Source organism: Pygocentrus nattereri, chromosome 17 (assembly GCF_015220715.1).
Source record: "Pygocentrus nattereri isolate fPygNat1 chromosome 17, fPygNat1.pri, whole genome shotgun sequence".
NCBI classification, from domain to species: Eukaryota; Metazoa; Chordata; class Actinopteri; order Characiformes; family Serrasalmidae; genus Pygocentrus; species Pygocentrus nattereri.
This window is the reverse complement of record NC_051227.1, coordinates 13,901,068-13,963,657: the sequence shown is the minus strand read 5'-3', so window position 1 is coordinate 13,963,657 and position 62,590 is coordinate 13,901,068. Positions and strand designations below refer to the sequence as shown.

General features: G+C 41.3%; 1 protein-coding gene across 1 annotated transcript; it reads right to left on the bottom strand.

The window, feature by feature from the left end:
• Positions 1–28,420: 28,420 nt before the first annotated feature.
• Positions 28,421–61,471, bottom strand: ca8 (carbonic anhydrase VIII). Its single transcript, XM_017706334.2, has 9 exons — positions 60,806–61,471; positions 48,391–48,582; positions 47,694–47,818; positions 43,387–43,482; positions 42,269–42,331; positions 41,587–41,635; positions 39,130–39,242; positions 36,471–36,641; positions 28,421–28,997 (listed from the first exon to the last, which is right to left on the bottom strand). Exons 1-8 carry the CDS (start codon positions 60,876–60,878, stop codon positions 36,507–36,509), a joined length of 846 nt encoding a protein of 281 aa, XP_017561823.1. The 5' UTR covers positions 60,879–61,471; the 3' UTR covers positions 28,421–28,997; positions 36,471–36,506.
• Between the last annotated feature and the right edge of the window lie 1,119 nt (positions 61,472–62,590).

Genomic DNA, 62,590 nt, shown 5'->3' with positions numbered 1-62,590 from the left:
CTGCATTCTCTCTCATTAACATCACTGACAACTTGCCAAGGAAAAGATTGTGGTGAATAATGATGATAGTGAACAATGAGTCAAACATATGGCTGTTTATCAGGAGGAATAACGTTGGTGCAGGCGGCTAAAGCTTTGGTTAAACAGCAGGTGGCACAGTCACAATGTTTGCAACGTCTTTGAGCTTCCAGTTCATCACACTTTGCCATGCTTTGACATCTCATCACGCTTTGACATGTTTCACAGTAGCTGAGATCTGAACCGAGTTCTAAAGTCTCCTCCCTTGTCTAGTGTCTTGTTTTTGGGTTTTATTGGTGCCATATTTGCCATTTAGCTGCTCGGCATGTTGTTATTGATTCGAAGTGTGGTGCTTGTTGCATAATGCTGACGTAAAAGTCTGCACAATGATGTTTTGAGATCATAACTTGAGATGAGGTAAGATGCTGTAAGACAAAATATTTTAGCATTCCACGACCAGTTTGTTCGGCCATAGACGCGCTGGAGGCATGGCCATACGGAGCAGAGAGCACAGAGGATCATGGATACTGCCATGACAGTGGTGAGAGAGACTCTTTTTCTACACCACACTGGTGTCAGAAGTGGGATAGTTTTCCTCAGTGGTCTGGAGGAGAAATAGCGCTTCAAGAACCTTCCAGGCGAGTGGCAAGAGAGACAGAGCCTGGCGACTGACCTTGCCAGCAGAGACAATACTGAGAGGCTTCACAGGGAAGATAGTCTGGCAAGGTTCAGTGGAATGGCCAGCGTGGCAGGGTTGGCGACTGGAGCCAACACAGGAAGGCCCAACATCGAGGTCGGCACAGTGGTGTTATTGTGCAGGTGATTTGTATAGCTGTTTTTTTTAAGGGGAAGTGTGTAGCTAAAGGTGATGTCCCCCATGAGTTTCTCACAACACTCTCTATTGATGGCACAAGCAGACACACCCAATCCTAAGGTCACCATGAGCTATGCCAAGCATGGGCTAGAGAAGTATAAAGCCCCCCAGCACTGGGCTGTGGAGCAGTGGAACTGTGTTCTTTGGAGTGATGGAGCTCCATCCAATACCTTTGGGATGAGTTGGAATGAGCCAGAACTGACCATCCAACATCAGTACCTGACCTCACTAATGCTCTATCAAATCTTCACAGCAATGTTCCCAGAAGAGTAGAGGTTGTTACTGCAGCACAGATGCACTATTAACACCTTAAAGAAACACTTTTTTACCTGAACAAATAACAGTACATACTGAAAAAGTTCTTTGGTAAAGGCAATGGATCTGCTTAGAACTATGAGTTTTATATAGAGCCATTTCATAATTAAATGGCTCTTTGCATGTTGAAATTATTCTTCAGATTGATGGAGAATGAGTTGTATATAGAACCTTTTTATAGGTTTATAAAAATGTTCTGCTATTTTTCGATGTCAAGCTTGTGACGATAGCAGAACACTCTTTTTGGTGAAGAGAATAGAATTCTCTATCAATGCGAAGAACCATTTCACTATGCAAAGACACGCTTAAGCATGACATCTATATAGAACTATTGCCTTTACTCAAGAACCTTTGAAGAACCATCTTTTTAAGAGTGTAGAAATAAGGAACATACAGCCTTAAAAAAGACGGTTCTTCCAGGGTTCTTTAGTAAAGTGAATGGTTCCATTCAGAGCCATGCATTCCATATTGTAACATGGAGCGATGAAGAGGCGGACGCATATGCGGAGAAAAGCAAGATTTATTCGGGGCAAATCCAGGGTCGTGGTCAATACAGTCCAGGTTCAGGTAGCCAATATGAAGAGCAGGAGGGACAGACATGACAAAGAACACAGAAATCCAAATACTGAACAAAACACTTCAAACAGAACAAGCAAAACATCCAACACATCAAACAAATCAAACAAAGACCAGCACTAGACTAAGGAAAACACAGGGCTTAAATACAAGAGGGCTAACGAGGGTTCACAAGACACAGGTGGAAAACAGGTGGAAATAATCAAGGGCGGAGACAAGAAACAAGGGGCAGAACCGGTAGGAAACTAAACAAAGAAGCACATGGACAGGACTAAAGGTAAACAAAAGCACATGAGGAGACTGGGAGGGGCAATTGTGATACATATAGAACCTTCTGCATGCTTAAATAGTTGTTCAGATTGCTGGAGAATGTGCTGTAAATGCTCTGATGTAACAACAGAAGAACCTTTTTCTGGTGCTATATAGAACCATTTTTAAAATGGTTCTGTACAGAGCCCTAAACAACACATTCTCCATCAAGCTGAAGAACAATTTTCCATGCAAATAACAATTTAAGCATGTGAATAGTTCTATATAGAACCTATGGTTCTAAATAGAGCCACTGGTTTTACCAACGAGCCTTTGAAAAAACATCTTTTTTAAGAGTGTAGAAATTAGGAACAGTCATGCTTAAAAAAGATGGTTCTTCAAGGGTTCTTTAGTAAAGTGAATGGTTCTGTTTAGATCCATGAGTTCTGTATAGAACCTTCTGCATGCTTAAATGGTTCTTCAGATTGATGAAGAATGTGTTGTAAATGGTTCAATGACAGGCTTGTAATAACAGAAGAACCTTTTTCTGGTGCTATGTAGAACCATTTTCAAAAAGGCTCTGTACAGAACATACAGCACATTCTCCATCAAGCTGAACAAGCATTTTGCCATGCAAAGAACCCGTTGAGTATGCATAGTTCTAGAAGGGTTCATAGTTCGATATAAAACCACTGCCTTTACTAAACAGTCCTTGAAGAACCATCTTTTTAAGGGTGTAGATGATGGCATTTTCCTCATTTTGCCCAAATGTTGTGTGGTTTTGTGCAGAACCTGGTGTGAAATGTTAAAAGAATCATTCATTCACTTCCAGCCAGGCTGTTCAGAAATCCATCAGGCCATGTTTCAGAGAGATAACAGAAGCCTTTTCTGGGTTCTCTGTGTTCTACGTCTCTGACACAGTGTTCCTCTGAAGCATCTGTTCAAAACTAGGTCACTTAATGTAATGTTATTGCAATCAGCTTTCATTAGGCCTTATCATGTTTCTATAAACCATTCAAGGACTCAGAAAGGAACATCACAGCCGGCTGAAACGGCCTGTAAACACTCCCTGCACACACACGCAGGCGTGTTTTCATGACTCCAATGTGCCAAATCCTATTTCTTCCTCAAATATTTATCTTCTCTGGCGGGATGGAAGAGTTGTATTCAATAAAAACGACACAGCCGCAGATACGCGCCAACAGCATCATGTTACCAAAGCCCAAACTCCATAGACATTTATAGAGACAGATAATGTAGAACAAGCAGCGAGACTGAAATGTTTGATAAACGAGCACTTTTTAATGATCCTTATTTATTCCTGAGCGCTGTGGCTCGGATGTGGCTAAAGCTGACAGATTGCTAATCAATACATCGATGACAAGCCACCAGTGGCTTAAAGGGGAATTCCACTGATTTAGTGATTCAGAGATGTAAACAGAGAAATTCCGAGTGGCTTTGGTGTAAAATGGTTCAGATGTCTTTACAGTGGTGGTGATAGGAACCAGGTGTCGCCATGACCACAACACAGATATACACTCACCGGCCACTTTATTAGGTACACCTTGCTAGTAAAAGGTTGGACCGTCTTTTGCCTTCAGAACTGCCTTAATTCTTAGTGTCATACTTTCAACAAGGTGTTGGAAACGTTCCTCAGAGATTTTGGTTGGTTATTTGAGTTACTGTTGCCTTTCTTTCATCTAGATCCAGTCTGCCCATTCTCCTCTGACCTCTCACATCAACAAGGCATTTTTGTCCACACAACTGACCGCCCACTGGATATTTCCTCTTTTTCGGACCGTTCTCTGTAAACCCTAGAGATGGTTGTGCGTGAAAATCCCAGTAGATCAGCAGTTTCTGAAATACTCAGACCAGCCCGTCTGGCACCAACAACCACGCCACGTTCAAAGTCACTTAAATCACCTTTCTTCCCCGTTCTGATGCTCGGTCTGCACTTCAGCAAGTTGTCTTGACCACCTCTACATGCCTAAATGCATTGAGTTGCAGCCATGTGATTGGCTGATTAGCTGTTTGTGTTAACCTAATAAAGGGGCTGGTGAGTGTAGACATTTATTTACTATCCAGAACCACCAGTGAACCTACACGAGTCTTCTGAGTTTTATATGGAATATTAGTGACTGGCCCCTCAGTTTAAACAGAACTGGGTTCTAACCTCATCAGTACACTCTGTGCTCCAGGCGAGCAGTATTACAGTGATACAGTACTCAGTTGTGAGGCAGTCATTGGTGTGTGGGTACTGACTACACACCTCCGCCAATCAGATATGTATATTTTTCATTCACTTCAGGATTCGTTTTCAGACCTGAAGCTTTATGTTTTCCTTTGCTCTAACCTGCTGATTAACTGCTGGATTCAGTCCGTGTGTTTGGGTGAAAACGTTCCGAGCTGTGGCGGTTTCTCTGGCCGTCCTGCACTTAATGCACTTAATGCACGTTCTAGACATAAAGACAATATAGCATATATACGTATCTGAGGGCTTTAACAGTACCTCTTTCTCTGGATAAAGTAAATATTGAGCATGTTAGCGTGTTCTGGCTGTAATGCACACCCTGTTGTCCTGCGGAGTCAGCAAAAGTTTTGGGGATCATGTACGAGTTGTGTATATTTTGGTTGGTGAGAGCTGCATGTTAGCGCACTTTCACACCTCCTGTAAGAGCAGCTTTACTTCAGCTCCTCTTTCAGCTTCATAATGCAGGAGAATAGGGCAGGAATGTAATCACAGCTGCCACTTATAAACCTCCAACCCCCCACAAAAAAACCCACCCTGTGTTTTAAAAAACATGTGCCACACTGGCCCAAAAGCGCCAACTCAAACAGTAGCCTTGAGTGCTAACATGGCACTGTAAATGCTTTTATTCATATCAGATAATCTCAGTAATCGAACCCGTAAAGCCTGAATAACATATATTTTGTAATACAGTACTTTCAGACATGATGTGTTCATGACAGCAGGCTTTCTGTGTTAGCTATTTTATTGCATCATATCGTATTCGAAACATTTGTGTACAAGACTTTGAACACCCCTGGTCAGATGGTACGTTTTGTCCATCCATCCATCCATTTTCTAAGCCGCTTCTCCGTCAGGGTCGCGGGGGGGAGCTGGAGCCTATCCCAGCAGTCTTCGGGCGGAAGGCAGGATACACCCTGGACAGGTCGCCAGTCCATCGCAGGGCAGACACACAGACACAGACAGACAGTCACTCACACACTCACACCTAGGGACAATTTAGCACACCCAATTGGCCTGACTGCATGTCTTTGGACTGTGGGAGGAAACCGGGGAACCCGGAGGAAACCCACGCAGACACAGGGAGAACATGCAAACTCCACACAGAGAGGACCCCGGTCACCCGGCCGGGGAATCGAACCCAGGCCCTCCTTGCTGTGAGGCGACAGCGCTACCCACCACGCCACCGTGCCGCCCAATGGTACGTTTTGTTTATTGAAAATAAGTTAACACACAGAGAACACACTTAAACTGGCCTTTTTTTATTTAACGCAATGGAAAAATGTAAAATATATATATATATATATATATATATATTTTATTTCAATTTATTAATTTTTCCCCCAATGTGTTAAATTCAGCAAATAAACTGTATTTGTCTATTAAAATGTGTAGCATTTCATTCTCTGTAATCAACAAAGCATGTACGTTCAACCAAAGGTGCGTAAACGTTTGCATACGACTGTATGTATCTAATTATGTAAGGCTTTATTGTATTTAAATGTGTTTACATATATGCCACTATTCACTAGGATCATGTAATGACAATATTAATGATAATAATTACATAATGAGTTATTTACTTAGATGCTTCTATTTATTTTCAGTTCACATCCTGTTAGCACTGTTGACACGTTCAGTTCTTCATTTCTGACTTTTTTCTTCATGTTTCGGTGAAAGTGTAATGGATATTATTACTTGCCGGAAAATGAAACTGTCTCAAGAAGACGTCCAAGGTTCATTAACTTTATTAGTGCCTTTTAAGTATATCACACTAATATGTTTTCTAGTCAGTGTTGGTGAGACATGCATGCTCCACCTGAGGTAGCATAGCAATGGCTTAGCAATACCTTAGAAACCTCCTGTGATGTCATAGCAATGGCCTAGCAACACATTACCAACCACCTGGGATACCATTACAATAGCTTTGCAACACCTTAACAACCATCAAGAATAACATAGAAATGGCCTAGCCACACCTTAGCAACCATCTGAGATCACATACCAATGGCATAGCAATAACTTAGCAACTACCTGGGATAGAAGAGCAAGCCAAGCAATGCCTTAGCAACCACTGTGCAACCAACTGGGATACAAAGGAATGCCTGAGCAATAGCTTGAGATACCATAGTAACTGCCTAGTAACACCTTAGTAACTACCTGGGATACTATAGTAACTGCTTAGTAAAACTTTAGCAACTACCTTGGATACCATAGTAATGAAAAAGCTTAAGAAACAAATGATAGAATGATAGAAAATTCAACACTAGCTGCCACAAATGATGTCGCAAAGGCCATCTTTCACACTGCCCCTCACAGACATCCCATACAGACCCACATACGTACTAGCATACATATATACACATGTAAGCAACCACCTGAGGTAGCGTAGCAATGGCTTAGCAATACCTTAGAAACCTCCTGTGATGTCATAGCAATGGCCTAGCAACACATTACCAACCACCTGGGATACCATTACAATAGCTTTGCAACACCTTAACAACCATCAGGAATGACATAGAAATGGCCTAGCCACACCTTAGCAACCATCTGAGATCACATACCAATGGCATAGCAATAACTTAGCAACTACCTGGGATAGAAGAGCAAGCCAAGCAATGCCTTAGCAACCACTGTGCAACCAACTGGGATACAAAGGAATGCCTGAGCAATAGCTTGAGATACCATAGTAACTGCCTAGTAACACCTTAGTAACTACCTGGGATACTATAGTAACTGCTTAGTAAAACTTTAGCAACTACCTTGGATACCATAGTAATGAAAAAGCTTAAGAAACAAATGATAGAATGATAGAAAATTCAACACTAGCTGCCACAAATGATGTCGCAAAGGCCATCTTTCACACTGCCCCTCACAGACATCCCATACAGACCCACATACGTACTAGCATACATATATACACATGTAAGCAACCACCTGAGGTAGCGTAGCAATGGCTTAGCAATACCTTAGAAACCTCCTGTGATGTCATAGCAATGGCCTAGCAACACATTACCAACCACCTGGGATACCATTACAATAGCTTTGCAACACCTTAACAACCATCAGGAATGACATAGAAATGGCCTAGCCACACCTTAGCAACCATCTGAGATCACATACCAATGGCATAGCAATAACTTAGCAACTACCTGGGATAGAAGAGCAAGCCAAGCAATGCCTTAGCAACCACTGTGCAACCAACTGGGATACAAAGGAATGCCTGAGCAATAGCTTGAGATACCATAGTAACTGCCTAGTAACACCTTAGTAACTACCTGGGATACTATAGTAACTGCTTAGTAAAACTTTAGCAACTACCTTGGATACCATAGTAATGAAAAAGCTTAAGAAACAAATGATAGAATGATAGAAAATTCAACACTAGCTGCCACAAATGATGTCGCAAAGGCCATCTTTCACACTGCCCCTCACAGACATCCCATACAGACCCACATACGTACTAGCATACATATATACACATGTAAGCAACCACCTGAGGTAGCGTAGCAATGGCTTAGCAACACCTTAGAAACCTCCCGGGATACCATTACAACAGCTTTACAACACCTTGAAAACCATCATGAATAACATGGCAAAGACCTAGCAACGCCTTAGCAACCATCTGGGATACTATAGCAATTGTTGAACAGCAACTTAGTAACCACTAGAAAAAACATAACAGTGGCCTAGCAACACCTTATCAAACAACTGGGATGCAAAGCAATGGCTGAGCAACATCTTAGCAACTGCTTGGGATAGCATAGTCACTGCCTAGCAACACCTTAGCAACCACCTGGGATAGCATAACAATTGCCTAACAACACCTTAGCAGCCACTGTGGATACCAAAACAATGGTCTAGCAACACCTTAGCAACCACTTGGGATAGAAAAGCATTGTCCTAGCAATGGCTTAGCAACCACTATGTATACCATGGCAACAGCCTTGCAACACCTTAGCAACCAACTGGGATGCAAAGCAATGGCTGGGCAACACCTTGGCAACTGCTTCAGATACCATACTAACTGCCAAGCAACTGGAATAACATAGCAATGGCTTAGTAACACTTTAGCAAGCCTCCTGGGATACCATAGTAACTGCCTAGCAATACATTAGCAACTGCCTGGAATACCATAACAATGGCCTAGCAACAGCTTTGCAACCACCTAGGATAGCATAACATCAGCCTAGCAACACCTTAGCAACCACTGTGGACACCAAAACAATGATCTAGCAAAACCCTAGCAACCACCTGGGATACCATAGTAATGGTTTTATCAAGCCAGTTTAAAGTTCCTTCTTTCCAGTTATTATTTTAAATTGTAAATGTGAATGTGCTGACATTGCAGTGTTGACATTAATACACAGTAAAGCGGTGCTGTAAACACACACAGCCTCCACAGCTCTGTACTGTGGAGACTGTGCTGTGGAACGAAGTCTCTTTTTCTCTCTTTCCTTTTTCATCAACACTTGTGCCACATTCAGCAGCTGAATAGAACATTATCCCCCTCCTCTCAGTAACCGGCCATTTTCTGCGTCCCTGCCCTCACACAATCACGTATCAGCTCCAATCTGTCCACATAATGCTCCGCTGCCTGCCAGGAATGGTGACCACAGCCTAGTGACCACAGCCTGCATCTGCATGGTCAGGGCACAGATATACACGGTCATTTAGATGTATATCACAGGGTAAATGAAGAGATGCTGGATGGTTTCTTCAGGTTCCTCGGCTTGCTGTGTGAGCAGAACCTCCAGGAATCTCCTGGGTCTCTGAGGAGTCCAAAGGGTAACTCCATCAATTTTTCTAAATTTATATGTAATTAAATGGTGAAGTTGTAGAGTCGCTCAGAGTGGTTTGGTGTGAAATGCTCTCAGAATTGTTCACAGTGGTAGTGATAGGACCCAGACGTCCACCTCTAAAAACTCCCTTACAGAAAGTTATTACACAAAATGGTTATGAATTCACTGCCTGGTGTCTAAGACACTGTTTTACTGTTATGAAGTCAACACAGATCAGAAGTTTACAGATAAAAAGACAAGGTTTAAGTGTCCTTGACTGCTCGGGACAGTTACAAAGGGCGTAGTCAGAACAGGCCAGGGTCAGTATGAGACAGCCAGATAACCAAAACAAGACAGACATTAAAGAAAAACCACAAAGGAGTCCAGAATCAAAAACCAGAGGAGCAAATAAGGCACAGCAACCCAAATGACAAACAGGTGTGATGATTAGAATAGCAGTGAGGAGGAGCACTGGAATGAATGTTCACTGGTAGATGATGATGGTTGGAGAGCCATGTGATCTTCCACTGACTCATGGGAGTTGGAGTCCTCTAGGCAGTCTATGGACTCGAGTGACTCTGCAGGAGAAAGGGAGCAGACAGAGGAAGCGTCCCTGGCAGGACGCATGACATTTACGATAGTACGTGATAAAGTTTTGGCCTAAAATGTCATGTTTATTAATTGATTTTATTCCATTCATGGTGGAGGGATACACTCAGGGTGCTGTGAGGCAAAATAGTCCCCAAAGAAAACATATTATTTCATATTTTTCACTATTTTACCATCATCAACATTCCATATAAACTCAGAAGACTCGTGTAGGTTCACTGGTGGTTTTGACAGTAAATAAATTGTTTATGTTTGTGTCATAGTCATGGCGACGCCTGGTTCACATCACTGGAATTCCCCTTTAATATACCTAACCCAGAGCTGCTTGGTGCTTAATGAAACCCAGTTAGGTAGTACTTTGAGAACCCTATTGGACATTTGTGGGACCTTAAGTTTTACAGTGCCAGTAGACAGATTAGAGCCTAACTGATAAATCACCCCTCTGATAATATTGACGGGCATTGATACCCAGTGGTATTATCAGTATCACTGAAAATATCAACGCTGACGCACTGATAACTGACTTTCTTGGTTTTGGTGTCCCTGAGACTTTATCTCCTGATGGTAGGAAGAAACCTTAGATAGCTGATCCCTTGGAGAACCCAATATATCTGCATCACAGTAACACAGACTGTACTTGGGAATCCCAACACCACAATGGTTAAAAACATAATACATATATGTAAAAACACATTTTTGTTAAGTGAACTGATAAACAGTAAGTGGTAATAAACACTTACATTCAGAAATAATTCATTTCAATTCATAATGACCCCTTACATGGCCAGAGCCTGCCAAAAGTTGTATTATACACTTCTATAACCTCAGAATAGCTCAGCAAGTTTGCATTGAAGTCTCGGTAGTTACTGAATAATAAGTCTTAGTATGTAATAAGACTAGGATTTTAAGGGGGTAAAGAAGTTCAGGTCAGTTCAAGTGATGCAGCTTTATTGTCATAATAAATAATGTTACATTTGTATTCCCAAAGCTCATATAACACATTTTGAGAATGAAGAACAATAAAGTCAGATCAAGTCCACCAACCAAAAATATCCAGCCAGCAGCGTCCTGTGACCACTGATGAAGGACTAGAGGATGACCAACACAAACTGTGCAGCAGCAGATGAGCTGTCGTCTCTGACTTTACATCTACAAGGTGGACTGACAAGGTGGGAGTGTCTAATAGATTGGACAGTGAGTGGACGCAGTGTTTAAACACTCCAGCAGCACTGCTGTGTCTGATCCACTCACACCAGCACAACAGACACTAACACACCGCCACCACGTCAGTGTTACTGCAATGCTGAGAATGACCCACCATCCAAATAGTACCTGCTCTGTGAGGGTCCATGGGTGTCCTGACCACTGAAGAACAGGGTAAAAGGGGGTAACAAAGTATCAGAGAAACAGATGGACTACAGTCTGTAACTGTAGAACTACAAAGTGCAGCTATACAGTAAGTGGAGCTGATAAAATGGACAATGAGCGTAGAAACAAGGAGGTGGTCAGAATGTTATGCCTGATCGGTGTAGGCCACTGCTTTTGGCAGAAAACCCTGCATTTCCATTTTTATTGTTTTTCAGTTTTTGACATAATTTGAACATACCCGCTGATCTATACATTGTGTGTAAATTTCATGATAAATGGAACAAAAGAAGCGGCCCAAAATGTCTTGTGACAAATTCTGGTTCCATATATATATACATGCTTGCTTATTCACACATGTATTTCTATACATGCATATAGAAAACTCTCTCTCTCTCTCTTTTTCTCTCTCTCTCTTCCATACTGCACCATTTATATCTTCCCATTGGCATAAAGATATGGCTGTTATAGCAACCCTCAGCTGATTGGCTAGAAAGGGGAGCTATTTTTAGACTGGCTTAATGGAACAATAGTGTCATTTTCCTTCTCTCTCTCTCTCTGTGTGTTCTCTGTCTCTCTTTCTCTCCTCACATTCCCCTTTTTAGTAATGAACAAAGTTCACATGCTGCACTTCATTGTTCTGTTATTGTTGTGTTGTGATTTTTATGGATTTATTGGGATGATGTGACCATTAAATGCTCTCTCCACTCAGCAGGATAGTGCTTATAGTTCTGTGAAAAGTTCAATGTATGTCTATTTAAATTATGTCTTTATGTATCTATATATAATATATCAGACCTCATAATATGTAAGCCATACATTTACACATATATATATATATATTTATATTTATATGTGTGTGTGTGTGTGTGTGTGTGTGTGTGTATATATATATATATATATATATATATATATATATATATATATATATATATATATATATATAAAACCGCCAAACTCAGACTCATCCATCGGATTTCCAGATAGAAGTGTGATTGGTCACTCCAGAGAACACGTCTACACTGCTCTAGAGTCCTGAATTCAATGATTTGGATGAGTGACTGAATACTTTTAGCAATATAGTGTATGTATGTATGAATTCACATTTTTATAATGTATCCTGTTTTTCAAAAACTCCTTATAATTACTCAGGGAGAATAGATGAGGCTAAACTGCTATAGGCTGAACAGATGTACATAATGAAAAACGTAGTGAAGGTATACCGTTTGGCCTTAAAACCACTGTAGTACCGATGAGGGAACATTTGCATTGTACATTGAAGAATGAAAAACGTACCTGAACAAAACCTTTTATTTCTGACAATGTACATCAAACTTTATTTCAAACCCCTTAAAATCCCGGGCTTATTACATGCTAAGCCATAATATTCAGTAACTACAGGGACTTCAATGCAAAATGGCTGAGCTATTCTTAGTTTATAGAAATGTGTAGTAAAACTTTGGGCCTGCTGGTGGCCCCTGGTCATTTAGGAGGTTAAAAAAATGAGGAAAAGTAGTTTCTCCATAATATGTGCCCTTTAAAATATCAAACCCACTCTACAAAGTCAGGGCTATATTGTTGGTTCTGTAGGTGGGCCTTGTTTTTATCTGGGTTTACTAAAAAGACGACATTTTTTCTTGAAAATGTAAAAAAAAACATTCAAACCGATGTATAAACAAAACAGTTAGTGACCCGCTGAGTGTAATGAATGTTTGAAGTGGACAGTAGGCTTCATACAGGTTGGACTGGATCTCCAGCTTTATGAGAGCCGTTGCTACACCCATGAATCTGCAGCCATCTGCTCTGAGCTTTAAACTCAGCTGTATTAAAGCTGCGCTGGTGAAAGGTCACTGCGGAAATGACATCAATAAAAATGTGAATTAATGCAAAGCAGAAAGGATGGAAACCATAGCGGCGCTTCAGCGCTACACCTGGGCCCGGCTCATCTCCTGCTATGGAAACAAATCAATTAGAGCCACAGCAATTAGGCTCCATCCCAACAAAGCGACGCTACGGCCGATTTCCTACGTCACGCTGTAATGCAGCAGCTTTTTACTGTAACCAAGGCAGCAGGAGGGGCATGGATGAAAAAGATAAATGCTCACACCTCCTTTGTGACTACAAACAGGGTTGCCAGATGTTTCTGACCAATCCTCCCTTACTCTCTAGAGTGAGTACTGGAAATTACATACCACCCATTAGCAATTTGCATAGACCCTGACTGTGTGAAGTGTAATGTTTAGTAAACATGTTAATAAACAAAAATGAAACCACCATAAACAACAATACAGACCATACAGGATGCGAAAAATGTGACAACTTCATTTTCCCTAAATGCCTGTATATGTAATAATAATACATTCTATAATACATCCTATATGTGGTATAAATGTATATATCTGTATGTAATAATACTAAGCAGAATATGTAATATATGTGTCAGTATTTGTGTGTGATAATAACATGTTCCATTGGTATTAAATATTTATATTTAATCTAATACTGTATATATTACATATATTAAAGTACACATATGCAATACTTGTGTGGTTAATATATGGTATATTGTAATATATTATAGATTACATGTATATGAGTAAGTGCCTATACATAGTAATCGTATCTATATATTATGTTATTTGTGCGCGCACACACACACACACACACACACACACACACACACACACACACGTATGTATATCGTCTGGCTTCACTCGCATATGAACTTGAGTGACATCCCATTCTTAATCCATAGGGTTTAATATGATGTCGGCCCACTCTTTGCAGCTATAACAGCTTCAACTCTTCTGGGAAGGCTTTCCACAAGGGTTAGGAGTGTATTTAGGGGAATTTTTGACCGTTCTTCCAGAAGAGCATTTGTGAGGTCAGACACTGATGTTGGACGAGAAGGCCTGGCTCACAGTCTCCGCTCTAATTCATCCCAAAGGTGTTCTATCGGGTTGAGGTCAGGACTCTGTGCAGGCCAGTCAAGTTCTTCCACACCAAACTCACTCATCCATGTCTTTATGGACTTTTATGCTTTGAGCACTGGTGCGCAGTCATGTTGGAACAGGAAGGGTCCGTCCCCAAATTGTTCCCACAAAGTTGGGAGCATGAAATTGTCCAAAATCTCTTGGTGCTGAAGCATTAAGAGTTCCTTTCACTGGAACTAAGGAGCCGAGCCCAACTCCTGAAAAACAACCCCACACCATATTCCCCCCTCCACCAAACTTTACACTCGGCACAATGCAGGCAGTACGGTTCTCCTGGCAATCACCAAACCCAGACTCGTCCATCGGATTTCCAGATGGAGAAGCGTGATTGGTCACTCCAGAGAACACGTCTCCACTGCTCTAGAGTCCAGTGGCGGCGCTTTACTCCACTGCATTCCACGCTTTGCATTGCGCTTGGTGATGTAAGGCTTGGATGCAGCTGCTCAACCATGGAAACCCATTCCATGAAGCTCTCTACGCTGTTCTTGAGCTGATCTGAAGGCCACATGAAGTTTGGAGGTCTGTAGCAATTGACTCTGCAGAAAGTTGGTGACCTCTGCTCACTATGCCCCTCAGCATCCGCTGATCCCGCTCTGTCATTTTACGTTGCTGTCGTTCCCAATCACTTCCACTTTGTTATAACACCACTGACAGTTGACTGTGGAATATTTAGTAGTGAGGAAATTTCACGACTGGACTTGTTCCACAGGTGGTGTCCGATCACGGTACCACGCTGGAACACATGGAAGTCAAACTAATGTCTGTAGAAGCCATCTGCAGGCCTAGAGGCTTGGTTTTATACACCTGTGGCCATGAAAGTGATTGGAATACCTGAATTCAATTATTTGTGTGGGTATAGATAGATAGATAGATAGATAGATAGATAGATAGATAGATAGATAGATAGATAGATAGATAGATAGATAGATAGATAGATAGATAGATAACAGATAGTGTCTATAAGCGATAATAGTATGTCCCATATATTGTATTATTTTTGAAAAATCAAAAAATGAAAAACACCCCCGCTGTGTTCCTCCCCTAGTGCTAAATCTCCTATAGTGTTTGAGTAATTGGTGCATGTATATTCAGTGTTACAGGGACTCTAAAGTTGCTCCATGAGCCTCGAAATCAACCCTATAAACTCAGCACTGTTTCCTCGGATGAAGAGTTGAAGAGTGCGGAGGAACTGGGAGCTGCAGCTGAGAGAGGAAGCCTCGTGTCACTGTCGCTCTGAAAATAATAATGTGTTTGAAAATCTGGGTCAGAATAATAGAAATGTCAGAATAGATGGAACCACATCACTGATATTTACCTCCTGACTACGACAGGCCGAGGCTGATCTGTCCATTATTTGGCCTGTGGCTGACTGAGCTCGGCCTGCATTAACATCAGCGTGTGATCAGAGCTCCCCCACCTGTTCACTCACATTAACTACACCTCTCTCACTCTCTCTATCTCTCTCTGTCTCTCTCTCTGTCTCTCTCTCTTTCTCTCTCTCTCTCTCTCCCTCCCTTCACACTAACTACACCTCTCTTACTCTCTCTGTCTCTTTCTGTGTCTCTCTCTCTCCTTTTACACTCACTACACTTCCTTCATTCTCTCCCTCTCTCTATAATTTTATCAGTTAAATTCTCAGGGCACAGATGAGCTGGTAAACAACAAAGACATCATTTTAAAAATTTTTATATAATTTTCTTAAATTTTGCCAGTATCTCCTGAGTGCTGATATTCTATATGGAAAAAAGCAAATACAAAAATACTAGAGCTTATAGTGATTAAACAAAAGTGATCACATTGAGCATCACCCAATTTTAAATTGAGAATAAAAGAATAACAATGATTTAATATGTAGTATAACATATGTTACTGAGATATAATAATTAACAAGTTGTCTTAGGCCAATCAAGGTGTAAGGGATTTCCACCAAAGTCAGAACTGTTCACAGTGGTGGTGATAGGAACCAGACGTCCACCTCTAAAAGCTCCCTCACAGAAAGTTCCTACATGAAATGGTTATGAATTCCATGCCTGATGACTGAGGCGCTGTTTTGCGATAGTTCTGAGAAAGTTTTGGTTTAAAACTTTACTTTTAAAAGCTGTAAATGGTGGAGGTACACATACAATGTTCTGAAGCAAAGTCCCCCAAATTAACTTAATATTTCAGCTCTTCCACTATTTTCCATCATCAACATTCCATATAAACTCAGAAGACTCTGGTGGTTCTGAACTCTGGTTCCTATCACCACCACTGTAAAGAAAAAATTGGTTACATTCAATAGCAGAGTGTATTAGATGGTGTGTGTGTGTGTGTGTGTGTGTGTGTGTGTGTGTGTGTGTGTGTGTGTGTGTGTGTGACAGCACAGTGTTTGATCAGAACAGGTTTGGGCAGATTTGGGACAGTGATGTCACACGGCTCTACTGTTATACAGACCACTCATGCTTTAATGCAGCAGTGCAGAAGAGCCCTGAGAGTGATTGTTTGGACCACAAGGCTAACATAGCTAAGAAGTAATGGAAGTATATAAACAATCTCAAATTGGCTCCGGTTAGTGCTGTGAAGCTGCTGCTATGATGTTTGTGAGGGTTTTTGTCCCAGAAACAGTTCCATCAGTTTCGGTGACCATTTTCCATGCTTTTATCTCTTAGAATTAACCAGTAGGTTGAATCAAATTTCACCTCTCTGTGTTGGAAAATATTCAAATGTATTTCAAAATGTCCTGGATGTTCATGTAGGAGTGAACATCTGCAGCATTCAGGGACAAGTTTTAGGCACAATCCCATTTCTTATTTGAATCACTACCCCTTGTTTCACGGGTCACCTTGCCACTTGGAACTGTGTTAAGGGGTAGTAGTTGAGATGTTCCCCACAAAATGGAACAACCCTCAAATATAAAGAGCATCACTTCATTAACAGCTACTAGCGCTGCTCTGTAGGCGACCCTGCCCGTCTGCAGTGACAGCAGAGGAGGGGAAAGTTCAGCTCCTCACTGCTGGGCTTTAGTTACATTTAGGGCATCATAGCCTTCAAAGAGGGGGGCAATTATTTATTATCACCCACCCCTGATTCGTCGGTGATATGAAACTGAAGTCAGATATTCACCAGATTCTTGTTCGAATTTTCCCGTTCCACCTTAAATGGTAGAATTTTAAGTAGACATTTAAGGTGGAACGGGAAATTTAGCCAGCTAGCTACAGCGACATCAGCACTACTAGCGATTTTTTTATGCTTGTTATGAAACGACCAAAAATACACTGAAATAACATTAAACTAAGATAAAAACAGTGAGTATTACCATTTTTATCAGAGAAAATTCTCACATTTGTGTGTTTCTTTGGTCTCTTGTTCTCCGTCTTGCTGTTTTTTTTTCTTTTCTCATGTCTTTCTGTTTGGAGTCTCTGAAAAACCTCTGTTTGGAGGGTCACGTATCCCCAACACTTCGCCCCATCCCTCTATCTCAACAAGAATCAGGACACCCCACCCCTAGACGTCAATGCGCAAATCAGACATTTAGGGCTAAGTGGTAGGGGTGAGGGGTGAAATGGGACTCGGCCTTAAGCAGCGAATGTGTGATATGACCGATGATGTCATGCTAAATGATTTTTTTTATTATTTCTTCTTAAAACTGTTGGTGAACCAGGCCTTTTAAAATGGTTGATTTTATTGGAACATCCAGACAGAAAAGACTGAGTTAAGACAGCCATCCTGACCACTTTACACCAAACGTTTGAGAAGACGGGAATCCACAGCTCTAGCAGCACTCTCATGATTTTATTCCCACATTGGAAATTTGTCTGCTGCAGGAAAATTGCTTGAAAAGTCGGCTGTAAGACCAGCATTCACAACGCACCACGACTTGCACATCAGCTGTGTGTCCTCTTTCATAGCGATGAACGTTACAGTAAACTGTTCAATCAACATTATTTAGCAAAGAAAATGTGGCGACTGATGATTTAAACTTCATGATACTGTCTATATCCTAAAACAAGGCCAGTGGACCAGATCAGGTCTGGACTGTGGAAGTATTTAATTTTCTATTAATATTAGCTCGACTGCACCACAGTCCCCAGCATGCATTGCAGCATAATGTGCTCTCTGAATCTCCTACACCAACTACTATGGGCTATGGCACAGTGATTATACTTCATATATATAACATAAAGTAAAAAATAAGATGTAATGTAAAATGTAAATATAAACTCTCCTTCGCAAAAATGAACAATATAGAGGGTTGTAAATAAATAAAGCTAAAATATTTACGCTGTAAGGATATTCTAATTTCACATGGAGTTTTGCACATGAGGCACTGATCTTTATACAAGTTATTTCCGGCCACGCGAGCTGATTGGTTGAGATAGTTCTAACTGCTATTATTTCACCATCACATCACATCACATCACAGGGGGCAGTGAGCACACTTGCCCAGAGCAGTGGGCAGCCCAATCCACAGCGCCCGGGGAGCAATTGGGGGTTAGGTGTCCTGCTCAAGGACACCTCAGTTGTGTGCTGTTGGCTCTGGGGATCAAACCAGCAACCTTCTGGTCACAAGGCTGGTTCCTTAACCACCAGCCCACGACTGCCCCAGTCAGATAGATAGATAGATAGATAGATAGATAGATAGATAGATAGATAGATAGATAGATAGATAGATAGATAGATAGATAGATAGATAGATAGATAGATAGATAGATAGATAGATAGATAGATAGATAGGGAACTGCTGTAATCTGAATATGCGAATACATGTAAATATGCTGGGTTTTGTGACATCACAAATATAACACATTATAAAGTTTCCATATACAGACTGGGGACGATTCAGAATGTTTATTTACAGGCTACATCAACATGAGCCAGGACTGTGTTTGTCAGTGATATGGGCTCTTTAGAGGGTCTAACGCTGCTGTGCGATGTGCAGCCGTAACCCACTGTGGACTGTTTACTGTGTGTGCGTTTGGATCGTCGTGATTGTTCTTCTTCATTGTGCCATCGTTGTAAACCGTTACTATAGTCTCTCCTCCTCTGGCCCCAGGGAGAGCTATTAGCATTTTAACATCTGTAGCTTGTTTATCTGCCGCGCCATAATTTGCCTCTAATCAAGGCTTAATAACGATAAGAGGATTTGAGGAATTAGCCGGGACTGATGAGCATTGTGTAAATCTTCCTGCTGATTAGTGGAGTGAAACACTTCATTTAGTGCGACACGCACCGAGGAAGCGCTAGCTTGACTGGCCCAATTAGCCATTCGCCGTGATGTCAAAGCGTGACACTTCGGATTTGGAGATGAATCACCAAACTCGGCCGCTTCAGAGCAGAATCATCTGATCTTTAGGATGAAAAATGCATCTGTCATCATGATTCAGACCCCCCAGCGCTACTCGGCTGCATGCTTCATCAAAAAGATCAGGCGGTTTTCACTTATAAATGTGTCTCTATTTTCCATTATTGATGGTTTGAAAAGGGTTTATTTATTTATTTTGTAATCAATTTCACCCCACACTCTCTTTTATGATGAACTTAGGCCTTTGATGCCTTTAAACATGAGGATTTTTAAACAGGCACTTAATCCACATTCAGAGCTGAAGGATTCAGAATCTTGCATATATTTTCATAGCAGAGGCATTTGAAGTGTTTAAATGTATCACTGCTCGCTGGTTTCTGTTATTGATGGTTTAAATGATACTAAGTCTAATACTCATGATAAAAAAGTCTTATACTAAATTGGCTGAATTCAAAAGTGCATTATTTTCACATAAATTAAAAATAATACAATATCAACATAATCCTGTCATTTGGCAATAATTCTGGTGATGTCAGTGCCACTCACTGGCCACTTTATTAGAAACACCCAGCTTGTACTTCCCCTCACTGGCCACTTTATTAGAAACACCCACCTTGTGCTTCTACTAACTGGCCACTTTACTAGAAACACCTACCTTGCACCCCAACTCACCAGCCAGTTTACTAGAAACACCTACTTTGTGCTTCTACTAACTGGCCACTTTATTAGAAAGTTAAGTGATATTTTATTAATCGCACAAACAGGGAAATTCCACCTCTGCATTTAACCCATCCGTGAAGTGAAACACCACATACACACTAGTGAATAGACACACACACACTAGGGGGCAGTGAGCACACTTGCCCAGAGCGGTGGGCAGCCCTATCCACGGCGCCCGGGGAGCAATTGGGGGTTAGACATAGACTGTCAGCACTGGGGATTGAACCGGCGACCTTCCGGTCACAGGGCCAGTTCCCTAACCTCCAGTCCTCGACTGCCCACACCTACTTTGTGCATCTACTTACTGGCCACTTTATTAGAAACACCTACTTTGTGCTTCTACTTACTGGCCACTTTATTAGAAACACCTACTTTGTGCTTCTACTTACTGGCCACTTTTTTAGAAACACCCAGCTTGTACTTCCACTCACTGGCCACTTTATTAGAAACACCCACCTTGTACTTCCTCTATCAATTATCAGTTTAACAACCCCATTCTATGACCATAGGACTGCTGTTGTCCAGATGTTTTTTGAGAGGTGGTACATTCATAGTTGAAAGTGGTCTACTCGTGATTCCATTCATGTGTCCAGCAGAGGGCAGTGTAGGGCTTTTCACACTAATCTGACTCTGTACTGTTAAAACCCAGTTTAGTTCAGTGTTTACTCCAGCCTGAGCCTACAGAGGAGCGGTCGCATGACCCCGAGTCTGTGTGCTGTTTAGGTGGACACTAAAGCCACAAAACAAACAGACAAGACACTCTTTATTTGCTGTATGCTGCACCCGTGTTAACGGCTGCTGTAAGTGGAAGGTGGAGAAGGTTATAGTGACAGCTCAGCCAAAAATCAAGTGTGCAAAGTTTTCCCTTTTGCCACAGAATTGTGCATTCAAGAAGACTGCAGTTACTGTTTTTAGCTATGCTAACATACTTTAATCCATGCTTATAGGTAGCAGTGTACCATAGAGTTTCAGAAACAGGTAATAATGTCTAAGACATTACTACACAAATTGGTAGCTTCATAGCTCCTGTGGGATAAACTAAAGAAGTAAACTTCCGACACCAAACATGTCCTGGCTAATCATCTGGCTTGGGGGGAGAGGGGGGTGAACTGAGTACATTTGATTTTTGGTCAAACTTTTGCTTCAGTGGTAGTTTGACTGCTGTAAGTGGTGAGGAGAATTAACACTGATCACTGATCGACTCCGACAGCCTCTCACTGCACAAAGTCAGATTGGGAATAAAAATTGAGATGGTCGCATTTTGACTTCTGTAATGAGACAGAACCAGACAGACGCTCGTGGTAATAAAACAAGAAATGAGGCTTTACTGGTAACAGGTTTGACAAGACTCGTACTCGGTAAACAGGTAGAGGTCAAATCTATATCAGGCAACCAGACCCAAAAGGGCAAAGGCGAAATGGCAAAGTCAGGTAGCCCAAAAACCCGGCCAAGAAAGCCCGGGCTGAAATACTAAGCCAGTTCTAGTCATAAGATACACATAACAAGTGAGACAGGTTAGGCGAATGGGAATGGTAATTGACGGATTGAGGAGGTTCACTGGTCATGTGATCCCTTACGAAAAGAACTTTATTTAAGTGTGCTATTAGTATACTTCTTTTAAACAAAAAATAAGTGAGTATACTTTCAGTTTACTTTTATGCACTTATCTGAGATATACTCAACAAAATTACACTTAAGTATACTTGACATACTTACAAGTATACAGAAAAGTTTAAGTATACTTGTAGTTAATCTGTTGACTGAGATATGCTTAAGGAAAGTATAAGCAAGTATATGTGGTTGCACAGTGGGTAGCACTGTCACCACACAGCAAGAAGGGCCTGGGTTTGATTCCCCAGCCAGGTAACCAGGGTCCTTTCTGTGTGAAGTTTGCATGTTCTGTCTGTGTGGGTTTCCTCTTTCCTCAAGCTTCTCTCTCTCTCTCTCTCTCTCTCTCTCTCTATATATATATATATATATATATATATATATATACAGTGGTGTGAAAAAGTGTTTGCCCCCTTCCTCATTTCCTGTTTTTTTGCATGTTTGTCACACTTAAGTGTTTCGGAACATCAAACCAATTTAAACAATAGTCAAGGACAACACAATTAAACACAAAATGCAATTTGTAAATGAAGGTGTTTATTATTAAAGGAGAAAAAAAATTAAAAACCATCATGGCCCTGTGTGAAAAAGTGATTGCCCCCCTCGTTAAAACATACTATAACTGTGGTTTTTAACACCTGAGTTCAATTTCTCTAGCCACACCCAGGCCTGATTATTGCCACACCTGTTCTCAATCAAGACATCACTTAAATAGGAGCTGCCTGACACAGTAAAGTCCACCAAAAGATCCTTAAAAGCTACACATCATGCCGAGTTCCAAAGAAATTCAGGAACAATTGAGAAAGAAAGTAATTGAGATCTATCAGTCTGGAAAGGGTTATAAAGCCATTTCCAAAGCTTTGGGAATCCAGCGAACCACAGTGAGAGCCATTATCCACAAATGGCGAAGACATGGAACAGTGGTGAACCTTCCCAGGAGTGGCCGGCCGCCCAAAATTACCCCAAGAGTGCAGCGACGACTCATCCAAGAGGTCACAAAAGACCCCACAACAATGTCCAAAGAACTGCAGGCCTCACTTGCCCCAGTTAAGGTCAGCGTTCATGCCTCCACCATCAGAAAAAGACTGGGCAAAAATGGCCTGCATGGCAGAGTTCCAAGAAGAAAACCACTGCTGAGCAAAAAGCTCAATTTTTCCAAAACACATCTTGATGATCCCCAACACTTTTGGGAAAACATTCTGTGGACCGATGAGACAAAAGTGGAACTCTTTGGAAGGTGTGTGTCCCATTACATCTGGCGTAAAAGGAACACTGCATTTCAGAAAAAGAACATTATACCAACAGTAAAATATGGTGGTGGTAGTGTGATGGTCTGGGGCTGTTTTGCTGCGTCAGGACCTGGAAGACTTGCTGTGATAAATGGAACTATGAATTCTGCTGTCTACCAAAAGATCCTGAAGGAGAATGTCCGACCCTCTGTTCGTGAACTCAAGCTGAAACGAACTTGGGTTCTGCAGCAGGACAATGATCCTAAACACACCAGCAAGTCCACCACTGAATGGCTGAAGAAAAACAAAATGAAGACTTTGGAGTGGCCTAGCCAAAGTCCTGACCTGAATCCTATTGAGATGTTGTGGTATGACCTTAAAAAGGCCGTTCATGCTCGAAAACCCTCTAATGTAACTGAATTAGAACAATTCTGCAAAGATGAGTGGGCCAAAATTCTTCCAGAACACTGTAAAAGACAAGTTATCGCAAACGCTTGGTTGCAGTTGTTGCTGCTAAGGGTGGCCCAACCAGTTATTAGGTTTAGGGGGCAATCACTTTTTCACACAGGGCCATGATGGTTTGGATTTTTTTTCTCCTTTAATAATAAACACCTTCATTTACAAATTGCATTTTGTGTTTACTTGTGTTGTCCTTGACTATTGTTTAAATTGGTTTGATGTTCCGAAACACTTAAGTGTGACAAACATGCAAAAAAACAGGAAATGAGGAAGGGGCAAACACTTTTTCACACCACTGTATATATATATATATATATATATATATATATATATATATATATATACATACACACACCAATCAGGCATACAATTATGACCACCTCCATGTCCATTTTGTCAGCTCCAGTTACTGTATAGAGCCCACAACCACCTATAGCCCCAGGGTCCACGAGCAGGTTAAGGCACTGATGTAAATGAAAGATTCCCAAAATTAAAATATCTTGTATTATGCAGGATAAAACATAAATAAAGTACAATATAGCCTAGCATATTGGAACAAGTGCCTTAAAACAAGTTTCCTCAGTAGGGCGTAAGAGGGAAGAAAAACACTTTTTAGGAGGCGAGTGAACTTATGAACTTCTCAAGGCCGAATAGCCAAGATGGAAAAACACCAGCAATCGTGCTAGGGTGTGCTAGGATGTACCTGGTACATTGTCTTTTTTAAAAATGACACAGATCGGACTTGGAGATAACGATTTCCACATGGTTCCATAATTGGACATAATGATTCCATAAGTTAGACGTATTGGCATCAATTTGGACATAATGGTGATGTAATGAGATTAGGAGATAACAAAAAAGGGGTGGGGTGACACCACCCTATCTTTACTGAGGGTATAAATTATGCGTGCAAACCCTGTATCTGTGTGAGTGTTGTCCGAAGGCCTTTGGGAAGCATTCTCATGCTCAAGAAGAATAAATGACCTGCACTTCTGAAATCCGAAGAGTCTTCTCGCATTTTTTAGTTCGTTTGATTCTTTTATTTTCCTTCAACAAACTGTTAAATTTGTATTTTACCAACCATAAATAATACCTAGGCTTAGTAGTCAAACAAGTGTCAAGCGACAACAGCACCCCTGTAGGAACCAGACAACCACCTCTAAAAGCTCCCTCTCACAAAGTTATTACATAAAATGATTATGAATACACTGCCTGATGTCTGATGTCTGTAAGTAGTTTTAAAAGGTATTCATCGTGGAGGAGTACAAGCAGGCCATGGTGAGACAAACAGTACCCAAGGAAAGGTGGAATTCCCTTTTCCAAAGCTGGAGTTCAAAAACGAAAAAAAAGCTATAGAGAAAATGTGAATCCTAACAACCACCTGGAAGAGCTGGTCGACCCCAAAACTGCCCCCATCAAATAAACAGCACTGAAAGCTTTCGTCTCTGAGAGAGAGGAGAAAATCAAGCTGCTTCAGATCTGAAAACATCCACAGGTGTTTCTGTCCATCCTTCCACTGTGAGAAGACCACTCAGCACTGTGGGTCTGAAAGGATGTGTAGCTGATCAAGAAGAACCTCACTGAGAAAAGGAGGCGGACACATCAAACAAAGAAGCTGAACGATGGACTGACCACCCCAGTGTCCAGACCTCAGCACCACTGAATGGGTTTGATTAGTTCAGAAAATCATCAACCAGCTTCTAAGACTGAACTTGAAGGCGTGTCAGCAGGTTCTTTGAGGAGCTGAAAGTGAGGCTCCTGAGAAGAATGTAAGCTGGAATAAAGAGAAAGAGAGACTCACCGATCACTCAGACATCTGTGTTCATTTCTGTTAAATATATTTTGGCTTTTCTTCCTGAAAAGTGAATCATTTGTACTTAATGGTTGTTTTGACTTTAATGAAAGGCAGTCTCTGACTTTTGCACAGCGCTGTATGTTAACGAAACCATACATCCGAGCAGAGAACCACTTTAAAATAAAATAAAATAAACTGAACAAATGACTTCCTGATCACTTTCTTTCCACTGCAACAGATTACAGCCACCAACTCCCACACTAAAACTTTAACATTAGCGCTGATGCTGATGCTTTTATCTCTAATGCACAATAACACTCATGGCCTACTTCATCTTAACCACTTCCCATCAGCAGCTCAACGGCTCTGTGGTCAGACACATCATACTACTATAACTGCTTGATGACACACTCAGATAAATGTGATAATGTGCCACATTTCCTTTCTCTGCCTGAGGCCCGGCTGAGAAGTTTCTCTCAGAGAGAAAAAGAGAATAAGACGGACTATGTAGCAGCTCCAATCATCAGAGAGTAAACGCAGCCTGGAGGCTGGAGATTATATCATAGCAACCATAGGCATCCAGCTTTTACCAGCAGGAAGATATTCAGTCTGCACCTGACGTTAAAAACTGAGTTTAGCACGAGAAACACAAACTCACACATCAGCAAATCCATCAGTGAGTGAATCACTTCTAATCTGAATACACATCAACACAAAATAACCCCATAAACACAGTGAGAAGGACGGCGCTAACGCTGGCTTCCTATTCCCCAGCTTCTTGTTCGAGCTGGTGCAGCGGTCACTTTCTGGTGCCTGAAGCTGCACCATTTAAGGTGGAATGGGAAAATTTGAACAAGAAGCAGGCTGATGCACCATTTAAGGTGGAATGGGAAAATTTGAACAAGAAGCTGGCGAATAAGAAGCTGACTTCAGTTTCATGTAAGAAGGTGCTAACTCTAATCTACTATGAATATCTACATGGATTAAAGATTGGTGTAATTTACCTACAAAGCATTAACCATCTATTACATGAAGTTAAGACCCCCTGAACAGACTACTAAATTACATAAGCTTAATATAAAACCAGAGGAGAAACAATCACATCACCAGGTTCTCTGAGCTTCACCAACCACACGATCGTATCTACACATAACATTACACAGACATGAGCGTCGGTCACTGCGTTCCCTCCGTTATATAATCCTATCCTGCTTTCTGAGTGTGATATTCTTGAAATAGTGGAATTTTGGACAGTATATTTTTTAAACTGCGGCTCTGTAATGGTACTGATTGCAGTCCAGCAGCAATGTTGACCGCCCTAAGATGGGGGCGCCATGGATGTACCTGGCTGGACTCGGCATCTAGGTCTGTATATATATATATATGTTAGCAATGTTACAGGCTCACTGTGTCCAATACATAAATCTGCACAGCACACAAGTCTACAAGTCTGCTGTACTTTACTTTGCTGCTACAAGAGGAAATGTTAGTGTTTAGTAACTGTTACACTTCCATGGATCTGCCAACTGAACATGTGATCAGGTTACAGCTACATTATTGTGACCACAAATGCAGTCAATCTGGTATCTGAAGTTCGTTTCCTTAGTTTTAGCACGAGGCTAATAATAGGCCCTTTTCATTTTTCTGCTGGACGTTCCTTTTGTAGGACCCATGCGTCAAACACAAGGCGCACGGACCGGATCAGGCCCACCACACAATCCTATCTGGACCATAGAAGTGTTTTGATATTCTGTTAACATTAGCTCGTTTCACAATCCGCTGCGCTACAGTCCCCAGCAACCTAACCCCAACAACAGTTTATGGGACAGTGGTTACACCTCAGTTCTTCACAGTTCTACACCAGTCATATCACCAAAATGCATTTCAGCTGCAGTTCAACCAACATAGACAATGAACGTCAGCTCAGCAGCTCAGAAACTGAGCCCAAGTCTTAATGAACCTGCAGCAAAGAAAGGATCCCAGGGGTTTAGTTCAAACAAATAGGCAGACTTAAAAGACTGAGCAGCTGGGGACGTTTAAACTTGATATATTTCAAGTGTCATGTAATATTTCAAGGTTTACTACAAGTGTCTATATTTTACTCTATAGGTTTGTGGATATTTTTAATAAACAATGGGCAGTTTGGATTTTAGCACAACGTTAACTAAAAATGAAATTAAAACATATTTTTCTCTGGCCCACAGATTCAATGAGATTCTTTAACACGGCCCTTTTACTGGTTGAGTTTGACGCCCCTGGTGTAGAGCTCACTCAGGTGTTAGAGTCTGATGCAAAAACAGCCTCATCTCAGTGTCAGAGATCTGTCAGCTGACGATGAGCAGATGAAAAATGGTTTATGCCATTAATAAGGGAATACATTTTTTCCTTATGGACGAAAAGATCCTGAGTGTCGGAATTTCACCGCTGCTGACGTTACACTGAATGCAGCTTGTGATTTAAACTGGCTGCTGCAGCCGCTTTCAGTGGAACAGTTTTTCGTTTTCTCCCTCTAAAGCTGTCAGTATCCAAGACTGCAAGTGTTTGGTGGGGAGACAATGTTCATTTGGTGTTTGTGTAAAACATCTGCAGTGGCACTATGGACCATGACGACCCAGGGCGCCCCCTGCTGGGATGTGCGCATGTTTAGCTTTTTGACAACGAGTTCATTGTAAGTGAGCTGTTTCAACATCTCCAGCTAACGTGGCTGATCTAGAGTTTTGGCTGTAGTTATTTTCACTGCCATTGATTTTATCTCTCTGTAGACGTCAGCTGACGTTACTGTGCTCTGATAGCTGTGAACCAATTTAGTCTGGACTCCCATGTTGTGTGTTTGGTTCTTCAACAGTTCTGGACACAACCTTGAATTCCGATCTCGGCAACTGTAACAAAGATAAAGTGATACACCCTTGTGATACAAACGCGTGTATTTTCTAAGGTTAATAACTGTCCAAAAGGCAACAGCAGGACTTATTTTACCCAGCATTTATGCACTTCCGTATCTTGTGAAAAGGTTTCTAGTGGACTTGATTATGTGGTTTCTGACACCGTATGACTCACTGCTGTCTGTAAACATGGACACAAGTATGTTAACAAAGTTAAAACAGTGGCTCGAATTTTGTCCAAACTTCTGTCCACCACTTTTTTATTCAACACTCTTTTAATAATATTACTGTTTCATAAAAATGGGTGGAGTTCCCCCTTCAAAATGTGTGGCATGCACTGTGTATAGAAATGTAAAACTGCAGAAACCGAAGCAACTGAAGCCGAAATGTTACAATAACATTTTCAAACCATGAGAGATTTGAGGTAAAAACTGTGTTTTTATTCATAACATTAAACATTAAATCATATAATCTCTCTGTGATACATGATGATGACGCAGTTAAGCCACAGTGGTATGATTATACTCGTGCTACTCTTACTGCATATGAGTTTGTTCATTACTTCGTTAATTAAAGTGTCCTAAAATGAACCTTCATCTTCCCGTTTTAAACAAAATCTTCATCGTCCAGTACGTTTTGCTGCTCCGTTGGGCTTGCCTGCTACATATCTGCCTCACAGACGGCACACTATTCATATGAGATGGCTTAGAAAATGCAAAACAAGATGAAACAAAAGGAATCTGAACAAAAAAACTTACTATTACTAATATAATCTACCAATGCTATCTCTGTTTTAAACTGGAACCGTGAGATGTTATTTAGATGTTATTGGGTTTCTCTTCCGCTGGTCCTGCTGGCTGATTTGGACCCAGTGCTGCTGTATCTTGCTGTAAAGTTGAAAGCAGGAGCTGTCTAAGATCCATTTGATCCACATTTACATCAGCCAGGCCTCAGTGAGGATACTCTAAATCCTTCATCCAGCTTTGCTTCTCATGCTGAAAGACAGGACAAAATCCACAGTGATTAAACTAGTATATTTGTGCTCGGCGTGCATCTATACACCAATCAGGCATAGCATTATGATCAGCTCCTTGTTTCTATTATATCAGCTCCACTTACTGTATAGCTGCACTTTGTAGTTCTACAGTTACAGACTGTAGTCCATCTGTTTCTCTTTCTCTGATACTTTGTTAGTCCCCTTTTACCGTGTTCTTCAGTGGTCAGGACCCCCATGGACCCTGACAGAGCAGTGTCCACTCACTGTCCACTCTATTAGACACTCCTACCTTGTCGGTCCACCTTGTAGATGTAAAGTCAGAGACGACAGCTCATCTGCTGCTGCACAGTTTGTGTTGGTCATCCTCTAGTCCTTCATCAGTGGTCACAGGATGCTGCTGGCTGGATATTTTTGGTTGGTGGACTTGATCTGACTTTATTGTTCAGTCCAGCAGTGACACTGAGGTGTTTAAAAACTCCAGCATCACTGCTGCAAATGATCCACTCAGACCAGCACAACACACACTAACACACCACCACCACCACCACGTCAGTGTTACTGCAGTGCTGAGAATGATCCACCACACAAATAGTACCTGCTCTGTGAGGGTCCATGGGGGTCCTGTCCACTGAAGAACAGGGTAAAAGGGGGTAACAGAGTATCAGAGAAACAGGTGGACTACAGTCTGTAACTGTAGAACTACAAGGTGCAGCTATACAGTAAGTGGAGGAGATGGTCAGAATACTATGCCTGATCTGTAATCATAGCATGGAAACAACAGCAATTCTTCTCATTTTTTATCATTTGTAAGGATCAAACCTACTGTCAATGCTCAGCATTGTAGAAATAGACATTTCTGATCTTCTTAAAGGGCCCATATCATTAAAAAAAACAGAAATTTAAAATTAAATTAAATAAAAACTACTGAATGAAATGGTTATGAATTCACTGCCTGATGTCTGAGAAGCTGTTTTCCGACAGTTTGGACATGATTTTATACTAAAACAGAACTTTTTACAAAATGTTCTTGGTGGAGAGGTACATGCAGGGTGTGCGGCAAAGAAAACCCATTATTTCAGATTTTCCACTATTTTTCCATCATCAACAATCATATAAACTCAGAAGACTGGTGTAGGTTCACTGGTGGTCTCTGTAATTAACCATTTTGAGAATCCCCTTTAAGACAGAAACAGATAGGCCGTTAGTTTTAACCAGACTTTCATGATATCAGAGCTGAGAAATCTATATAATTATTCCTACACTGGAGACAGATATAGATTAAAAACCTCCCCCACCTCCAAAGTCTCAGTTTAACCCCTGCTCAAAAGAAGCTGCAGCTCAGCCTTATGGGACCTTCTCAACGCGGTTTTGGTCACTGTGGCCTCATTGAGGTGGGCTGAAAATAGTGCAGCACTCTGTATTGTGCACAAAGTTGATAATACCACAACACAGCGCAGTGCACTGCAGTGCAGCATTGCACCCACGCAAACCACCTGGCTAAAGCCACTAGGCATTTACAGTTCGCGTTGCCATGGAAATGGGCCTGACCAAGGCTGGACGGAAAATTTGCGACAAGCAACATCCTCCAGGTTGGTACAGCAGCGGTTAGCCAAAGAACTAACACAGCAGTTTAAAAAGCTGGCTAACTCACCTGTGATAAAGAATAAAAACACAAAAGCAAATGCAATTCTATCAGATAATTGTATTCCCACCACAGAGCAGGGCTGCACAATGACCTGCAGCAAACAAGTGTAGATAACTAGTGTGGTTGGTAGCTGTGCGCAGCTGCGGTTAGCCAATCAGCTAACAAAGCAATTAGCAAGGTGATTAACTTGTCTGCCACAAACAGTAAAACCACAAAAGTAAAGATAAAGACTGAAAATATGTCACACATGTGGCTGTGTATAGCCAGTGGGTCCTTCATATGTCAACAAAGCCAAATCGTTAGCGCTATTGGTTGCAAATTCAAAGAGTGTGAAATTACACTAAGTAATGTTTTATGACGCTAGAGGAGCTACAGAGCAAGTCCAAAATTAATGTGTTTTTATAGAGCTTTTGTGCTAAATGGCAGTTTGTAAATGCTGTATTATTTCATACAGAAAAAATACACTAATTTTTTCAATTTAAAATATTTAAACACTTTTATACTTTTTTTTTATACTTTTATACAATTTATACTTTGGAGCCTTTTGGACTTCCAAAGAACTTTCTAACAGTGGCTCATGAACGATTATCTCACCTACCAATCCCCTCTCAGTAGCAGTAACGCTAACCAATCAGCACTCAGTAGCTGTAACGCCAACCAATCAGCTCTCAGTAGCTGTAACGCCAACCAATCAGCTCTCAGTAGCTGTAACGCCAACCAATCAGCTCTCAGTAGCAGTAACGCCAACCAATCAGCTCTCAGTAGCAGTAACGCTAACCAATCAGCTCTCAGTAGCAGTAACGTTAACCAATCAGCACTCAGTAGCTGTAACGCCAACCAATCAGCACTCAGTAGCTGTAACGCCAACCAATCAGCTCTCAGTAGCTGTAACGCCAACCAATCAGCTCTCAGTAGCAGTAACGCCAACCAATCAGCTCTCAGTAGCAGTAACGCCAACCAATCAGCTCTCAGTAGCAGTAACGCCAACCAATCAGCTCTCAGTAGCAGTAACGCTAACCAATCAGCTCTCAGTAGCAGTAACGTTAACCAATCAGCACTCAGTAGCAGTAACGCCAACCAATCAGCACTCAGTAGCAGTAACGCCAACCAATCAGCACTCAGTAGCAGTAACGCCAGCCAATCAGCACTCAGTAGCAGTAACGCCAACCAGTCAGCTCTCAGTAGCAGTAACGCCAACCAGTCAGCTCTCAGTAGCAGTAACGCCAACCAATCAGCTCTCAGTAGCAGTAACGCTAACCAATCAGCTCTCAGTAGCAGTAACGCTAACCAATCAGCTCTCAGTAGCAGTAACGCTAACCAATCAGCTCTCAGTAGCAGTAACGCTAACCAATCAGCTCTCAGTAGCAGTAACGCCAACCAATCAGCTCTCAGTAGCAGTAACGCCAACCAATCAGCTCTCAGTAGCAGTAACGCCAACCAATCAGCTCTCAGTAGCAGTAACGCTAACCAATCAGCTCTCAGTAGCAGTAACACTAACCAATCAGCTCTCAGTAGCAGTAACACTAACCAGGAGTAACACTAGCAGGAGATTTGCAGACACCTTTTGCATGTTTTAGATATAAAGGGTGAAATAAGAAGTGGCTGGGTTTATCTTAAACCGGCTCTAATTGCTGATAAGCAAGTATATTATATATTGCTTAATACGTTGACAAAGTTTGGAGCAAACATCTAAGTATTTAGACATGTAGTTAGCACAATGCTAACCTACACATAACATGTTTTATTCTCCCAAAAAATAATTTAATACATACATGACACATAAAAAATGATTCAACAATACCTCTTTTCTGTGAACCAATATTCAGTGCATCCCTATAGAATTCATTTTAGTTTCTTTTGCTTCCAATGTCAGGTGGTACAACTGTCTTACCATATATGTTGATTAAGTAAGATAAAAGGTAAATCTAAGAGGTAATTTAGTCATATAAAATTAAAATAGTTTGGCATGATTCTATGTTTGAAAACTTTAAAAAGTTGCAAAAACATTGCAAAAAAAGGCAAATTTAAAAGTGCTTGACCCAATATTTTGACATGCTTTTACGAATGAGGGGGCCATGTATTTCAGTGTAAAAAAAAAAAAAAAAAAAAGACCAACGGCGACCTTCAATGTGCAATGCGAAGGTCATTATCCCTTTCACAAATATACTTTGTATATAAAAGCTTCGATGACACTCACTATATTTAAGATATTACATGCACATAGATATAAAGGCAAATATATATATATACAGATACAAAAACGTACAGCATGTCTTATTTGCCATTGACCCAGCCACATTTGCCTTGTGGTTCCAGTGTAAGATTACAATCATGGTACCAAAGGACACTGTGGGCCGTCTTTTGAACACATTTAATTCTCCACAATTCTCCAATTCACTGCATGTAACCCTGTTTTGCTGTGTCAGGTCATGCCTGAAACAGCTGAACACAGCCTGAGGGTTTGAGTGAGGAAGGTTTGTTTGTGTGTGGAGTGTTACAGGGTGTTACGGAGTGTAGAGTTACACTCACAGGGGTGGATTTTCTCCTCTCAACAGCAGGAGAAATACCTGCGGCTGCTGAGCTGAGGAGTCTGAGCTGTATTAACTCGAATACACACCCAGCTGTACCCTCCCCACTCCTTCCACCCCCTGCTCACCCTCTCTGATCTGACCACAGGACCATTACATATCCATTACACCCACACAATATCTCTCTGTGTCAGCGTTCGTCCCTCAGACTGACCAGGCGCTCAGTGAGGAGGAGGAGGAGGAGAAGGAGGAGGAGGTGTCTAAAAGCGCTCTTTACAAACTGAAATAACAAAACCACCTGCTTTTAGTTCCTATAGAGGACATATAGATGATTTCTTAATTAAAATTAAAATCATGATAAATCTATGCCTTTGAACTTTACTTTAAAATATCTTTAAAAACACTGAATAAACAAAAAATGCAATGTGATCGTGCCATTGCCCAAAACTGCATGAGAACAGAAATGTACCAGCAAGATTTCTTAGATTTTTTTAACAGAATACATGAATTTACTTTCCAAAATTAAAGAAACAGCTGGAAATATTTCGCTTTTAGCTGTGTGCATCCATTCAGCCCCATTCGTTTCAGTGTGCAGGAGTGTTAGCTTAGCTTAGCAAATATGTACCATTTTGACAACTTGCGCAGGAACATTAGCTTAGCTTAGCATACATGTAGCATTCTGACTTAACGTGTGCAGGAATGTTAGCTTAGCATACATGTAGCATTTTGACTTAACTTGTGCAGGAGCATTAGCTTAGCATAGCATATAACAGTGAAATAGCATTTTCACTGTTAACAACCTTATAATTCAGAGGATTCATTGACACTCGGGAGGTTTGGGGGGGTACACAGGGGGTCCTGTACACAAGATAAAACATCAGCTTTGGAACCAAGGAAAGTCATTCAGTTCTGCCAGAAAAAAACAGCTTTTAGCCGTTTGGACTAATATGCAAATCAGCTTGTTACATTCCAGCCAGGTGTGTTGTTTCCTGATCTGTGTCGCTGACGCCAGTGAAGTAAGCTACAGAACCTGGACTAAACCAGGATGAACTCACATCAGTAAACCCAGAGAGGTTTTACTAGCTCTACTTCAGCCATGCACAGCTGTAGTGAGTGATATGACTATTATGACTGTACACGATCCTCTGACCAAGCACACATATATCATCCTCTCCATCTGTAAACTCTGTGCTAGGTACGAGGCGGCCGTGGCACCATTTCAGCAGCTCCTGATTTGGCTTCAGGCAAAAGGTCAGCTCATCTTTCCCAGCAGAAGCATCATATTTAAGAGAACCTGCACTGAAATTCACTTATCAAGCCATTTCCAGGACGCTGAACTTTATCACTTTACACAGCATTTCATTGCTGTGACATTACACTTTATCGTTTAACAGTTTTAACAGTCACATTTTAGAAATATTTTATGACAAATGGATGAATAGAAATTATTTGTCATTATTTACGTATTGTCAGGCTTATTAAGCCTAAACTGTGGATTGTCATAATAGCTTTCTTGGTTTGATACAAAGCCTTAAAAACTAAAACTGTCCAGTCAGGATTGTTTTCTCTGTGGTATCTAGGCAGATACAGCCAAGCGAGCTCTCCCACTGGTTAGGACTTGAGGAGCTGGATGGATGGATGCTTTTGTATGGCATGGAGCTGTTTGTTGTTCAAGCCTTCTGTTGGTTTTTCAGTAGTTTTGGGGCAATTTCTCTATTTTGGTTTTTCCAGCCTTCTTTTCCTCTTTTTTCTTTTCTTTTTGTTTAAATACCCACCTGAGCTACGTACTATATAGGTGCCCCCTCTACAAAGGTGTGACAAAGGGCTGCTGTTTGCAAAAGCCTTAAGTGAGTCCACAGGTGTGCCATGTTGGGCCTAATCAGCCTGAGTGCTTCTGGGAATTGGAGTTTCCTGAACTTATGGCACCTCAGGCTGGGCCCTTACACAGAGTTCAAGTTCAGTAAAAGCAGCTTGCTGCAAACATGAGTGGCGAGCACAGCACAGGTAGCGTTCAGTGTGCAAGCAGCTTAAGCAGGTTCCAGGTACATACAAGCTCAGATATATGATAATGTCTGTTACAAGCTTTAAATGTGTGTTTAATCTAGTACAGCCAATGGTTCTATCTCATTAAAAGTGTGTGTGATCTTTGACTTTCCCTAACAGCATGAATACTGTCTCTAATACTGGTACAAATATTTGGACGTGTGACACGGTTTTCCTCGAAATAAACATTAAGATTACACTTTAATGTGGTCAGTTATTATAAATCAGCTAGAGCACAGCATTTAGCTCCACCCACACAGTCTGACCGGTTAACAAGTGTCTCCCGTGTTGTTGATGAAAGATTTCTTTCTTTAAATCATGACTTCGATCTACTGCAACCTAATCAAATATATCTCCACCACTATTGCTTAAAGAAAACATGTACATTTGTATTAAAAGCATCACGCAGGTCCTCCCTTATCCCAAATGCTTGGGTTGTGGTTTTAGCACTGCATCACTGTGGCCTAAATCAGACTCTCTTACAGCCTCATTTCAGGATGAGTAATGAGTGCACCCAGGTGCCCCCCAAGGAGAACTAAAATAGACAGTTCTCCACACAATACCGTAGCTAGTCCTAGATTAGAGTGAACTGGGTTATTCTCCCACCAGCGTGCCATTGTTTAGAGGTGCCAAAGACCACTGGGAGTATGTGGCCCATTTTCACTTGAATTATATTATTAATAGATGATCAGAGTGAGAGATCTGACCTGAAGGTCATGCATCCACATGAGACATACTGTTAATGGACACTTCATTGGAAACTGCTTCATTGGTGTACAGTAGTGTTGGCCGGTTTTCTAACCCTTCATCAGTGGCCTTTTTCTGATCACTGAGCTGCTCTTGGCTGGATATTTTTGGGTGGTGGAACCACACTCTACCATGGAAGTGTCACTGCTGTGCTGAGAATGGAACATCACCCAAATACAATCTGTGTTTCTATTAAAGTAGCCAGTTAGTGGAACTACAAGGAGGGTGTTTCTAATAATGTGGCCAGTTAGTAGAAGCACAAAGTAGGTGTTCCTAATAAAGTGGCCACTTAGTGGAAGCACAAGGTGGGAGTTTCTAATAAAGTGGCCAGTTAGTGGAAGCACAAAGTAGGTGTTCCTAATAAAGTGGCCACTTAGTGGAAGCACAAAGTAGGTGTTCCTAATAAAGTGGCCACTTAGTGGAAGCACAAGGTGGGTGTTTCTAATGGCGTGTAAATTAGATTTTTTGCTAAAACATCACTTTAAGTACAACTGTCACTCAAATTTACCGTTAGAGGATAATGGTGGGTCCTAGTGTTGCGGGTCTACTGGAAAGCTGCCCTGACCAGCCGGTCACTGAGAGGCTGTGTTGGGCGGAAGTTGTCCCCTAGCATCCCGTCGTTGCCTTCAGGAAGTTCCGCCCCCTTAACATGTGACCTGAGCCTCCGAAACTCTTCAATCTGAAGCGCAAATGAAAACATCTTACATGGTACACACAAAAAAGAATACAAGAAAATGTAGGATATGAGTCCTTTAACCCTCAAAAGTCTAGAATTATTATTATTATTTAGCTACACAGTGTATTTACATTACTGTTCATATGAAATCACATAATTACCCACACAGTTAATTAAATAATGACACACACTGACATTCAGTTTACACTCAGTCTTCTTCCTAGCAACACAAATGTACACAGATTGCAAGTTTAGAATCTGCACTTTCCACATAATTTCTCCACTTTTTCAGTGAACTACAGTCGGAGATCATTCAAAATATTGAAAAACAGGCATTTTAGGGCATACAGGCCACGAGAGATGCTGAAGGGTTAAACGCTGATGGCTTTTCTTCAGATTGCTTATTGTAAACACACGTTATGCAGTTCCCAGAGGAATGTGCTGATTACACACTGACTGATGAAGCTGTGTGTGATTACAGGTTGGTATCAGATGCAGAGCTTTATTTACCACTATCACTATCGGGCTGACCGTTCTGTCAGTATGATAAGACAGAGTTTCAGCAGCTGCAGGACAAATCTGTGAGTAAAAATCAGATATACAGGATCATCAAAGTCCGCTTGGCCTGCTTTAAAGTGTGCCCTTTGCCTAAAGGATCAATATTCAGCAAAAATGATCAAAAATCCTTTAGAAGCTTGTTGACGGGGACACTGACTCTTATGCTTTTTCATAGGTCAAATGGTTTCCACCCAGTACAGCAGCTTAACATGTGGAACAATACCAGAAAGTACGTTCAAAGCAAAGGCGTGAAGGCCAGTTTGTTAAAGTCATCAGACAAAACATCCTTAAAGAGTGTAGCCCATCGATTAAAGGGCTCATATCTCATTTTTTCCCCCTTCACAACAAAAATGGCTCTTTTTGTTCCTGTGATTTTAAGGCTGAAATGTAAATGAGCCCTGTGCCTCTTTTCTAAAGGCCTTTTTGGCTGAAACAGTCCTTATAGCTTTAGCTTGACTAAAAAAATGCTATATGTAAATGTGTTGGCTTATATGACATTTTATGACATCACAAAACAGAGAATTCCAAAAGCAGTCTTGGCTGAAACACACCTTATAACTTCAGCGTGAGCGAGTGGGGTTAACCTGCTGTAGGCAGAGTAAGTGAATATACTGTATGTAAAAATGTTGGCTTTTGTGACATCACAAAAACACTGAATTCCTAACAAACTGTTTTTGTAAATTAGTTTCCACATCTGGACGGGGGAGTGAATGAAACTTGAGTGCTCACATACTAGATCTTTTATTTAAAAAGAAAAAATGGGAATCAGTTTTCCATGATATGGGCCCCTTAATGCACAGTTGATTTTAGCCATCCTAAAGCCCAGCAGTCATCAACGTGCAGCTCTGTTTCTGCCCTGTTGTGGCTCCACAGCAGAATCAGATTAGTAGGTAATAATAAAATAATCCTCCTTTACAGTAAAATAAAGCTCTGCTGATCGTGCAAAACAGTTTAACAGTAAATGGACTTAAACGCTGGAGTTAATGTAGAACTGCTGATTCACCCTTTAACCCTGAAAATCAGTGCAGATGGTTGGTCACAACACAGACAACAGTCTGCAGTGAGAAACTGACAAACACTAAAAAGTCACAAAGCTGAAGTGTCATTCAAATATTCTCGTACCACCTTAAATGGTGCAGCAGTTCCATTTTGGCACCTCAAGCAGAATATAAGGTGGAACGGGGAAATTAGAAGAAGAAGCTAGTCAATGAGAAGTGACTTCAGCCTCTTTCTGTTCTACTTTTGTGGAAAAGTTTCCTGCTGGAGATGCGAGAAAAGCGGCTGTAGCTGAGCTGAAGCTTAAATCACAGTAAAGTACGTCTGTGAATTAATTTATGTTATTTAGCCTGTATTAGCACATCAGCCTATATGAGACACATTTACAGCCAAGATGGCAATGAAATGGACATAAAATGCAGCTCTCAAGGTTTGATTTTTGTTGAAAGGCTCTTAACATTTGGGTTGCGATATATTGATTTGATTATATTCTAATAAATTATAACTGATTATAATAAAGATGTGGACACTTGATGTAGAGATTTGTTTTGATGTGACGAAAAGATTGGAGTAAATGATATGATGCACACTGTATAAGCGAGCATCTTTCTTACATTTTTTATTTTATCTCATTTTTTATTTTATCTCATTCTATTCTTTAAAATCTATTGTTACCAATTGTCAATGTTATCAAAATGTTTGTGTAGAAAAAGGAGATGAATGGACCAGTGGGATGGGAGGGATAAGGGGTCGTTTCTGGTCTGTTTCGGTTCTGTAATAGTGTGATAAAGAGCTGCTTGATTTACAGAAATAAAATTAAAAACTGATCACAAAATAGAATTGATTATGATAACATTCATTAAAGTATGTCCTCAATTGTTTGGCCAAAATAAATTATTTGCACTATTTTCACACAAAAGTAAAAAAAAAGGTTTACCTGCATCTGAGAGATGGTGAGAGGGTAGCGGTAAAGGATCCAGGTGACGTTCTCGCAGCAGGGAGGCGTGGTTAAAGAGCCTTCATACACCCAGTAATCTCTTAATAATGGATCTAAAGAGATGGAGAAACGATGCAGTTTCAGAGAAAACAGACCTTTGGTCGCACTGTAGCTCAGGTTGACCGTTAAAAGAAGAAGAATCAGTAGTTGCTGCCGCTGCCGGTAACCATTTTGTCTTAAAAGAAGTTTGAGAACCCAAACTTTGACAAATGGAGGATCAGACTTATTATTTGATACAAGAAAAAGTGAGGGAGGGTGAATCATCACCATTAAAAAAACGGAAACGAAATCGGGACAGGCGACAGCAGACAACCTGAAGGCCACCATAGGTTCTACTACACGGTTGGAAAGGAAGGGGTGAGGGAGGGGCATTCAGCTGGTTGCACTCTGCAACCTCACCACTAGATGCGACTAAATCTTACACACTGCAACTTCAGAAAGTAAGTTACTGGTCTGCCCAAAGTTCATTCAGACTTCTGATAGTAAGTTAGCAGAATAATACGTTTGCATTCTGTTCAAAATTTAAAGCCACATTGTGACATACATTATTAAAGCTGCACTGTGTAAGATTTGGGGGTTTGGAGCTCTCTCTGGTGGAAATGTGTAACTGCACACAAGGTGTGGAAGAATATTTAATAGCTTGGGTTGTGCCTCAGTCCCCTTCACAGATGAACTGCTGATAGAAATGCTGATTCAGTCTAAACTTGGTAAAGACAGTGAATTATCTGCTATTGTCATAAATATCTTCATTTGATTTTGAGAGCATTTCAGACCTAAAGCTACTGACCTGACACCTCTGACTTTTAATTGATAAGTGCAGGGTTTACAGGGTGTAATGCTGGGTTGACAAGCCAGACACTCAGACATATAACACATCATCGGGTTTATTAAAAGGAGGATAAACCAAAGGAATAGGGTTTACACCAGACCCGCTCAAAAACCAGGCAAGGGTTGAAAGCAAAGAGCCAATAAACAGGTAAACAGAGCCAAAGGGGTGAATCTGAAAAACGACAAAGAGAAATGAAACAGGGTCATAACAGTATTGAAGAGAAAGGCTTGATATGTACTGATGAAACAGGCAATACTTCACAAAGAGGGAATGAAACAGACGAGCATATGTACACACGTAAACAGGTGAAAGCAATCAGTATCGGATCTGCTGGCTGACAGCTGATCACATGACAAAGTGGGGAATCTTGGGAATTGGAGTTCATAATGTGGTTGGATTCCGACTGAGAGTCGGGAAGCTTGATAGAGGGAAACTCGCAGTGGCGCATGCTCATTGTATTTTAGTCCGTTTTTATCCTCCCCACTCAGTGACGCTGCTTCTTTCAGTTTTAACGAAAAACAGTTTTGACATGAGTTTGTTCCGGCCACGTGAGCTGATTGGTTGAGAAGCATTCTAACGGTGCTGCTATTTCACCGTAACATCACAGGTTTTCCACAGGCACTGTGTCACTCCGCTGAGATGTTGTTACTAAGCAACGACTTTGACAGTTGTAGGAGACGTTCAAGCCATCTGAACCTTTTTACTTCTTACTTTGCCACAAACAGTAATCGGACACTGTTAAGATCACATTTGACCGACAGCCGATTTGGTCAGTCTCTGAAGATGAGACGACACTAAATTCCCAAAAAAGTCGTTAAAGTCGTTGCCACTGAGAAGCTTTTCAGTCAGCAGCTGTGACAGAAGAACAGCTGAAGAACCTGGAATCAGCCAGAAATGAACCCAGTACCATTCACCAAACTAAATGGGCTGTAAGAAGCTTTACAGACTGGCTGGAACAAAACAACACTAATACTGATCTGGAAAAAAACTGACCAAACTGAGCTGAACCTGATATTGGATCAGTTTTATGGCTCAGTCTGATTTGGTCAGACTCTGAAAATCAGACCACACGTCTGGCGAATGGTGTTGGGTTAATTTCTGGCTGATTCCAGGTTCTTCAGCTGTTCTTCTGTCACTGCTGCGACTGAAAAGCTGCTCAGTGGTGACGACAGTTTGGGAATTTAGTGTAAGGAGCTGGAGAACGAACTGCCGGCTGAGCAGCGAGTGGGCGGAGCTTGTTACTCTGAAGTAGCAACAAGCTGCTCGTTAATGAACTATAATTAGGAGGAAGGAAATGAACATGAAAACATATTAAACGGCCCATTTTATTCATCTCTTACTGTATTTATTTAACTGTTGTATTAAAGCAGTAGAACACTCCAGGAGTGAGTTATCACCAATAACATCACGGCTGTGATGATCTACGGCCACCAAATCACAGCCTTGATGATGTCTCACCATAACACGCTCCCTCTCGGGTTCTACTGCTTAAATATGACACAGTGTGGCTGTAAGTTAAAACATCATAAAAAAATCTCATTATGAATTAAAATATTGGGAAAACTTACCAGGTAGTAACGTGTTAGGATTGAAACAAGGTATTATTTTTGTCTTTCCCTGAAACGACAAAACATTATTCATTAAAATGAAAGCCACCATGTCGCCAGACTTACCCTGAAAGCTCACAGTGCTCTCTGTAATATAAGAACACTTAAGCAAATTATGCAAAATCTCAATAATACAAACACATAATAATATTACAAATTAATTCAATTACAACAACTGTAATAATTCACAGCAAACCAATTAACCCTTCAGTGTCCAGCGACTGCATTTAGCTTGATGAGAAAAATGCTACTGAACTCGTCAGATTTGTCCAAAACAGTAAAAATGTTGTATAGTTGTACTTTAAAATATATATTTTTTCACATTAGGTCACATTTTCCTGCTTTTTAATCACACTCACATTTGGATTGTTATTGTTTTTGTAAAAGTCACGAGTCTCATGCGGCAAAAAGACTGGATTCAATGATGAATTAAATGATCAAATTTCACTTATTTCATTCATATGATTTGATCAGCATGAAACACGTCTTCAGGTTTCTGCTCAGAGCTCAGAGAATATACAGACCTAAGGACTTTCAACACAACAGATATGGCCATTAAACAGTATGTCTGTAGTATATGAGCTAGTATTTGTTTGTTTATTTATATAGTTTTGCTGTATGTGGCCTAATCCATATTTCTCACTTTGTATTGCAGGTCCTGCAGCACATCTGTAACAGCCTTCAGCCCCAGATGTTCCTTCCCAACCTACACACACAGCACAGCAGCACAGTCAACACATTTTGCACCATTAAAACATTTTGTGAAAGAAATGCTGACCTACATTAAAGTTAAGAGTATTCATTTCTTCTCCTATAAAGTTCAGTGGTAAAAGGTTTTCTGATGACATTAGCTATTATTAGTCACTGCCATGCCAAGTTGGTTATTTATAATGGTCTTCACAGTGAACAATGGACAATGGCCATTAAAGGGGAACTCCACCAATTTTATGCTAAAAATCCACATAATTAACTGGTTAAGATGTAAACAGAGGCATTCAGAGCAGTTTGGTGTGAAACTGCTGAAACTGTTCTAGATAATCTTACCGAGTCAGAACTGCTCACAGTGGTGGTGATAGGAACCAGAAGTCCGCCTCTAAAAGCTCCTCACAGAAACTTCCTACATAAAATGGTTATGAATTCACTGCCTGATGACTGTCTCAGTCATCTGAGCTGCTGTAAGCTGCTTTATGATAGTTTAGAGAAGATTTTGGCCTTATATTTCACCATTGTTGTAAAATGGGCCTTCCACCCGATGACACCTGGGATAGGCTCCAGCACCCCCCACGACCCAGAAGGAGAAGCGGCTTAGAAGATGTGTGTGTGTGTTGTAAAATGGATAAAACTCCCCTTTACATCACAGCAATGTAAGACACTCACATCATCTATATGTGGTAATGTTTTTGGTATGTGGTATGTTTTTGGGGCATTCATGGGCAGGAGGTCAGGGAACCGGCCTTGTGACCGGAAAGTCACCGGTTCGATCCCTTCAGCCAAAAGTACATGACTGAAGTACACTTGAGCAAGACACCTAACCCCCAATTGCTCCCCGGGTGCCGTGGATAGGGCTGCCCACCGCTGTGGGAAAGTGTGCTCACGGCCCCCTAGTGTGTGTGCTCACTAGTGTGTATGTGGTGTTTAACTGCACAGATGGGTTAAATGCAGAGGTCTAATTCATCTGTATGCAAAACACACTTGGCTATTGGTTTTGAATGAATGAAAGAATGAATGTTGTTGTTGCTGTTGAAAACCCACTGACCGTACCTGTACGAAGAGAGCGATGATGAGGATGCCGTTCCTCTTCCCCATGGCCTCTTCCACACTGTTAAACAGTGTACTGTTCCAGTGAATCATATGAAGCTACAAAACACAACACAAGTCCTTCTGAAGAACCCACCACCACGACATGCAAAGGGAGCATTTTAAAAGTTTTACAGTGGACACAATCCTGGAACACTTTGATTGCAGTGTTAATCTAAAGTTAAGCATTATTTATGTGTATTTATTATTAACATATATTTTATAATATAATTAAATATGAATTCCCCATCTATAGAAGCTCCTACCTTGTGCTTCCACTAACTGGCCATTTTATTAGAAACACCTATCTTGGACTTCCTCTAGTTGGCCACTTTATTAGAAAGACCCACCTTGTACTTCCACTAACTGGCCACTTTATTAAAAACACCCACCTTGTACTTCCACTAACTGGCCACTTTATTAGAAACACCTACCTTGTACTTCCACTAACTGGCCACTTTATTAAAAACACCCACCTTGTACTTCCACTAACTGGCCACTTTATTAGAAACACCTACCTTGGACTTCCACTAACTGGCCACTTTATTAAAAACACCCACCTTGTACTTCCACTAACTGGCCACTTTATTAGAAACACCCACCTTGTACTTCCACTAACTGGCCACTTTATTAAAAACACCCACCTTGTGCTTCCACTAACTGGCCACTTTATTAAAAACACCCACCTTGTGCTTCCACTAACTGGCCACTTTATTAGAAACACCTACCGTGTACTTCCACTAACTGGCCACTTTATTAAAAACACCCACCTTGTACTTCCACTAACTGGCCACTTTATTAGAAACACCCACCTTGTACTTCCACTAACTGGCCACTTTATTAAAAACACCCACCTTGTGCTTCCACTAACTGGCCACTTTATTAAAAACACCCACCTTGTGCTTCCACTAACTGGCCACTTTATTAGAAACACCTGCCTTGTACTTCCACTAACTGGCCACTTTATTAGAAACACCTGCCTTGTACTTCCACTAACTGGCCACTTTATTAGAAACACCTACCTTGGACTTCCACTAACTGGCCACTTTATTAGAAACACCTACCTTGGACTTCCACTAACTGGCCACTTTATTAAAAACACCCACCTTGTACTTCCACTAACTGGCCACTTTATTAGAAACACCTACCTTGGACTTCCACTAACTGGCCACTTTATTAAAAACACCCACCTTGTACTTCCACTAACTGGCCACTTTATTAAAAACACCCACCTTGTGCTTCCACTAACTGGCCACTTTATTAGAAACACCTACCTTGTACTTCCACTAACTGGCCACTTTATTAAAAACACCCACTTTGTACTTCCACTAACTGGCCACTTTATTAGAAACACCCACTTTGTACTTCCACTAACTGGCCACTTTATTAGAAACACCCACCTTGTACTTCCACTAACTGGCCACTTTATTAGAAACACCCACTTTGTACTTCCACTAACTGGCCACTTTATTAAAAACACCCACCTTGTACTTCCACTAACTGGCCACTTTATTAGAAACACCTACCTTGGACTTCCACTAACTGGCCACTTTATTAAAAACACCCACCTTGTACTTCCACTAACTGGCCACTTTATTAAAAACACCCACCTTGTGCTTCCACTAACTGGCCACTTTATTAGAAACACCTACCTTGGACTTCCACTAACTGGCCACTTTATTAAAAACACCCACTTTGTACTTCCACTAACTGGCCACTTTATTAAAAACACCCACCTTGTGCTTCCACTAACTGGCCACTTTATTAGAAACACCTACCTTGTACTTCCACTAACTGGCCACTTTATTAAAAACACCCACCTTGTGCTTCCACTAACTGGCCACTTTATTAGAAACACCTACCTTGGACTTCCACTAACTGGCCACTTTATTAAAAACACCCACTTTGTACTTCCACTAACTGGCCACTTTATTAAAAACACCCACTTTGTACTTCCACTAACTGGCCACTTTATTAGAAACACCCACTTTGTACTTCCACTAACTGGCCACTTTATTAGAAACACCCACCTTGTACTTCCACTAACTGGTCACTTTATTAAAAACACCCACTTTGTACTTCCACTAACTGGCCACTTTATTAGAAACACCCACCTTGTACTTCCACTAACTGGCCACTTTATTAGAAACACCCACCTTGTGCTTCCACTAACTGGCCACTTTATTAAAAACACCCACCTTGTACTTCCACTAACTGGCCACTTTATTAGAAACACCTACCTTGTACTTCCACTAACTGGCCACTTTATTAAAAACACCCACCTTGTACTTCCACTAACTGGCCACTTTATTAGAAACACCCACCTTGTACTTCCACTAACTGGCCACTTTATTAGAAACACCTGCCTTGTACTTCCACTAACTGGCCACTTTAATAGAAACACCTACCTTGTGCTTCCACTAACTGGCCACTTTATTAGAAACACCTACCTTGGACTTCCACTAACTGGCCACTTTATTAAAAACACCCACTTTGTACTTCCACTAACTGGCCACTTTATTAAAAACACCCACCTTGTGCTTCCACTAACTGGCCACTTTATTAGAAACACCTGCCTTGTACTTCCACTAACTGGCCACTTTATTAGAAACACCTGCCTTGTACTTCCACTAACTGGCCACTTTATTAGAAACACCTACCTTGGACTTCCACTAACTGGCCACTTTATTAGAAACACCTGCCTTGTACTTCCACTAGCTGGCCACTTTATTAGAAACATCCACTTTGTGGTTCCACTAACTGGCCATTTTATTAGAAACACCTGCTTTGTGCTTTGTGTACCTGTTCCTTTCTATGCTTTTATACAACCGTTTAGCAAGGGAAAGGACAACAAACACTGTTTGTAATATAATTTTGTCATTGGCACCTTCTTCCACCAAAAAAAGTAGTTCTAGCATCGCAGAGTAAAGAGACCATTATTGTCACTTTTCAACCAGTCAGATTTTGTGGGTGGAGCTAACTGTTGGGTGAAGCTCCATTGTTTTGCAGGAAACCTCAGTCTTTCTCTGTGAGAAGTGAAAGGTCTGCGTCAGCAGGTGATGCGCTGTGAGGCTCTTGTCTTCCTGCCAAGCTGGAGCAGACAGCAGCAGGTGTGTGTGTGTGTGTGTGTGTGTGTGTGTGTGTGTGTGTGTGTGTGTGTGTGTGTGTGTGTGAGAGAGAGAACAGGTGCAAGTGCAGGTGACAGGTGTGTACTCAGGGCTTTGAAATAGAGCCCTCAGTACTGTTTAAAGAGCCATTGAAATCTACTACAGTCTTCTGTGTCTGTTAGGAATCATTCAGGAAGTGTCAAGGAGTTATTCTGCATCTACACAGAACTATGTAGTATCTACTATGGATTACTCAGTATCTACTATAAATTATTCAGTATCTAATATGAATTATTCAGTATCTACTATAAATTATTAAGCATCTACTACAAATTATTCATTATCTACTAAGAAGTATTCAGTATCTACTAGAAATTGTTAAGTATCTACTATGAATTATTCAGTATCTACTATACATTATTCAGAATCTACTGTAAATTATTCAGAATCTAATATGAATCATTCAGTATCTACTATGAATTATTCAGTACCTACTATAAATTAGTCAAAATCTACTGTAAATTATTCAATATCTATTATGAATTATTCCAAATCAACTATGAATTATTCAGTATCTAACATGAATTATTCAGTATCTACTATGAATTATTCAGTATCTGTATACTGAAACTGTGTAAGTTGTGTGTGTACGGAACTGAAGTGTGGACTGACAGTCCCTGAGAGTTCAGAGGGCTAGGGAGGAGATAAATCTGGTGTGTGAAAACATCCTTTTCAGCCGCAGGTTGTTTGGGTTTCGTTTTGTAGCGTGTGCATTGTGCTCTGTTTTCCTCCAGGAACTGTAGTGTTTATATCTTTCACACACACTGACCTTCAGATAGTGCTCAGCTCTGGAGTGTTTCTTTACAAAGTATTTTCTCAGTTAGCCAGACAGCATCAGCCCGAAATTCAGCTTGTCCACGTGTGAAGAGGGCAGGTTCGGTATTGCTATGTGTCCATTTCACAACCTCTCTTTATCTCTTAGAAATTTTCCATGTCTTAGCTGCTCAACTACATTTGGATAAAGAAGTAAGTTCTTTCATTTCGTTTTTCAACTGTTGCTTTAAGTTACCAGGCAACGGAGAGAATCCACTTTGTGAAATTTCTCTTTGGTCCACATGGCCTAAAACACAGCGAGGCTGAGAAAATGAACAGTGCATGACTGACCTCCATGGGGAAGGCCTTGAAGTTGACGGTGTGTTCGGACCCCCGCTGGTTCTCCTTGCCCCAGTGGAAACGCACCTCATGCAGCTCGTACTCATGGTCACTCGGGAGAGGGCCGCCAGTCACCACTGGAGCGGGAGAAAAGGAAAGATAGCAGGATGAGTGCACACTGCCTTTAATTTCTGTTGACATTTCACACATAATGTTTGCTTGCAAGGCAGATTTGTGCAACTCCTTTATGAATGTTTATCTTCAGCACTCAGCCATGACTTCATCAAAGTGTCCCGCGTGGTATGGAGAGAAGGTTTAAATGATGACTTGACATTTGTCTTTTCCAAACCATTGTTAAAAAGCACACATTGAAACTCTTTTGTAAGTTCTGACTGCGAATAAAAGATGTATCCTGCTGGAGATGTGAGAAAAGCAGCTGTAGCTGTACAAATAATTTACAAACAATGCACAATATTCAGTATACGCAGTATACAAGCAAGCACAAAAGCAAGAAGCGTCTGGGTTCGATTCCCTGGCCAGGCGACCAGGGTCCTTTCTGTGTGGACTTCTAGATACATCACTGACTGTGAGAATGAGATGTAGTGGAACCAGAGGAGAGGAACCAAGACTCCAAAAACTCCCTAAGAACATGAGGATGAACTCATGAGCGAGATCTATTCTATTCTACTGCTGCACAGCGCGTTTGTACCTGATTTGGATTTGAGCATGATGCTGACAGTGTGTCCATCATTTATGACCTCACAGTCCCTGCAAACCACATAGTTGGGGTTCAAGCCGACCTCCAGCAGACGGGGGTCATACCGGGCCTCTCTGGAGTTCAGGTTAATGGGGGACTGGTTCTCTCCATTAGCCTCAGGAAACAGCAGCCCCCACTCTGCACCTACACGGAAACAAACAAAACACAGCACAGATCAGACTGAAACACTGAATTTCCCCATTCAAATCACACATCATTTTCGCATAAGGTTACCACGGATCTGAGCTTCACCTGGATAGTCAAGTTTTTTAGGCCCAAAGAAAATGGCCAATGCCTTGTGCAGAGGTCATGCGGCTCTTTTACTGCCCTGTTGTGGCTCCACAGCTGAATCAGATTTGTAGGTAATAATAAAATAATCCTCCTTTACAGTAAAATGAAGCTCTGCTGATCGTTCAACATAGTTTAACAGTAATGGTCTTAAACGCTGGAGTTAATGTAGAACTGCTAATCCACCCTTTAACCCTGAAGATCAGAGCAGACTGCTGGTCACCATAGCAACACAGACAATAGCTAGTAGCTAACGAAAGAAGAGAAAGATTCAAGACAAACATTGAGAATGTAGAGATGAGCAGACAGACTAATTTGCCTTTATATGCACTCCAGCTCAACCTCTAAAAAGTGGAACGTTACGAGAGTTTATAAGAACCCACTCCACTTTTTGTGGAAAGGTTTCCTGCTGGAGATTCGAGAAAAGCAACTGTAGCTGACCTAAAGATAAAAGAGCAAAGTAACTCTGTATTTCCATGTATATTAGAATCTGAATAACAATGAAAGTACGTTTCAATGAACAAAAAGCGTTTACATTGATCCGAAGAGAACTCTATTTCAATGAATACCCCCAAAAATTGCACTGAAATGTTGCTGCTTTGCGCCATCAACAACTAAACAACTGAATTAAATTCATACAATTTTTGTTTTTGATTCGTTGTCTCTCCAGTATTAAATGCAATATACAAATGGGCAGTCATGGGCTGGAGGTTAGGGATCCAGCCTCGTGACCGGAAGGTCGCCGGTTCGATCCCCAGAGCCGACAGCACATGACTGAGGTGTCCTTGAGCAAGACACCTAACCCCAACTGCTCCCCGGGCGCTGCGGATCGGGCTGCCCACCGCTCCGGACAAGTGTGCTCACTGCCCCCTAGTGTGTGTGTGCTCACTAGTGTGTATGTGGTGTTTCGCTTCACGGATGGGTTAAATGCGGAGGTGGAATTTCCCCATTGTGGGACTAATAAGGGTCACTTAATCACTTAAATAATGTACACATCATTTACAGACAGCACCCAATAGACAGTACACACACAATTATAAACTAGGACATTAGCACAAACTGGGACGCACAGGCAAGACGTTAAAACATCACACCAATAAAATAGACATAAAATGTTGAGAATAGTTTCTAATCACTCTGAGAAAGCCGGAAGACATTGCAGAGAGTGGGAATTCTCCTCTCTACGAGTTCTCTGGTATTTCACACACTGATTACAACACTGAGCTTTCTTGAAGAGAGAGCTGGAGACAGTTCATTGAATTCTGTTGTCTTGGTGCAGCTCCTGGACTTCTCCACTGTTGCTCCCTTCTCTCAGTTCGGAGCTTTAGCGTTTATTTTAGACCAAAAAGATCTAAAAACGGAGCCTAACCAGCTTCACTTGCTCTGCTGATGTTCCACTGCAGTTCTCCTGCTACATTTTGCTCAAGCTTTTTGTTTTTTTTTTGTTTTGCTCTATATAGAGTCTCAGTACGATTCTAGCTGTTACAGCAATTACTCCGTCCTCCTCGTCCTCCTCGTCCTCGCTCTCTGTGAGGCTGCCTTGTGTTTGATACTTCATCTTGTTCTCTGAAGGCCTGTGTTGAAGGTCTGTGTTGATGCCGGCCTGCTGTGCTGAAGCTGCTCTGTTCTAATGTGGCTAATGTGGGTCTAATGTTGGTCTTAGTTCATTTGTGTTCTAATGCAGGAACTAAATTAAGGCTCCTGTGCTCTAGGGCCTCTCAGTCATTAGAGCTGGGGGTCCTGCAGGACTGGGAGACCCCCGAGGAATTCAAAATGTGCTCATTTCCCCCTCCCTCCTCCTCCTCCATTTTCTTTTTCTTCCTTCTTTCCTGCTCTCATCATACTTTTACACAACTCTTACTTTTATGACCTCTATGGCTGCCTCTGCTTCTACTCTGACTTCTACAAGCACTATTACTGCCTCAATTTCTACAACCACTACTACTACCTCTACTTCTACAACCACTACTGCTACTTCTAATTCTATTTCTACTTCTACAACTACTACTACTACTACTACTACTACTACTACGACTACTACTACCTCAACCTATCCTACTGATTCTATAACCCCACTATGATCTATTTCTGGCCCTACAAGCACTATTACTACCTCTACTTCTACTCCTACTAGTACAAACATTGTTACTACCTCTACAACCACTACTCCTAGCTCAACTTCTATAACTGCTACTACTACTTCTACTTCTTCTCCTACTTGTACACACACTGTTACTACCTCGACCACTATGCCTCCTTCTACAATAACTACTACTAACGCTACTTCTACTTATACAAATATTACCTCTATTACCACCACTACTTCTATGACCCCTACTGCTTCAACAATTTCTATTCCTACCTCTACAAGCAGTACTATCTCTCCTTCTACTCTCACTTCTACAACCACTACTACTACCTCTATTTCTATGACCATTATTGCTACCTCCACTTCTACTCCTACTTCTACTCCTATGTCTTCAACCAGTACTTTTACTCCTACTTCTATGACCATGTTACTACCTCTACTTCACTCTTACTTTAATGAACACTAATGCTATGTTTACTTTTATTCTTACGTCTATTCTACTTCAGCAGCTTTTACTTCTACCTCTCTTTCTACTTCTCTGACCACTAGTACTTCATGTACTACCTTTATTACTAATACTATTACTTCATCTTCAACAACTATTTATGCTGCTAGAAATACTTCTACTACCACTTCTGGTACTGTAACTTCTACGATTATTACTACTACCTCTACTACTAGCACTGTTACTTCTGCAATTATTATTACTTTTAGAATTACATTTAACGCTTACACCGGTCAGGCATAACATTGTGACCACCTCCTTGTTTCTGAGCTCATTGTCCATTTTATCAGGTCCACTTACTGTATAGCTGCACTTTGTAGTTCTACAGTTACAGACTGTAGTCCATCTGTTTCTCTGATACTTTGTTACCCCCTTTTACCCTGTTCTTCAGTGGTCAGGACCCCCATGGACCCTCACAGAGCAGGTACTATTTGGGTGGTTGATCATTGTCAGCACTGCAGTAACACTGAGGTGGTGATGGCGTTGCGCTGGTGTGAGTGGATCAGATGCAGCAGTGCTGCTGGAGTTTTTAAAACACCTCAGTGTTGCTGCTGGACTGAGAATAGTCCACCAACCAAAAACATCCAGCCAACAGCGTCCTGTGGGCAGCATCCTGTGACCACTGATGAAGGACTAGAGGATGACCAGCATAAACTGTGCAGCAGCAGATGAGCTGTCGTCTCTGACTTTACATTTACAAGGTGGACCAACAAGGTAGGAATGTCTAATAGAGTGGACAGTGAGTGGACACAGTGTTTAAAAACTCCAACAGCATAAGAGAACAAACAAGTTTTATACTATATATAATTTACCAAATTCTTATTTGTGCATTGTTTAGTCTTTCTGGCCTCTGGGCCAACCACAAACAGTGCACTCTGTAATCAAACATAAAAAGCCCAGGCACCCCTGATATAGAATTTCATTCTCATTTCATTCCCTGAGCACATGTGCATGAAACTGCTGCGTCATATAAATGCTGACCGCTGGACTTTCCCGTAAGAAAATGGCAGGGATTTTTTTTTCTTCAATAGATTCTTTGTGCCTATTGTTGGTTTTCCTGTTTCTCAGGAAACAGTAAATCAAACACGACCTGTTATCTGTTATTCTACTGACCAACATCCGTGACAAACTCCACTCACACAAGCTCTTCCAGCACCGGGGAACTGACCCATACGAGGTGCAAACACAACGGCCATAAAGACGACAGATTTGAAGTAACTTCAAGCTCCTTTTAGTGCTCCGCTCTACAAACAGAGGAGCGGACGCCGCACACTGCACAAATTAGGCACTCAGCCTTCAGGTTACAGCAGCTGACTGTATGGGCAGCTCTGCAGTGGCTTCATTTGCTGTGGTTTTTAACTAAAAAGAGAAACGTTTCTCTCATCAAGCACATTCATTTGCTCTCATTTCAATGTAGTCACGCTAAATAGATCTAGTGCGGACTCTTCCTTTAAAGAGAAATTCCGCCAATTTGCATGATCAAACACACACACACACACACACACACACACACACACACACACACACACACACCTTCTGGTGCCTATCTCAGCTGTCATCGGGTGGAAGGCAGGATACACCCTGGACAGGTCGCCAGTCCATCGCAGGACAGACAGACAGACATTCACTCACACCTAGGGGCAATTTAGCATGTCCAGTTTGCCTGACTGCATGTCTTTGTACTGAGGAGGGGAAACCAGAGAAGGGGGCACTCACCTGCACTCTACATTGATCGACTGATTTGGAGTGACAGGTCAAGTTATTACATGAAAGGGTTATGAACGTGTTGCTTCTACAATCAGCAATTTCACACCAAACCACTCTGAAAGTTTACACCTCAAACACTGGATTATGAAGTAATTTTGAAAACTTTGGTGGAGTTCCTCATTAACGTGGTTCTTCCAGCCCTGCTCTAAAAAACCTTTCTTTGGCATTTCTTTTATTTGTGCTGTGCCAAGTATGTAAAACTGAGAAGAAATGAAGCTCATTTAAGACGTCGTTTTCTTAAAATAGCAACTGGATTTAACTGAGTACCAATTTGTACTCAAATTGTGTGCTAACTTCAAAGGGGAATTCCACACGTTTTTCAAAATCCCCCCATAATTCATTGTGTGGGATGTAAACAGAGAGATTCAGGGCTGTTTGGTGTGAAATGATTCAGACTTCTTTACAGTGGTGGTGATGGGAGCCAGGCGTCGCCGTGACTACAACACAGATATAGACATTTATTTACCATCCAGAACCACCAGAGAACCTACAGGAGTCTTCCGAGTTTATATGGAATGTTGATGATGGAAAATAGTAGAAAACCTGAAGCATACAAGGTTTTGGTGGACTTTCAGACGCAGAACGTGCAGTAGCAAGTGTAAACAGCTTAAATATAGTCAATATGTCTAATATTTCTCATTATGAGGCTGCTGTAAGAAAATTGTGAGATTGTATAATTTATTTTTACTTGTTTTTAAGCAGTTTTATCTTATAAAAGTGTCTGATTTCATTGGCAGATCATGTTCCTTGTTTTAATCATTATTTCTTGAAATGACCAAAACTATCTTCATTATTTCTCCAAACAAGTGAACTAATCTGCTAATGGAATCAGACACTTTCACCAGATAAAATCACTTAAAACTAGTAAAAATGTACAGAAACAGGTGGAATAATCTTAGAATGTTCTTACAGCAGCCTCAGAATGAGAGATATTAGATTTATTGACTACATTTAACAAGTTTACACTGATTAAGATATTTTTTGTGGTGCAAGAGGGACACATTTACAGCAAATCACTGAAGATCTACTCGTTCAGAGAATCTTTCGGCTTATTTAACTTCACACGGCATACAGAGCATCTCTAACACGCAGCCAATGCGGAGAGCGTCAGTCTATGTCTTCTCTATGTCTATCTCTTCTATTTTAATGAATGTAGCCTTTTATATTAGGGAATTGTAGCAGCAGCAGCACAAAGTTTAGCTTCACTATGTTTATTTTTTTGTCGCTTGCCACTGTAGAAACGTGTATAAAGAGCCGTGGATTTAGTGGGGCATGATTGGCTGATGGGGCATCGTCCCAGTAAATGACCCCTGATGCTGGATTGTTTTGTCAGGGACTGTTTTGCCTCCCTTAACATTCTAGGCTTGATGATCATGCCCATGCATCAAATTCAAAGTTTCTATTTGTTTCTCTATCTTTGCACAGGGCTGCTGGAACTAGCGGACATTTGACCCACCACTTTTTGAAGTACTAGAGTGACGACCCACCACTGTGAGAATGAGTTCTGGATGCTTACATCAAAAAAACCTCAGATTTTTCTAAACTGCACACAGCGCTGACTGGAATGAACAGCCAGAGTAAAACTCATCTGCAGAACCAATCAGAATCCCAATTTCAGCTAGGTGGTGGGACTTTTCCCAAACAGTAAGGCCTTCGTGAGTTGGTGTTCAGTGAGAGGAGCTGCAGCTCACCAACTCAGCAAGAATGCTTTTATTGCATCATCACTTTTGTTTATATAGCACCTTTCCTTGGCTTAAGGACGCTTTACAATCAGAAAGTAACAACATACACAATCAACAAAATATAAAAGAACACACACACACACACACTCCATACTTCAACTCCATATTTCCCACAGCTAGAGTCACTTTGCTAGCCTGGAATGAGTCCTTTGCCGCAGGGGTAAGTCTCAGTGTCATACAGCGTCAGTTCAGCAGCCGATCCAGGCTGCATCATACCTATGATGTAGCCTCACCCAAACGCCCAGAAGCCTCTGAGCCACAGGTGGAAAAACACTCTGAGCTGCTATCTGAGTGAATATGATGCCAAACTCCTCAGCCAGCAGGAAAACATCAAAACATATACAAAACAATACAGAACATACGGACAACCGATGTAAAGCTGTAGCCATATGGCACCAGTGGAGCACACGCGCATGGCCTTCCTTCCTGAAGCTCAAGCTGCGGTTAATCAAGGTAGACAAGCAATATAATTGTGAAGATTTGTTTGATTTTGGCTTATGAATTGCAGAGCATATTATTATTATTATTGTTATTATTATTATTACATGCCGTCCAATTGTTTCCAACTCCTGTCCACCACATAGACTGAGTTTCTCCAGAATGTCCTGGCTTCTCCTTGGATCCTCTCAATGGCCGCTTGCTGCATGGTTGCTCTGATTGTCTCTGTGTATCTTGTAGCTGCTCCTCTTCCTCTTTTACCCTCAACTCTTTCAAGCATGATGGACTTTTCCAATAAGCTGCTTCTTTTCAGAATTTTTGTGCCCAAAATAAGAGAGCCTCAGTTTGGTTATCTGGGCTCTTAGTGAGAGTTGAGGCTGATTTGGTCGAAGATCCATTCGTTTGTTTTCTTTGCCATCCGAGGTTCTCTCAAAAGTCTTCACCAACATCAAAGAACGGCATCAGTATTTTTCCTATCATGCTTGTTTATCGTCCAGCTTTCACATCCATAAAGAACCACAGAGATGACCACAGCCTGCACTGCAAAAACTATCTTAGCAATTGAAAATGTCTTAAATGTAGTCAATAAATCTAATATCTTCATTTACATGCTCACTACAAGTAATCTGATCAAAAATGAAATTTAAGTAGTGGAAGCGCTTCTCTCTTTCTCTCTGGTGGTCCAATGAAGCACTTGTTGTAAAATGTTGCTTTAAATTTGGAGCGTAAATCTTATATTGTATTTCCTAAAGGTGAATTCCACCCATTTTTCAAAATTTCTCCATAATTCAGTGTGTGAGATATGAACAGTCATTCAGAGTGGTTTGGTGTGAAATGGTTGATAATAGAGACTCAGATTTCTCTACAGTGTCTGTGTTTACATGCAAAGATTTTCTCCAATCTGATAGAAGACATTCTGATTATAGATTAAGTCTGAGGTGTTTATTCTCACTCTACTCAACAATCTGATGAAAATCTCTGTTTACAGGTCCACTACAAGGAATCTGATCCAAAATGATGTGCATGCATGGAGAACCTCTTAGCGTAGATGTTACCATGACAACCAGCATCACGTGAGTCCAGTGAGAGTGAGATGAGCAGCAGTGAGCAGTGCTTGTGTTTTTGATTACTTTAAAATGATGTCAGACGCAGGAAAACGTCCTTCACATCCTTATTAAAGAAGGCAGAGAGGAAGACGTCGTGTTCTGAGACACATAAGTTGGACGTCCTTCCGACCGCCGTCTTTTAAAGATCAGAGCATAAACTTCGTCTCCTCTGCAGACCAGTTTCTGCTCCGCTGTGTTGAATGGTATAAACTCTCACTATGATGCGAAGTACAAGCAGAACGGACTTAAACTTTCCGATAGGGAATGTAATCAGATACAGACGTTTACACAGATATTATTCTTCTATTTAACTGATTTACCCACCTTGTTCAGTCAGATTGTATCCTGAACGCCCAGATTATTCCCACTGAAATGTATGTAATTAGACTGCATGTAAACGTGGCTACTGGTAAAGTAGTTTTTCCAGTTGTAATAACCTTAGTCATCTTCATGTTGGTCTGAAGCCCCATCTTTTCACTTTATTCTTTAACCTTCATTATAAGGGCCTTCACATCTTCCAGATTTTCCACTATAAGTGCTGTATCATGCATGTATTGAAGGTTATTGGTGTTTTTTGTTTACTGATTTCTTGGTTATTAACATTATCATCCACATATTGACACAGAGTCCACAGTGTTGGCATATTCTCTGATGTTCCTTCAACCATTCCTGAATCCTTGATCGTCTTCCTCCAGTCCTGCTTCTCTCATTATTTGTTCTTCATACAAGTTGAACAGGTATGGTGATAGGATGTAGCCCTGTCTGATAGGATGGACCCAGTCTGTTTGCTCATTTTCTGTCCTGTTCTGTGGCTTGCTGATCATTGATCATTAGAACAATGAGAAGCTCTGATATTCCCGTTTTCCAGAGGACGTTCCATAATTTGTGTTCAACGTAGTCACAGGCTTTGTTGTAGTCAATGAAACACATGTTGACTTCTTTCTTGAACATCTTTGCTTTTTCAATGATCCAGCAAACATCCACAATAATATCTCTGCCGTTCCTGAATCCTGCTTACATGTCCGGCACTTCTCTTTCCATGTGAGGCCCTAATCTGCATTGACTGATCTTAAGCATAACTGGCGTGTGATGTTGAAGAAATTGTGCGATAGTTTGCACGCTCATTCTTGCGTTCTTACTTTGGTGTTGGGATATAAACTGACCTTCCAATCTGCCACTGAACTGTTTTTCAGATTTGTTGGCATAATTCGATCAATACGTTAACCTAAATCTTGAAATATTTCCATCGCAGTGTTATTCATTCCTGTGGTTAGTGGCAGAACCAATAAGAATTTCAGTTTCAGCTGGAAGGTGGGACTTTTCCCAAACAGTAAGGCATTTGTGAGTTGACATTCTGTGAGAGGAGCTGCAGCCCTCTAATGTGGCAAGAATGCCTTTACTGCAAAGCGTGGTCTTCGTTCCCGGAGCTCAAGCTTGCAGACAAGCATAAGCATATTTACTGGTGTATAATATTAAGGAATAGTTTGCACACAGTTCCTTTTTTATTTTTTTCCTCAATTTTCTCCCCAATTTAGTCACATCCACTAGTTAGGACTCCCCCAATCACATGAAACTACCAGTGCCAGGAAGGTGAAAGCTAGCATGGGCTTCCTCCAAGACCTGTGAAATTCCACCACATCTTTTCAAACTGCCACTAACGCAACGTCACTGGAGAGCTGAACACACTCAGATCTGTTATGTCAGCTGAAAGACCCCTGCACTGACTAGCATTGTGTTTGAGTAATTGGGGGAGAAGAGGGGGCCATCCTACCCACCCAGAGAGTGAGGCCAACCGTGCTGTCTTGGACTCAAGGCCACAGATGGCTGCTGCATCACCAGGGATCGAACTCGCGATCTTCTGATGATAGGGCCAACGCTTAGATGGTTACACTACTCGGGAGCTGCACACACTTCCTTGTCTTCCTTGTGTCCTTCCATTCTGTTGGCCATTGAGCTGTTTTCCTTATTGGTTGGCATAATTTGGTCAATCTTCTTCTTCTTCTTCTTTCGGCTGCTCCCTTTAGGGGTCACCACAGCAGATCATCTACCTCCATCTTGCCCTATCTACTGCCTCCTCTACTTTCACACCAAATAATTTGGTCAATACTTTAACCAAAATCATTATCAGAATCTTGAAATATTTTCGTAGCAGTGATATCAATTCCTGTTGCGAGTGATAGAACCAATCAGAATCCTAGTATCTTGTTTGGCAAAGATTTCAGGGCCTGTCTGATTGTCTTATAGCACTAAACGGTTTTCTATGTAGCTGACATCTATGAAAGCATCTTGGCAACTGACATTTTTTTTGTTCTTTTTTGTTTTCTGTCTTCCTTGTATTCCTTCTGTCTTTGATTTGTGTTTCGTCTGTGATGATCTGTCCATTGTCAACTCTCTCATTGACAATGAGAGACTGAAATGTATTTTTTCTGAAAAGCAATTCTTGTTTTTCCAAGTTTGTTCCCATTTTCAATATCTTTACAGATGCACCAACAACCTGATTGGGTATAATACAATTTAAAAAACCAATCATAAAGAAGCTGATATTATTTATTTCCATGGCTAAGTGTGACCCATAAAGATGATGACCGTCTCTATTTTCTATTTTATGGTGGCAAATGTGAGAGTAACAGCTCATGCTTCCCTGCAAAATTGGTGTGGACTTGATGCAGCAGGTTTGCAGGTGGACAGTAACAAAGTAAATGTAATTAGTTTCTGTACTTAAGTAGTTTTTCATGTATCTGTACTGAAGTTTCTCCATTCTGGGTGACTTTTTCCTTTCACTCCACTACATTTCAGAGTCTAATATCTGACTTTTTCCTCCACTACATTTTGAGAAATCTGTCGTTCCTTTTGGTTTCTGTGTGTATAAAAACGTAACGTCAAAACGAAAGAAGCACAAAGCCAGAGCACCAATCAGGGCACAGCGGTCACTTTGTTTAGAGCTGGTTTTGACCTGTTGGTCATACCGACCCAGTGCAGCACACGGTTCAACGTCAGCGCAGCAGCGTAAAACTGGGAGAGTCTGTTCAACATAAATGATGAACTAACCTAACTTTGTGTAAATAGAGCACAATATAGAAATATGTCCACATATGCAGTCGAGACTGACGCGGCTTTTTTCTGAATTTCTACAAACACCATTTCATTTTATAGTAAATTAGTCTGGGCTGGTTTATGTTTATGAACAGAGGCCTACAGATCAACATAGTAAAGGAGCTCATCTGTGATCCTGAGTTTAAAGCCAGTTTTTATTAAACTTAAACTTGGAACTAAGTTATAAATAAATCTTAAACTGAAACTTTGCTTGTGTGTAAAAGTGATTTCAGAGCCACTCGGTTCTCCCTGATGGAAACTGTTTACCTTCAGTGTTTTGTGCTTATGATCATTTTAATAGACGTCAGCGTCACTAATTAATGACTTTTAATTCTATTAAAAAACTGGTTTACCAAGAGAGACGCTGGAGGACTTTCACCTGAAATGAGTTCATGAAGCCAGTCTTGTTATAAAAATGATAACAGGACATCAGAGCCAGAATTACTCTTTTAGTACTTTTACTTTCGATACTTAAGTGCATTTGAAGGTAAATACTTTAGTACTTTTACTCAAGTTGAGGTCTAAAGGGAGGAACTACTTTTACTGGAGGAATATTTTACCTTGGGTGTCTCTACTTTAGCTCAAGTACAGGGTTTGTGTACTTTTTCCACCGCAGCCCATTTTTCTCTGCCGCCCTTTCCCTTCCATCTCATCCCGAGATCATACAAGACTCACATCTGGAGTTATGAGCCTATGAAGAGGGGCTGAGATACACATCATCTGCCTCCCATCAACGGGTGGATTCGTGTGTCTGTCTACATTCTGTGTGAAACTGACCGACAGACACTAAGGAAATCGCTAAGGACTGACCATCACACGGGAAACCCTTCAATCTTCGTTCAATCCACATTGGAGACTCGTGTGAAACAATGTCAGAGAGTTTACAGCTGCTGAAGCTGATGCACGGGGGTTGAAAAGTCGTGAAAACGCCCTCCGAAAAAATGTAAAACATGTTTTGGGCCAAAATCTTCTCTAAACTATCATAAATCATCTCGGGCATTAGGCAGTGAATTCAGAACCACTTCATGTAGGACCTTTCTGTGAGGGAGCTTTTAGAGGGGGACGTCTGGTTCCTATCACCACCACTGTGAACAGTGGTGAGTTCGGTAAGTTTATCTATAACAGAGCGTTTCACACCAAACCACTCTTAATGACTCTGTTTATGCAGTTTTATTGAAAAGTTAGTGTAGTTGCCCTTTAAGCTGATGACAGGGCTTACGGGTGTGTGTGTGTGTGTGTGTGTGTGTATGCTGCAGTGCTGAGTGACTGTGTGTGGGACAGTGCAGGCTCATGTTTCTCTCTGTGAAAGGCATCGTGGGTGAGTGAGTGAGTGCTGTACCTTCCTCGTAGCCCCAGTCCAGCTCGTCCTTTCCCGGCAGGTAATCAGACTCCTCTATCATGCTGTCCGCCATGGTGATGGAGCCGGTGGGCCAAAACTTCCAGAAAAATCAACTCCTCCCTCCCAGAGGGAACGCCAAGACTTTAATGGGTCTCCTTTTGGCTGAGCTTCAAAGGAAAGTCCACTTTTGTTCTCCACTTCTTCGGTATTCACTCTACGCCCGTAACACAGTCAGAGTGAAACCAGCGGGAACAGAGAAACCACAGAGCTAGAGTCCTCCAGACCTGCTGAGCCAGAGCGCCCTCACTGCCCCTCAGCCTCAGTCTGACTACTCACTCAGCCCTCTCTGCACTGAGGTCTCTCTCCCTCCCGCTTTCTCTTTCTTCCCACTTTCTTACTCTCTCTCTCTTACTATATACTACCTACAGCTCTTTCTCTCTCTCTCCCTCCCTCTCTCTTTATTCTACCTACAGCTCTCTCTTTCCCTTTATTCCTTCTGTACATTTCTTGCACTCACGGCGCTTTCTCTTTCTCTTTCTTCCCTCTTTCTCGCTCTCTCTGTCTCTCTCAGATTCTGAGAGAACAAGTTCCCTTGGTATTTCTCTCCTCCCTCTCTCTCTCTCTCACTCTCTCTCTCTCTTTCTTCCCTCTTTCTCTCTGTGTCTCTCAGATTCTGAGAGAACAAGTTCCCTTGGTCTTTCTCTCCTCCCTCCCTCCCTCCCTCCCTCCCTCCCTCTCTCTCTCTCACTCTCCCTCCCTCCCCCCCCCCTCTCTCTCTCTTTAAATCTTTATCTTCAGTTTTCTAAGTCTGAGACCCGGTGCCCCTGCCTCCTCCCCCAGCAGCAGCTCACTTTATGATTGGCTGAAAGTAGTGACTTTGTAAGAATTTACTCACAGTCCAGTCTGGTTAACAGTCCAGCCACATGCGCTGGACACAGCGATGAGGGAGGCCAGAGCAGGGTCTTAATAATAATAGTAAAATAAAGTTCTTTAGAAAGTGAACAAGTAGATCAAATATAAATGAAAATCAACAAATGACGTCTAGTTGTTTTAACCATCAGTTTGATCTCCATTCATCCAGCCAGAGAGGAAACAGGCACCATTAGAAAAACAGTCACCCGGGGAGAGGGAGGGAGGGAGGGAGGGAGGGAGAGAGAGAGAGAGAAAGAGTATGTACAGAGTGAGAGGGGGTACACAGAGAAAGAAACTATGTATATGTTGTAATATAGATAGATAGATAGATAGATAGATAGATAGATAGATAGAGGGAGGGAGGGAGGGAGAGGGAGAGAGAGAGAGAGAGAGAGAGAGTATGTATAGAGTGAGAGGGGGTACACAGAGAAAGAGACTATGTATATGTTGTAATATAGATAGATAGATAGATAGATAGATAGAGAGAGAGAGAGAGAGAGAGAGAGAGAGAGAAAGCATGTACAGAGTGAGAGGGGTACACAGAGAAAGAGACTATGTATATGTAGAGTTATAGATAGAGAGAGAGAGGGAGAGAGAGACAGAGAGAGAGTGTGTGTGCATTTACAGAGTGACCGAGGACACGAGTGTACAGAGGGTGGAGCATCTATGTGCAGTTAGTTGTGTGAGTTATAGATGGTGATAAATAGGTCATAACCATATTGTTGTTATTATAGCCGTGTTAGTTCTTCAGGGCGAGGTGCAGGACGGCCTTCACTGTGTTTTGCTTTGAGGGATGATATAACTACTCAGTGTTATTCTAACTAAAGGGTGGGCTCTGTGTAAATAGTGTTGAATGGGTCAGCAGATTTCAGT

What these genes read in the sequence shown, in the direction of transcription:
- ca8 (XM_017706334.2), bottom strand. Translation starts at nt 60,878, where the DNA reads ATGGCGGACAGCATGATAGAGGAGTCTGATTACCTGCCGGGAAAGGAC. An exon ending in GGACTGGGGCTACGAGGAAG is followed by an intron (nt 48,583 to 60,805) that starts GTACAGCACTCA and finishes GTTTCCGTGTAG; the next exon opens with GTGCAGAGTGGGGGCTGCTG. An exon ending in TCCTAACACGTTACTACCTG is followed by an intron (nt 39,243 to 41,586) that starts GTAAGTTTTCCC and finishes CCATCTCTTTAG; the next exon opens with ATCCATTATTAAGAGATTAC.